Here is a 72,089-nt window from a genome sequence, read left to right as displayed (position 1 = left end):
TAGATTTGAGGTTCTTCCTGTTGCACAGCAACCGCACTGATGTCTGACCTCTACAGGTATCCCCATAAATTCTCTGATCCAATCGAAGGTTCGACAATCCATCTTTCCGGAGTGCTAGCTCCTTGCAGAGACCCTCTTGATGGAGGATTGATCTCCTTCTTCAGATCACTTGAACTCTTCTAGGATGAGAAGGACTTGGGAGAATGTGAAGTGAAGGAAGAAAGTGATAGAGGAAACTCTTTTCTCTCCTCTTTTCTCTCTTCCTAAAACCCTAGACCTTACCCTAGGGTACCCATGGCTTAGAGTATCACGCCCACCCTCTTCTCTTTTTCTTTCTCACAGTGAAACCCTGATTTCTTTCATAGTGAAGCACTCACTTTTGTCGCACAAAATGAGACCGCATCTTATAGTGGGTGACAAAGAATTAGATAAGGGTTAGTTTTGAGTTTAAATTCAAATCCGATTTGAATTCAAACCAATCCTATCCCAATCTTATTTCAAATCTAAATTCAAACCAGTTTTGAATTTAAACTCCATCCTAATCCATAAGAGTGGGCGACAAAACATTCAAATTCTCATGGAGAAACATCATGCAAGTTCGATTTAGCGTGAAATAAAATGCCATGGAGAAGGGAGTTGGTGCAAGGGTAGGAAGTCCAATTCAATTGGACTTTTAGTTCTTGTCATTTGGTCCCAATCCAAATCATATTTAGTTAGACCCAATTAAATGAGAGAACCTAATCCACTTAGGCATTTAACTATCTCAATTAAATTTTAATCCAATCAAAAATTAATTGAGCTCAAGTCCTGATCCAATTAGGAATTAATCTTCCTTATCGATTTGGTCATCTCATAATCTAATCAGGTTAAATCCAATCAAATCCAATTTAATTAGACTTAATCTAAATCTCATTGCTCAATCAAATTGAGCTAATCAGCAATCTAATTACTAATTCATCCTCCTATAATTTATTAACTGTTAGTAAATTATTCTATCATAACTTTTATATAAGGTTAATTATCAATTATATTGATGATTATATCCTTGAGGGATTTATAATCATTGATCAACCATCTGATCAGACAGAAATCTCTTTTATGTGTGATCTCATAGGTTCGAACACTAAGTCAGTAGCATAAAAATAAATTTTTATACCAATCAAAGTGACCATCTAGTAATGATATCCGATATCCAGATAGGTCAAATTGTTGCAACGTAATATTCAAGAACCTTTGGTATATGATTATTGTATAATTCATCCCTTTGACCCTCAATGCTTAGGATGACTTTAGAGTTAAACTATCAACTCTTAATCAGTACATCTGGATTGTGTCTCAACCTTATAAATCCTGTGACTCCCCACAAGGATTATCCTAGATAAGGTTTTACTAAATTGAAACATATTATAGCATTAACTCTTAAAATCAAGAGCAGTCAATCCTATTTTGACTCACACAGACTTCACAAGTATTTGACTATGCCTAGAAATCTTCCATCACTATATTAAAAATATAGATAGTCCGACATCAAAATATAGTGAGTTGCTTATAAATTACCATGGTGATCTCAGATTGGAGAGACACTTATATCTATATCCTTCGCAAGCTACTCTTGATAGCAAAGTGTTCCATAATTGGATCAAATTTAGTACAAAATATACTTTTATATTTCATTCATACCATACCAGTATCTTCACACTTCTTAATTATGAGGATAACTAATTCATATGGTATACAATGACCTATACTTGATAAACATTATCGTCTTAATAATAATATATCATTTGATCACGAACAATATTTAAGAACTATAGGATAAATTTTTTTTTATCAATTAAAAGTAGTTCTAAGGACTTCATCATAACACAAGAGTTCAATAAAAAAGATACAAAATTTATGATGAAATTATCAAAATAATTTTTATTAATTTATAATTCATATATAATTTACAACATATATAATCATCTATAGATAGATAATTGACTTTAAGATACAATTCTCGATAATTCTCACTTAGACTAAAGCAATCAGAACAGTATCTAATACCCATCTTTCATTTATGTTCATTGAACTCTTTGATTTTAAGGGCTTTACTAAATGGGTCAGTCAAGTTTTTTTTTTTTATCAATCTTCTAAAGCTCGACGTCATCTTGATCCACAATCTCATGGACAAGGTGATAGCAATGCAGAGTATGTTTGATTCTTTGGTGAGACTTTGATTCTTTCGCTTAAGCTATGACTCCAGTACTGTTACAATACAGTAGAATTAGGCCATTAACAATTAGTGCCACTCCAAGCTTGCTGATGAACTTTCTTAACCAAACAGCTTCTTTAGCAGCATCGGATGTCGCAATATACTTTGCCTCGCATATAGAATCGGCTATAATATGCTGTTTAAAATTTTTTCAGTATATTGCTCCATCATTTGGGGTAAATATATAATCTGATATATTTTTACTATCATCATGATCTGACTGAAAATTGAAATCGATATATCCCATAAGTCTTAATAAAGATTCTCCATAAATGAATCATTGATCCTTAATATTTTTCAAATACTTAAAGATCATCTTGACAACTTTTCAATGGTCTCATCCAGATCAGACTGGTGCCTACTCGCTACCCCTAGTAAATATGCCACATCCAATCTTGTATATGTCATGGTGTCCATGATAGATCCCACCATCGAGGCATATGGGATCCTACTCATATACTCTCTCTCTTATGGAGTTATCAGACAATCCTTCTTAGAGAAGAATTTTTTGATCTATCGGTAGATAGCCTTTCTTGAAATTTATCATGCTGAATCATTTTAGCATAGTATCAATATACATGGATTGGGATAATCCAAGCAGCTTTTTAGATCTATCTCTATAGATCTTCATCCCTAGGATGTAGAATGCTTCTCTCAAATCTTTCATGAAAAACTGTGATGACAGTTATAGCTTTACACTTTATAAAGCAAGAATGTCATTTCCTATTAAGGTATGTCATGTACATACAATACAAGAAAAATGACTATAGAGCCATTAGCCCATTTATAGATGCAAGATTCTTCTCCATTCTCAACGAAGCCATACGTTTTGATCATTTTATCAAAACATAAATTTCAACTTCATGATGCTTACTTTAATTCATAAATAAATCTTTGAAGCTTGCATACCTTTAATTCATCTGTGAATATGAATTCTTCAAGCTGTATTATCTGCACCTCTTCATTCAGCTCTCCATTTAGGAAGGCCAACTTAACATCCATTTGTCAGATTTTGTAATCAAGGTATGCTGCTATCATAAGCATTATCCGAATGGATTTGAGTATTGTCATAGGAGAAAATATCTCGTCATAGTTAATACTATAACATTGATGATATACCTTAGCAACCAAATAGGCCTTATAGATCTCCACCTTCTGTCTGTGCTCCTTTTTCTTTTGAATATTTATTTACACTCTATGAATTTTATCCCTTCGAATGGATCAACAAGTTTCCATACATCATTGACCTTCATGAATTCTATTTCGAACTTCATAGTTTCGAGTCACTTATCAGAGTCAGATCTTTGCATGGCATCCATGTAGGTGGTCGAATCTTCATTATTTTCAGCAAGTTCGATAAGATCTCTATCTCAAACTCAAAAACTATAGTATCTATCTGACTGATGCGGTACTCTATTGGATCTCTCAAAGGTGCCTCTACAATGGGCTCTGGCTTTGATAATCAAATCTAGTTCTAAATTTTTACTTATCTGTATTGGTTCTTCTACGTGTCGAACTTCATCAAGTTCAATCTTAGTGGCATTAGTTCTTTCTCTAAAGGTGTTCAACAAAGTAGAAGTAATATCCTCTAGTTTCTTTTCGATACCTAATAAATAGACATCTATCAGACCTACGTTCAAGCTTATCTATCTTTAAATATTTGACATAAGTCGGATATCTCCAGATCTTGATATGTGAGAGTACCGACTTACGCCCTATCCATATCTCTTATGATATTTTATTTGCAGACTTGCTCAAAATCTTATTAAGTATATAACAAGCCGACTCAAGAGCATACCCTTAAAAAAAATCGATATACTTGCAAAGCCTATCATAGACCGAACCATATCTAACAGAGTCTGATTCCTCCTTTTAGACACGCCATTGTGTTGTGGTGTCTTAAGAGAGGTCCATTAAGAGAGAATCTTATTCTCTTCTAGATATATGAAAAATTCATTGATGAGATATTCTCCTTCTCAGTCTGACTAAAGAGTTTTAATACTCTTCCTAGTTTATTTTTCAACCTCATTATGGAATCATTTGAATATTTCAAATAATTCAGACTTATGTTTCATAAGATAGATGTACCCATACCTAGATAGATCGTCAATGAACGTAATAAAGTAGTAATATCCATCTCTGGCATATGTATTCATTGGTCCACATACACTACACTAATAAGTTATGATAAAATATAAATATCATTTCTCAATTATTCATGTATTAAAGTAACACTATTTACAATGATATCACAAAAAAATTTCTTTATTGATAAATGATAACCATGTTTGGCCAAAAGACCTATAGAGATTACATTCATTAGGAAAGACGAACAATAATGTCAATCATCTAAGACAATAATATTTTTAGAATTGAAAATAAGTTCGACAACTCCTAAAATTAGGACTGAAATATGACTTCCATCTCCCACGTTCAGGAATCTCTCACCGTCTTCAAGCCTCCTACTGACCTGAAGTCCCTAAAATAAATTATCAATATTAATAGAACTTTCAGTATCCAATACACAAGTAGTAGTATCACAAATAGAGAAGTTACAAGGTGTTATCATATAAGTATCTTGATCAGCAACCGCTTGCTTCTTTCTCTTGTTAGGCCTGTTTGGGTTGAAAGAAGCAATATATTGAGGATAATTCTTCTTTTAGTGACCTAACTTCTTACAGTAGAAGTATTTTACCTGGCTTGTATCAGCTTTGGACTTCTTGGTCTGATTGAGCTTTGATGCCCTAGCATGTTGTACCTTCTTCTTCTTCTTCTTTCTTTTTTTAAAGGGATGATGCTCAATAGAGGACTGACTTACCATATTCACCAACTTCTTAAGGAGCTGATGATCCTTTTCAAAGGTCTGTAGTAACCATAGCAAACCTTGGTAGTTTACTGTAGGCTTAGCCATTCTATAATGACTCAAGAAGAAGAGGTAGTATCTGGACAGTGAGTTCAGTATAGCATCTTTATCTAGCTGTTCATGTAAGAAAAATCTGAGTTTGCTTAGGCATTTAATCTGCTCGATCATATACAATACATGATCTGTAACTGACACCCCCTCACATATGCGGGTGTTGAACACAGTACAAGAGGTTTTGTGCCTCTCAACATCATTAGGTATGTCGAATGATTTATTCAACACTTGAAGTATTTTATCTGATTGAGCATTCTCAAACTTATGACTGAACTCATCATTCATAGCCACTCTCATAATACAATACACTGTGGTGCGGTCATTAAGCCACTTCTGATAAGTGTCTCGACCATACCATGAGCATTAGGAGAGGGATCTTCAGGTGCAGGATCCGTAAGTACATACAGGATCATTTTGTGCTCCAAAATAATTTTGAATTTTTGATACCAGCTATCAAAATTAGATCCTATGAGCTTATCACTATCCAACAATGATCAGAGTGATAATGTACTAGCCATTATTGAAAAAAAAATAAAAGACTATTAGTATATGAATTATTTAATCTTAAAAGCTTAGACTTTAGTCTAAAGGTTTTTTTACTATTTTATACAAATTAGTAGCCTCTACCTCTAATTTGAGAAATTACTTTAATCCATTAGCAGGTATTAGAATCCACACCGACTGCATATAGGTCCGAGTATGGCTCGGTTAACCTATGTGCGTCAATGGATATGTTCTTGATCAATTATTTTTTCAAATAATTTTTAGTAATATATTTTACCTCAGGCTTCTCTTCAATAGGCATGTGGCACCTCTACTAAAAATCTTAGTTAGGTCCAACCATTAACATGATCATACTCTTTGCATCTAACTAACGAATGATTAGGTCCGAGTATAGCTCGACCAATTTGACCATCCATCAGAAAGTCACAATTGAGTCATCATATTATGAATGCACAATTCTAATAGCCAGATAAACACCAGATGTATGGCACCTTCAATGCTTATTCAAACTATTAGATCGATTATCATCCACCTTAATGAGAGGGTGTGAACTTGTTATCCCCATAACATTATCATTTTAAGGATCTAATAATTTAGAGAATTTAATTATTTATGTTAGAATCAAGAGAAGAGATTAACCAGCAATCAACAATCTTTTCACTGACTTCACCAAGTCTTTAAAGAGGACTAAAGACTGAGTTGGTTTAAGGGCACCTAAATCAATCAATGGCATGGATGAACTCAAATTATTAAGCGACTTAATCAAAATTAGATTAACCACATTGATCAGATAAGTGGGGATCGATGGGAGGATCTTTGTTTCTTTCCTTAGATACCAACATAATTGATCAAGAAAGAGAACGATCACAATTAAAAATCCCTTTCATCTACTTGTTTTAGACATCAATTAGTTTATCAGTTTAGATTTGGTCAACCAAATGACTCGGGCTCGACCACTGAGCCATAATCAGGTCCAATTGATAAAATATAGACTTGATCAACTACAACTATTGAGTTTGATCTAGAGTGACTTTGACCTAATCTAAATCAATTTTTGGTTAGATTTGATTAACTACTCATTTTAGTCTATTTATTTTCAACCCTAGGTCTAACCCAATTAAAAGGACCTGATTAAAGCTAGCCCATAGCCCCATATTTTATAAAATATCATTAGATTTTAAATTCACAATTCTAGATCCTTTAATTTCATATTTTAATTCTGAATTAAGTGCATAAAATCAGATATTTAAATAATTTTAAATATAAACTCCTTTACATAAAATGTCATGCAAAATATATTCAGTCCAAAAATTTGAGTCGACTCATCCTAGACTGAGTCAACTCAGCATAGTGAGTCGACTCAACTCTGAGACATAGTCGACTTACTGGTAATGAACAGAAACATTCCTCTTCAATCTACACAACTAAGTCGGCTCAATAGAAAACTAAATCGACTCACCAAGGACTTGAGCCGATTCAAACCAAAATTGAGTCGACTGAATAGACGTGCCAGCAATAATTGAAAAGTTTTAGATCTGATATTTTTACATAAACAGTAATAAAATCAATCATAAATTTATTTTAGATCTAATCTAAATTTATTTATGATTCTAGATTTTATTTACAATGATTAAAATAATTTTAAATTTTTTTTTTACTATTCTTCTTCATGAGATGTGATCACAGTGGCATCCCTACATGCCATAAGAGAACCTATCGATTGGATAAAAAAAAAACTATCTCTACTTTCTCTCATGACCGGACGGTCTTAGTGATTAACTCAATCCAAGTACTTGGCTACCCAAAAAAATAAACTACACTACATATCATATATGTATGAAATCAGATCTTGATAACATATATATTCATATCATGCAACCTGACTCTAATACCAATTGAAAAAAAAGCTAGACAGTTTCATGCATGTTTTTAAAAATTTTATAATGGAAAGAAGCTAGATTAAATCTTTTAATCTATCATGCATTAGATCTGATCTATAAACTATCTAGGTAAGATCGATGACATGACACAAATGCATACAAAATCTAAAATCAAATCATAGATCATATCTAACTATTAGATCATATCTACTGAGATTAGATCTCATACCAGAGTGTGGGTCGAAATTCACTATAGCTGATTACCATAGATTTGAGGTTCTTCCTATCGCATAGTAGCCGCATTGACGTCCAACCTTCGTAGGTATCCACATGAAGTTTCTTGTCCAATCAGATGTTCAATAGTCGATCTCCTCAGAGTGCTAGCTCCTTACCGAGACCCTCTTGATGGATGATTGATCTCCTTCAGATCACTTAGACTCTTCTAGGATTAGAAGAAGGGCTTGGAAGGATGTGGAGGAAGAAAGTGAACAGGGGAAACTCTTTGCTCTCCTCTTTTCTCCTTTTCCAAAACCCTAGACCAAACCCTAAGGTACCCATGACTTAGAGTCTCACACCCACCCTCTTCTCTTTTTCTTTCTCATAGTGAAAACCTAATTTCTTTCATGGTGAAGCACTCACTTTTGTCGCATAAAATGAGACCCCATCTTATGGTGGGCAACAAAGGATTAGATAAGGGTTAGTTTTGAATTCAAATTCAAATCCAATTTGAATTCAAACCAATCCTATCCCAATCTTTTTTCAAATCTGAATTCAGACCAATTTTGAATTCAAACTCCATTCTAATCCATGAGAGTGGGTGACAAAATATTCAAGTTCTCATGGAGAAACATCATGCAAATCTAATTTAATGTGAAATAAAATGCCATGGAGAAGGGATTTGGCGCAAGGGTACGAAGTCCAATTCATTTGGACTCTTAGTTCTTTGTTATTTGGTCCCAGTCCAAATCATATTTGGTTAGATCTAATTAAATGAGAGAATCTAATCCAATTAGGTACTTAACCACCTCAATTAAATCTTAATCTAATCAAAAATTAATTAAGCTCAAATCCTGATCCAATCAGGAATTAATCTCCCTTAGCAATTAGGTCATCTCATAACCTAATCAAGTCAAACCCAATCAAATCTAATTCAATTAGACTTAATCTAAATCTTATTGTTCAATCAAATTGAGCTAATCAACAATCTAATTGTAAATTCATCCTTCTATAATTTACTAACTATTAGTAAATTATTCTATTATAACTTTTGCATAAGGTTAATTATCAATCATATTGACGATTATACTCTTGAATAATTCATAATCGTTGATCAGCTATCTGTTCAGATAGAAACTTCTTTTATGTATGACCCCATAGGTTCGAATACTAAGCCGGTAGTATAAGAATAAATTTTTATACTAATCGAAGTGACCATCTAGCAATAATATCCGACATCTGGATAGGTCAAATTGTTACAACGTAATATTCAAGAATCTTTAGCATATGGTTATCATATAATTCATTTCTTTGATCTTTAATGCTCAGGATGACTTCAAAATTAAACTATCAACTCTTAATCAGTACATCTGGATTGTGTCTCAACCTTATAAATCCTATAACTCCTCATAAAGAATATGCTGGATAAGGTTTTATGAAATTGAAGCATATTGTAGCAATAACTCCTAAAACTAAGAGCAGTCAATCCCATCTTGACTCACACATAGACTTCATAAGTATTTGATTGTACTCAGAAATCTTTTATCACTGTATTAGAAATATAGATAGTCAGCACCAAAGTACAATGAGTTGCTTGCAAGTCATCATGGTGATCTCATGTCGGAGGGACACTTATATCCATATCCTTCACGAGTTATTCTTGACAGCAGAGTGCTCTATAGTCAGATCAAGTTCAGTATAAATGTACTCCTACATTTCACCTATCTGTCATACCAGTATCTCCACACTCTTTGATTACGAGGATAACCAACCCATGTAACACACAACGACCTATACTTGATAAATATTATCATCCTAATAATAGTATATCATTTTATCATGAATAATATTTAAGAACCATACAATAAATTTTCTTTTATCGATTGAAAGTAGTTCTAAGAACTTTATCATAACATAAGAGTTCAATAAAGAAGATACAAAATTTATGATGAAATTACCAAAATAATTTTTATTAATTTATAATTTATATATAATTTATAACATGCACAATCATCTACATATAGACAATTGATTTTGAGATATATTTCCCAACATTTAGCTCACTATGACTGATAAAATTCATGGTAAATCCCTCGTCGAAGCTAAGATAAGTCTTGATCTTTTTCTTTGCTTTTCGCTCGTTGCTTAAGCTTTGAATTACCATCAATGGCTTCAATTTTACTGGAATATCAAAAAATAAACCTATTTTTAGATCTGATTTGCAGCCTTGTTTCTCTTTTTTCTAGCCTTTCCCACCATTAGCATGTATCGCCAAAGTTCTTGACTGATCCTCCATGCCAAATTATGCCTTTTGTTGAAGCTCGATTGTCTATTAAAGGAATCACATGTTAAAGGGCAAATCCCTATTTTATTTTCTTTTTCCTTCATTTGATCTCCTCACCATCGGCCCACTATCCCCATCAGTTGTTGCTCACGATGATTGACCATTGGTCCTCCGATCAACAGCCACTACCACACCTTTTTTCCTCCCTTTTTCCTTTTCTAAGAAGGGAGGGCATATGCTCCCTTATTTTGCTTAAGGAGAAGAAAAGAAAATGAAGAGAAGAAGGAGAAAAAAAGAAAAAATAAAAGAAAAAAATAAAGGAAAAAAAGAAAAGAAAGATAGAAAAAAATAACTTTTCTCTCTTTCTCTCTCCACTTTTTCTCTACTTTCTCTTTCTAATTTCTCTCTCAATAATTTTTTTCTTTAGTTTAATCATGATTTGATTAAATCATCTTGATCGGATCCATCGGGATATTGGGTAGTGTTGCCTGATCAACCCTGTTTCACCTTGTTAATTTTTGTTTCCTCTAGCATTCTCTCTCTATTTGATTGACGAATCCAGTGAAGGATCTCTAGTTTTATTACTTTGAATCTGAGTTGATCTGATAAATAGACTCTGAATCATCCTATTGGTCGGATAGCATATCCACACCACCCTACTATCTCCTTATTAAGTATTACAAGATCTAGTCTTAATTGGTCTTTATTGAATTATTTTATTTTAAGTGATCCTAATTAATGAAGTTATTTAATTGAACTAACTCCTGTTCGTTGGGTAGTATATTGACCTCCACCTTGACTCTTGTCAGACATTACTAATTTGATCATCCTCAACTCTATTGAACCACCTATATTTTATCCTAATTTTGATCAATGAAATTATGATAATTGGACCGATCCAAACCATTGGATGTGACTATCTCTAATTCTATCTTTCCATAATTATTTGTATCCTTCCTAATTGTTGAACTTGATTATGTATAGTGGTGTAATCTTCTAGATAAGAAAATGTCTAGTAGTGGATTCTGCAATAGGATTTGATGATTTGAAAAGAATTTATGAAATTACTTGGATTTGTTAGAGTATTTATAAGATAACTAATGCTTCACTTTCTCTAGATTTATTATAAAAATATAAAATATTTTTTGACATGATTTATGAAATTGATGCATAAATATGATTGTAAGGATATGATTTTTTGCATGAATCTTAAAAAGAAAAAAAGAACTAGAGTCTCAGTTTGTCTCTGTTTCTTTCTCTGAGCTCATGATGATAAGGACTCATAGGGCTCATCGGAATCCAATGAAAGTCTTAAGAATTGGTCTATAAAGGGCCCCCAAATCATTCCTCGACACATTGCCTCCCATCTTCGATTTTTCATTTGCAAAACAATTGGTCTTCTTCTTGACTTTCCATTGAGAAGGATTGGAGAGATCCCATTGCATTGCCATTGATCCACCATCAAAGTCAAGGTAAGAAGGGCCTGATTTCATCTCTACCCTCTCTTAGTTCCTTAGCCATCATCGATGATTAGATTGTTGCCGGCATGTCATCGGATTCAATTGATATGGGATGCTCTACTTTTAATCTCCCTATTTTAGTTTTCTCCACTTGATTCCTTGAGATCTAGGTTGATGTTCTCAATTGAAGGGCTTCTAGCAACTTTATAATTGTAGCCAAATCCCAGCCATCAGTCGATGAGCTGTAATGCCCTAACATTGCTTGTTTGAGCCAATCTAACCTTGGCTATCACTGTTCGCCACTACCGTTATTATGGAGATCTTCATTGAAGATTGTGCCTAGACGGACACCCAATATTGTCGTAGGTTGCCACCATAGGTCACCAACCTCGACCTTTCTGTTGCTGAGTTTGAAGAAAAAAAGGGGTGGGGGTTCCCCTATTTTGAAGAAGAATGAGAGAGAAAGATAGTTGTCTCTCTTCTCTCTCTCCCCTTCTTCTCAATCTTTCTCTCTCCTCTACCATTCTCTCTCTTATGTTCTCTCACTCTATGTTTCTCTCTTTTTGTATCTTAGAGGGTCAATGGAGGATCTCTAATTCTTTCCATCTAGACTATGGGTTGATTTTATTAGATCCTGAACTGGCATTGATGCCAGCAGCACTATGCGAACCTTCATCCTAATCATTATTAAATATTTTAAATCCTACATTTGACAATCTCTGATCCACTATTCTTATTTAGATGGATTATTAGTTTCCTAATCTGATGAGTTAGATTATATCATTCTAATTCGGATCCTGAGAGTTGTCATCTGATCAGTCTTATTCTTTTTCAAATACACATCTCTTCTATATCTAGCTTTGATTTTGTGGACAAGTGCAATCAACTATCAAAAAGATATGCTAAATAAGGAGATTAACGTTCTAATCCCTAAATCAAGGTAAATCATTAAATCTTGGTTTATTAATTAGTCATGTATTAGATAGGGTCGAGAAATTTGAAAATTTAGAGCAATTCAGTATTAAAGCTTTGAAACTAGAAATCTAATAATAATTTATACTGATGGTTGCTTGAAAATGAGTTTAAATTATATCATTGAGTCGATATGCTAGTCATGGATTGGTAAATCCTATTCTAGAGTTTGACATCAATAAAGGTAAGAGTTCCTAGATATTGAACATCTATTTATATAGAAATTATTTTGTGCATCACTAATTTGATTTATGTAATTTTAATAGTTATATGCTATATACATATTTGTTAAGTATATGTATGATTGTATATGAAGTTATATGTGATATATCACTAATCTTAATTTGGATGGATTTTGGTAATCATGTGCATCTAATTTTGAAAAACAGTATAATCTTAAATTATATACTTAACAAGCATGTAACGTAGTTGTATGACTGTATGTGGGGTTGTAGTGCTCTAGGCTAGCTATGTTGTTGATGCTCGGCCATAGGTTGGAAATGTGATTGTCGTAGTCGGAGGGACTAGCCACTGTATTGGTACCCCCCACGGGCTAGAAATATGATTGTAGTAGTTCAAAATTGAGCACTTATATTCCATAGACTAGCCACTATATTGGTGCCCCATCACAAGCTGAAAATGTAGTTGTAGTAGTCAGAGTGAAGTACTTGTAATCCTTTGGACTAGCCATTATTAGTGCCCCACCATGAGTTGAAAATGTGGTTGTGGTAGTTCGCAAAACTAGCTACTGTATTAGTGCCTCACCACAGACTGAAAATATGATTGTGATAGTCTATAAGATTAGCTACTATATTAGTGCCCTACCATTGGCTAAAAATATGATAGTGATAGTCTAAAGCCGAGCATCTTAATATGATCGAATCTGATGTATATTGATTTTGAGATAATTGTATAATGTGACTCATTGCATAAAAAATATATTGTTATATATATTTTATAAATTATGATATCTTTTGGCATATGATTTGTATGAGTAACAATCATTGTTAGTTTCTTATTTATTATTATTATATTAATATTGGTGTATGAAAATTCTTACTAAACTATAAAGCTTACAACTCTTTCCTTCTCTTTTTTTTTTTTAGAGTGATAGGATGCTTGTACTTGACTATGGTTGGGATTATAGATGAAAGAATTGATTAAATAGAGCATCAGTAATATCAATTAGATGATTGCATTTTGAAAATTGAACAAATTTTATTATATGTCAATATGGAGTATTTTATTACGAATTAAGATCATTGTGTTCATAGATGTTTGAGATTGTAATAAATTTTATAGGCTTTGTATATTCTTTAGGACTTTCTCTAGAGAATGTGCAGCCATCATGTGCTGACGCAGATACTAAATTCAGGATGTGATAGAGTGGTATTAGAGCTTAAGGTTATGATCACTTGAGACTGTGATATAAGTGGAATCAAAACTTAAATTTATGATCACTGCAACATGATAAAAGTAGTAAAAAAGATTCAAAGTTTGGATTTCAAATCACTATGTATTATGATAAAATTTAAGTGGCATATGATGTGTATAACAGAACTGGATAAGTTATATCTTGGTTTTCAGTAAGTAGGGCTTGACCTAAGCATAAGAGGTGTTGACCTTTGAACATAGGATATTATATTAATAAGAGGTGTTGTAGTGTGCACTTATTCAATCATTATTCAGATGATTTTGAAATTTTAAATTTGATGTGGATGCAAACCATAATAGCCCTCCCTAGTCTTGTTGTTGATTGTTTGGTTGCAAATTTTGTGTTTAGCAATAAGTCAGAGTGTGGAATGCTCTTTGGAGATTGCACCTATTGGTAGATTATGTACTATATAGATATTGGGTTCTATTGATTACTTTAGATTTTTATTCAGAGGACATGGGATATACATCATGATAGAATCTTTTTTTTTATGGAGCATGATAGAATCTTTATGATAATTTAAATTATCAACTTTGGATCATCTTACTTGATTTTCCTTACATTTGTGGAGATTATTGGGTATGTTAGGTTTCAAGTTAGAGTTTAGGTTTCTGAGCTGATCTAAGGTATCTTACTATTGTTATCAAATTGAGTTGAGAAATATTTTTTTGAAAGACTTATATGAGTTATAACATATAAGGAATAAGATTTTATATGTCAATTTATTTATGCTAAGGGTTGTGATGAAAGAAGTTCTATATGGAATAATTGAATTGATTCTACTTATAAAGATGTTGATTTGAAGTCTTCTAATTTATTGAGGTTTGGAGTTAATCTTGTTTTTAAAAAGAAAGATCCATTTGGAATTATCTAATTGATTATCAGGTAATTTTAGGGTTAACTTACTCCAAAATAGTTCTAGGTTTATCAGATTTTAGATGAGTAGTGGAGCTTATATAAGGGCTTCAAATATGAAAGTAAATTAAGATTTAATCTCGATTTGATATGCTCGAGGGATAAAAAAATTTTAAAAAGTTTGTTTTAAATCTAGCAAAAATTTGAAAGATAGGATCTTTCTTAGATGTTGATTTGAAGTCTTCTAATTTATTGAGGTTTGGAGTTAATCTTGTTTTTAAAAAGAAAGATCCATTTGGAATTATCTAATTGATTATCAGGTAATTTTAGGGTTAACTTACTCCAAAATAGTTCTAGGTTTATCAGATTTTAGATGAGTAGTGGAGCTTATATAAGGGCTTCAAATATGAAAGTAAATTAAGATTTAATCTTGATTTGATATGCTCGAGGGATAAAAAAAATTTAAAAAGTTTGTTTTAAATCTAGCAAAAATTTGAAAGATAGGATCTTTCTTAGATTCTAATGTAAAACAATATTTTTGTTAGAAATTCATTTGATAAACCTAGAAGATTTGATAGATTCAGATCAGAGTATACAACAAAAGTATGGTGGTTGATTTTTATTGAAACTAGTTAAGAATACTAATTCTAACTCAATGAGTATCATGAATGGAGACTTAATTTTCAGTAAAAGAGACCGCCATTGATAAATGAGAGGATAAGGTTGTTGATCCTTGGCCTCATCTAGATGTTTTAGTACTATCTTCAAGGATTGGATCTTTTATTATTGGTAATAGTTAGAAAAATTTTAAGCATCTTAAGTTTAGGATTAATAGATTAATAATCCTTGGTTAAGATCGGATATGGAATGTTTTGAATATAGATATCTTTTTCTTAGCTTTGACATTATTACTCCATTTGTTTGAATGGATTTGAGGTTTTTCGATGATAAGAGTTTAATTGTTACATCATGTAAGAAGATAAAATGATAAAGAAGGCTATAGATCATGGTGAGCATATTATGCTCCATCACTCTTCTATTTTTATTAAGATTAGGTTGGGTCAATTATGATTTTTATATAAAATTAATCAAGAGCAAACAATTTCATGGGCAAGAAATTAGGATATTTTAAATTAAGATTTAGAGATCAAGAAAATTTGTTATCTTATGGATAGAAAAGATCTAATTTTGAAATGCTATATAATTATTTATGTTGAAGACTTGTGGAGCACTTTGAGATCTAGACTAATTGGAAGCTCAAGGACAATATGAGAGCTATGTCCTTTTAATGTTTGAAATCTCTAGTATGTCAATTTCAAGGATGAAATTATTTTTAAGGGGAAAGAATATAAGGATATGATTTTTCACATGAATCTAAAAAATAAAAAAAGAGAACTACAGTCCTGATTGGACTTTATTTCTTTCCCCAAGCTTGTGATGATAAGGACTCCTAGGAATCATTGGATTCTGATGAAAGTCCTAGGAATTAGTCTATAAAGGGCCCCAAATCTTTTCCTAACACATTGCCTCCCATCTTTGATTTTCCACTGGCAAAACCATTGGTCATCTTCCTGATTTTCCATTGAGAAGGATTGGAGAGACACCATTGAATTGCTGTTGATTCACCATCAAAGTCAAGGCAAGAAGGACCTAATTTTATCTCTACACTCTCCTATTTCCTTAGCCAATGCTGACAACCAGATTGTTGCTGGAAAGTCACTGGATTGTTTCTGGCAAGTCATCAGATTCAGTTGATATGGGATGCTTTATTTTATATCTTCCTATTTTGGTTTTCTCCACTTGATTCTTTGAGATCTAGGTCGAGGTTGTTGACCGAAGGTCTTCTAGCAATACTCTATCATCATAGCCAAACCCTGGCCATCAGTTGGTGAGCTACAATGCCCCAACTTTTCTTGTTCGAGCCGATCTATCCTTGGTTGCCGCCAACCACCACTGTCGCTGTCGCTAGGATTTTCATCGGAGACTGTGCCTGGATGGACACCCAGCACCACTGCTAGCTACCATCGCAAGTTATTGGCCTTGTTGGCCTTTCTACTATCGAGTTTGAAGAAAAAAAAGGAGGGGTTCCCTTATTTAGAAGAAGAATGAGAGAGAGAGAGAGAGAGAGAGAGAGAGTTGTCTCTCTTCTCTCTCTCCTCATTCTCTCTTCTCTCTCTTTCTCTTCTCAATCTTTCTCTCTCCTCTACCTTTCTCTCTCTTATTTTCTCTCACTCTAGGTTTCTCTCTCATGTATCTTAGAGGGTCAATGGAGGATCTCTAATTCTTTCTATCTGGACCGTGGGTTTATTTTAGTAGATCTCAAATTGCCATTGATGCAAGCACCATTATGCCAACCTTCGTCCCAATCATTATTGAATATTTTAAATCCCATATTTGACAACCTCTAATCCACTATCCTTATCTAGATAGATTACTAGTTTCTTAATCTGATGAGTTGGGTTATATCATTCTAATCAATTCGGATCCTGAGAGTTGCATCTGATCAGTTTTGTTCTTTTCAACATACACATTAATTTCTTGCATATCTAGCTTTGATTTTGTGGACAAGTGTGGTCACATATCAAGGATATATGCTGAGTAAGGAGATTGACATTCTAATCCCTAATCAAGGTAAATTCCTAAATCTTTGTTTATTAATTAGTCATGTATTAGATGGGATTGAGCAATTTGAAGATCTAGAGTAATTTGGTATTAAAGCTTTGAAACTAGAAATCTAATAATAATTTGTGCTGATGGTTGATCGAAGTTAAGTTCAAATTATATCATTGAGTAGATATGCTAGTCGTGGAATAGTAAACCCTATTCCACAGTTTGTTGGAATAGGGTTTACTATTCCAACATTTTTGTTGGGAGCTATGGAATGGTAAAACTTGGCCCACATTGGTGAATGGGAACACGCGAACCCAGCTATTATAATACTTGGGCCCAAGATTCAGTTTAGCTTGTGGGTCCCATTAATTTGAAATGCAACATAATAGTGATACAAATTATAATGCATAAAAGTCTTAAGGGCTAAATTTCTATTGCCCATTAAGTAATAAACTTTATCGATGGCGAGTAGAAACTCCTAGCAAATTCCTAATTGATATAGTAATATCATTTTAGATAAGCATAGTACATATCTATTTTTAGTTAGATAATATTTTCAAGTATCAATTTATTAATATCCATTATAAATTTAACTCCCAACTCATTTGGACTAAAAGAGAATTAGGTCTGGTCCACTAGATCGGCTTGAATCAGCCAACAAAAAAAATTGCCTAGCATGTGCATTGCACATGCGGTAGAGGGAAACCACGAAGAAGCGGAATCCCGATAAAAGTTGCCACCTTCCTACTAGGGGTGAGCAAAAAAATCCAAAAAATCGATTAATCGATCTGAAACTGAAAAACCAGTCCAAAAAATATGGTTAACCAAACCATTGGTTTCGATTTTGCTTTGGATTATTTAAAGAAATTTTGATTTCAGTTCGAGTTTGGTTTTTCCATTAAAAAATAATGGTTAACCGAACCTACCATTATATATATATAACATATGAAAAATATAATTTATATATAATATGTAGTTGAGATAACTGTTTTTGTTAAGGATAACTGACAGACACAGAGTTCGAATTATAGCTTCACACCTTTATTTCTTTATATTTTTTTTTTGTTTAAAACCCTAAAAAATCCTTAGCTTCATTTCTTACTAACTTTTCAATACCTACCAATTGTAGTCTTTTATTTTATCATGGATGTATTTTATGATGAAGATTATGATATTGTTATAGTGGATATCGTCATGAAGATTTTATTATGTTGTAAAATTATTTAATATTTTTATATATAGATGAAAAAATTGATTAATCAATCCATTTAATATGGTTAATTGATGATCGGTTAATCGTATCAAACAGATCGGTTACAGTTTATGATTTAGAAAAATCAATGAATTCGGTTCGGATTGAAAATTTAAGCAATGGTTCGGTTTAACCGAACCATGCTCACCCCTGCTTCCTACTTTCTCTTATGAAGTGAGATGTTGAGAGAGACTTTGGCAAATCCATCATGCCGGTTGGGCCACCTCGAGATATTGTCCAAACTAAGATACAGGCCTCTAATCTTTATATATATATATGAGAAATTCTTTATGCATTGTCCCTGATGTAAAAAATCTGACGTAGAGCGCATCGCTTCGTCCTATTGGACCACGTAGCCATTGCTTTTTAATGTGTATTTAATGTCCATAGTTTTACTTTTTTATTTAAAATTTTAAATGATGAAAATATCTTTTTTTTTTGAAAAAATTATGATATCTTGTGCTGATATTATGACATTATGTAAAAAATATCCTTCTCTCTTTATGCCATCAATTTTTTAATGACAAAAATGCCCTTCTCTCTTTATAACATCACATGAAAAAATTATGATATCCTGTGCAGGGAGTTATAATTTCAACGTAAGATGCCATAATATTAGCACAGAATATCATAATTTTTTCAAAAAAAAAGAGCATTTTCGTCATTCAAAATTTCAAACGAAAAAATAAAACTGTAGATATTAAATGGATATTAAATGGACATTAAAAAGTGATGACCACATGATTTAATAGGATGAAGCAGTGCATTCCACATCAGATTTTCTATACTGCAGGTGGTGCACAAAAAATTTTGCTTATATATATTGAGCATGTCTCCCACCCTCCTTATTTCCTAGATTTTGATTTTTGGCTCGCTCATTGTCGGATTTTGCTCCAGAAGGGAGGCTCTCTTTCTATTCCTTTATTTTCTCTGGCTTCTTTCTTCTTTTCTAGTCATCTACACTGCCAATGCTTGTTGATGAAGCTTTCAATTGGTCCCCTTGTTCTGATCAAGCTCCCTGCTTGAGCCCCAGCTACCAGCGAGCAATTGGAGCTAGGAAACCCACCACATCTCTTGTTCAACTGACCCTTTTTCCAATTCATTTCTGTGCCACTGGCCACTTATTGTCATTGGCCATTACTCACAGTGGTGTACTATTGATCCTCTGACTCATAGTCACCATCAATGGTCCTCTTCTTTCCCTATTGGAGAGAGAAAGGCCTTCTTTCTCTCTATTCGATCTCTTCCTCACTCTCTATCTTATTTCTATCTTTACATGTCTACATGTATTTTTTCTTTTTACTATCTCTCTTTGATTTGTTGGATTCAGTAGAAGGCTCTTCTTGATGATCTAGATCAATCCTGATAGAAGAGGATCCTGACCCATAGTCGTCAAGTAACATACAGGCCTTCACCTTAGCCCTTATCAGACACCAATATATTCGATCACTCTTAATCTCTATTTAGCTCTCTGCACCCTATTCTAATGTTGATTAGATGAATTATCTTATTCGGACCAATCAAGATATTGAGCAGTTCTACTTGACCAGCCTGTTAAGGGTGTTGGAACTTGGGATTCCAATTCTTAAAATAATCATGGCTCAATTTCTTGTAAGAATATATGTTTGAATATTAGACTTTGAGAGAGATTTTTGGAGTTAATTGGATTTATCAATAGATTCCACTCACAAGATAAATAATATAATCCTTTTTTTTCTAAATCTATCAATAAATTGTAAGATATTTTCTAAGTCTAATTATTCATGATTTATAAACTTGATGCATAGTATTTAGTTATTAAATATGCCTTTTTATGGAATATTATATGATTGTTGATCAAATGTGTTGATTCCTATATGGATTATAGTCACTTGATGTTGATATCATATGGTTTAGAATGTGGAATATATTTTTAAATAAAAAAATTGATTTGAGATGGATTTGTACTCACAGCCTCATTGTGTATGAATACACCACCACTGGAGGTTTGCCTATACCAAGCATGCACAACTCAATCCTGGAAGTGTAGGGCAAGTGATATGGCTCGAATTTGCAATACCTAAAATCTTGCCTGAAAGCTTAGCCCACCAAATCAAATGAAGGCATGTGTCCAATGAAATCAAGGACCAATCAAATTTCTGACTAATCATTGTGATCGGTTATGTTTCGATGCAATCTCAATCCATTGCAAAAAGAAATATCTTAACCAATCTGCAAATAAGAAAAGCACTCAATCATAGCACACCTAAAAGAGAATATCCTGATCACCCCAATTAGTAGATATGGAAACAGCTCAACTGCTCATTCGCAACTATCACAATCCTAATCATGCATATTTGCATCTCTCCTCTATAAATACCAAGCATAAGGACCCCTTTGATATAATGAAGAAAACTCCCAACACTATATACTCTCTAACTTTTATCTCTTTTGTTTTTTCTCGATACTCCACCTAACTTAAGCAATGGAGGACCCCTAGTCGAACATGTTCTAATGAGTCCTTGATTGTTTTCAATGATTGTAGATCAGCTTCGGCATGGTGCTACACTCCTCTAAGTCTATTGAGCATAGCAACTCGCCTATCCCCCTGTCAAGTTAGGTTTTGAGCAATAACATCAACATCATATTTTTAATAAAACTCTAATCTAAAATAACAAGACTAGAACTCTGCTTCTATTCATTCTCTCAAAATATATCCTCATGCCGTCTTAGTTCTTAGGATCTGTTAAAAAAGTAAAATATCGAATAATCAGCTGCACAACCTAGCAAACAATGAATACTTTAACTATATAAATTAGCAAATAAAAAATAATAAATTATAGAAAATAAGCATATGAAATATATCAATTCAAAAGCAAATATAGATATGTGGCATTATCAAAATATTCTACACATGAATCTAATCTTTCTTACACTCAATTTCGTTCATAAATTCAATTTCTTTTAAAACATCAAATTCATCTCGTCAGTTGTGAACTATGACTATATTTATATCCTATGACTAGACCAAATAATAGCCTTAGAAATAGTCAAAGTGTAAATGTATAGCCTCAATAGGTAGGGTATCGAGCTATTAGCATATACCCACTAGCAAGTATCAATATACTCATCTATAATCTCCATTGATAAGATATTGATGCACTAGCATATAACACCCACTAGTAATGTATTGATATACCAGCATACAACCATTACTAATAAAGTATCACTATACCAACATACAACTCCCACTAGTAGAGTATCAAAGCATCAAGATACAACTCCTACTGATAGGGTACCAATATTCTAATATATAACCCCTACTAATAGGCTATCGATGTACTAGTACATAATCTACATTAGCATATCATTCATCAAATGGGCTAGCCAAGTTGAGTTCGAGTTGTTAGATTAGCATTAGGTGCTTTTGAAAACTACATTCAATGATTGGCACATTTTTGCGGAGTCGAGTCCATTTTTTAAGCATCATCTGTATGGATGGAATTTTTGCTATTGCAATCATTTCTCATGGTTTAAAAAAGATCCATGTGAGCCGACAACCTCCAAATGTTGAGCTTACATGGGACAACTAATTGTTGGATGATTGGATGGGCAATAAGATAAGCATTGCTTGAGGCTCTATATAAGTTGCGGAAGCTTAGGACAGATCCTCCTACTTTGCAATCGCCTTTCTATCTCCTGGAGCTTTCTATTTGGTAGAAGTTTTGATCCTTTTTTTCTGTTCTTTCCCCATTCTACTTCCAATATGGCCTTTGTATGCATCGATACCCTTTGTCCATTTTGCTTTGACCCTTTTACACAATAGAAGGATTGATCACTTTCCATGGCATAGCCACTGCTACAAGACCTATACAAGTAGATGGATGAAGATTTCTAACTACTTTGAGAGTTTTGTGGGGCATGATAGAATGGTCGACAATGTGAAAGGAGATCAATTATTCTTTTGCATGAAAGATACAACCTAAACCCCATGTGAAGTGGACTAGTCACATGGATTTGTGCAAAGGAAGGGTTCTTTTTCTTTCAAGATGGCCATCAAGATGGGGGCGGCATGTGGGGCATCCCATTCCATCAAAACTAGGGTGCCCCAATCCCATGAGATTGAAAACCTTAGTCATAGGAGATCTTAAAGCATAGTACACCTAACCCAAAGTAGGACTTAAAAACTGAATAATAGAAACACCTAATCTTTAGCAAAAGCTCTAAAGCTAAGACTATGGCATCCCACCACAATAGGCCAAACTAAGACTAGGCTCAATCCATTTGACTAGCCCACAAGCAATAGTCAACTTAAATGGTCCAAAAAGGGCCACACGAATTTTAAAGCTCAAGAAAAAAGATAGAGAGATGACAGGAAGAGTCCTGATAGGAGTCTTCTTCCTCCCAATCCTGTCGGAGGAGAATGACCTCAAGAAGGATTGGAACTCGATTCTGCTACCATTTAGAGGCACCCAAACCCTTTGTTTCTCCTCATCTGAAAATCATCACAGCCACCACTATTTCCCTCCTTTTCTTCTTTCCAGTGAAGGAAAAGTTAAGCAGTTTCATGTATATTTTTAAAAAAATTTGCTGCGAAAAGAAGCTAGATTAAATATTTTAATCTATCATGCACTAGATCTGATCTATAAACTATCTAGGCAAGATCGATGACATGACATAAATGCATACAAGATCTAAAATCAAATCATAGATCATTTCTAACTATTAGATCATATCTACTGAGATCAGATCTCATACTAGGGTGCGGGTCGAAATTTATCGCAACTGATTATCATGGATTTGAGGTTCTTCCTGTCGCACAGAGCCGCACTGACGTCCTGCCTCCATAGGTACCTACATGAAGTTTCTTGTCCAATCAAAGGTTCGACAATCCATCTCCCTGGAGTGCTAGCTTCTTGTAGAGACCCTCTTGATGGATGATTGATCTCCTTCTTCAGATCACTCGAACTCTTCTAGGATGAGAACAAGGGCTTGGGAGGATGTGTAGTGGAGGAAGAAAGTGAACAGGGGAAACTCTTTTCTCTCTTCCCAAAACCCTAGACTGAACCCTAGGGTACCCACGGCTTAGAGTCTCACGCCCACCCTCTTCTCCTTTTCTTTCTCACAGTGAATCCCTGATTTCTTTCATACTGAAGCACTCACTTTTGTCACATAAAATGAGATCGCATATTATGGTGGGCAACAAAGGATTAGATAAGGGTTAGTTTTGAGTTCAAATTCAAATTCGATTTTCCAATTCATCTTGTTTCAAATCTGAATTCAAACCAGTTTTGAATTCAAACTCCATCCTAATCCATGAGAATGGGTGACAAAACATTCAAATTCTCATGGAGAAACATCACACAAATCCGATTTAGTGTAAAATAAAATGCCGTGGAGAAGGGAGTTGGCACAAGGGTAGGAAGTCTAGTTCAGATGGACTTTTAGTTCTTTATTATTTGGCCCCAATCAAAATCATATTTAGTTAGACCCAATTAAATGAGAGAACCCAATCTAATTAGGTACTTAACCACCTCAATTAAATTTTTAATCCAATGAAAAATTAATTAAGCTTAAGTCCTGATTCAATCAAAAATTAATCTCTTTTAGCGATTAGGTCATCTCATAACCAAATCAGATCAAACCTAATCAAATTCAATTCAATTAGACTTAATCTAAATATTATTGCTCAATCAAATTAAGCTAATCAATAATCTAGTTACTAATTTATCTTTCAATAATTCATTAATTATTAGTAAATTATTCTATCATAACTTTTTTATAAGATTAATTAACAATCATATTGATGATTATACCCTTGAATGATTTATAATCGTTGATCAATCATCTGATTAGATAGAAACTTCTTTTGTATGTGATTTCATAGATTCGAATACTAAGTCAGTAGCATAGAAATAAATTTTTATACCAATTGAAGTGACTATTTAGTAATAAAATCCGATGTCTGAATAGGTCGAATTGTTGTAACGTAACATTCAAGAACCTTTGGTATATGATTATCGTATAATTTATCCCTTTGACCCTTAATGCTCAAGATGACTTCAGAGTTAAACTATCAACTCTTAATCAGTACATTCGAATTGTGTCTTAACTTTATAAATCCTATGACTCCTCACAAGGATTATCTTGGATAAAGTTTTACTAAATTAAAACATCATATTATAGCATTAACACCTGAAACCAGGAGTGGTCAATCCTATCTTAACTCACACACAGACTTCACAAGTTTTTGACTGTGTCCAAAAATCTTTTATCACTATATTAGAAATATAGATAGTCTGACATTAAAATACAATGAGTTACTTGTAAGTCACCATGGTGATCTCAGATCGGAGAGATACTTATACCGATATCCTTCATGAGCTACTCTTGACAGTAGAGTGCTCTGTAATTGGATTAAATTTTATGCAAATATATTTTTATATTTTATTTGCATGTCATATCAGTATCTTCACACTCTTTGGTTATGAGGACAACCAATCCATTGAAGGAAATATATGGTAGTGCAGTACATGCGATTTTAAAAATTTTGTACAGTAAAAATGAAAGATTAAACAATTTAATCCTAATCATATGCATAAGATTTAATCTTAGACTATCATATCATGATCTATGATATGAAAACATGCACTTTAGATCTGAAAAATAAAACCATGCATCAATCTCATCGATGCTGAAAATCTAGATCTAACTATTAGATCTACTATAGAAATTAAAACAAGTTAGAGATCATTACCAAATAAATTTTAATTTTGATCTCCTCTAGTCTAATGATTGGAGAGGGTGTTCCTTAGGTTGCTCACAATCACACAGAGTTATCTGGCCTCTACAAAAAAATCCACATGAATACTGATGCAGATCAGGGATTTGGAGATGCTAGTCTGCAAGTAACTTCGACAACTGATCTCTTCCTTCTTCTTCAAGCACCTTGGATACTCCAAAGCAGTAGAGGATCTGGAGGAGGAAGAGAGGAGGAGGGAAAAAGATTTAAAAAATCAAAAAATAACAAGAAAACTGATCATTAGACGTCCAAGAGAAAGGACCCCTTTTTATAGACTAGGAATTAGGGTTTCATCCAAGAGAGGGCGCCATATACACCACACCACAAATCTTTTTGGGCATCCAAAAATTTTTAGATTAGAGAGTTGGTGTGGAGAAGAAGATCTAGTATCTCACACATCCAAAAACTCTCCAAAAAAAATAGAAAAAAATTAATATGGTGCCAACAAATTTCTTTGTATGAAAATTCTTTTTCTTAGTTTACATCTTATCTCTAATTTGAATTGCATTCGAATTAGGCAATAGATAAGATTATGACTCATCAAATATTGCCACCCACTCTTATTGGACCCTCTATCATGATGCCAAAAATTACAATCCAAATCTAATTAGGCTGGAGAAATTGGCATGGGTTCAGGAGTGGCGCAAGAGATAAGGATAGAGTCCAAGTTGAAAGGACTCTTCATTTGCAATTCTGATTCTAATCCAAATCAAATTTGGATTGAATCCACTGATAGAAATAAATCTAATCTAATTAGCAACTCAGATATCTTATCAAATTTCTAACCCAATTAGGAATTAGTCGAGTCAAAACCCTGATCAAATCAGGATCAAATTTTTTTTGTAATCGGGCCCGATCATATCAAACCCAATCAGAGTCGAATTGAATCTAATTCAATTAGACTTGATCCAAAGCTCTTTGCTTAATCAAATTGAGTTAATTAATAATTTAATTACTAATTAATTTTTTATTAATAGTAGAGTCTCAGTCCTAGTGGGACTCTCCTACAGAGTCTTTGTCCAAGTAGGACTCTTCACCAGACTCATAATCCAATTGGACTCTTTAGCCATCTGATTTGATCAAATCTTCTAATGCGTGTGACCCCATAGATTCGAATCTAAATTGATAGTATAGAAATAACTTTCTATATCAATCGATGTAACCATCTAGCAATGGTGATCCGACGACCGGATAGGTCGAAGTATTGCAAAGCAACCTTCTAGAACCTACTGACGTATGGTTACCATATAATTCATCCCTTTGACCCAAATGCTCAAGGCAACCTAGGGTTTAACTATTAACTTTAATTTAATCGACCACATTATATTTTAACCTTTCAAATCCATCTCATAAATTATCCTGATCAAGATTTTACTGAATTGAAATACACTGATGCATTCTCCTACTAATTCAGGGGGGTTAATTTCATCTCGACTCACACACTGACTTGATAAGTACTTGACTGCATCCAGTATCCTTCCGTCACTGAGTTAAAAACTCAAATGATCCGATACTAAAGTACAGTGAGTTGCTTACAAGTTATCTTGGTGGTCTCAGATCTGAGGAACACTTATATCCATATCCTTCACGAGCTACTCTTGACAGTAAAGTGCCGGTACATGGTCATATTCGATGTGAATGTACTTCTATATTCCATCTGTATGTCATTACAGTATCCCATACTTCTTGGTTAATAGGACAACCAACTCATATGGCACACAACGACCTATACTTGATATCGCTATCGTCCTAGTAATAGCATATCATTTGGTCGCGAATATTTTTAAGGACTTAACAACAAATCCTCTTTTGTCAATGAATTATAGTCTTAAGGACTTCATTATAACACAGAAGTTCAAAAATGATCAATTTATAATGAAAATATCGAATAATTTTTATTAATAAAAATTTATATATAATTTATAAGATGAGCACAATCATCTAATGATTGATTTTGGAATATTTTTCAACATCTATATGGCACACAACAATCTATACTTGATAAACATTATCATCCTAATAATAATATATCATTTGATCATGAACAATATTTAAGAACTATACGATAAATCTTTCTTTGTCAATTGAAAGTAGTTCTAAGGACTTTATCATAATATAAGAGTTCAATAAAAGAGATACAAAATTTATGATGAAATTATTAAAATAACTTTTATTAATTTATAATTCATATATAATTTACAACATATACAATCATCTACATATAGGTAATTAACTTTTAGATATATTTTTCAACAACTCCCATTTGGACTAAAGCAATCAGAACTGTATCTAATATACATCTTCCATTTGTGTTCATCGAACTCTTTGATTTTGAGGGCTTTGGTAAATGGGTCAGTCAAATTTTTTTTTTTATCGATCTTCTAAAGCTCGATGTTATCTTGATCCATGATCTTATGGATAAGGTGATAGCGATGCAAAATATGTTTGATTCTTTGATAAGACTTTGATTCTTTCGCTTGAGCTATGGCTCCAGTGCTGTCGCAATATAGTAAAATTAGACCATCAATAATAGGTGCCACTCTAAACTTGCTGATGAATTTTTTTAACCAAATAACTTCTTTAGCAGCATCGGATGCCGCAATATACTCTGCCTCGCATATAGAATCAGCTATAGTGTGCTGCTTGAAATTTTTTCAGTATATTGCTCCATCATTCAGGGTAAATACATAATCCGACATACTTTTACTATCACCATGATTTGATTGAAAACTGAAATCGATATATCTCATAAGTTTTAATAAAGATTCTCCATAAATGAGTCATTAATCCTTAGTATTTTTTAAATACTTAAAGATTATCTTTACAATTTAGTGGTCTCATCCGATCAAATAGGTACCTACTCGCTACCCCTAATAAGTAGACTACATCCGATCTTGTATATGTCATAGCGTATATGATAGATCTCACTATTGAGGCATATAGGATCCTACTCATATACTCTCTCTCTTGTGGAGTTGTCAGATAATTTTTCTTAGAGAAAAAAATTTCTTGATCTATTGGTAGATAATTCTTCTTGAAATTCATCATACTGAACCATTTTAGCACAATATCAATGTACATGTATTGGGACAATCTAAGTAGCCTTTTAGATCTATCTCTGTAGATCTTCATCCCTAGGATGTAGGATATCTCTCTCAAATCTTTCATATAAAACTATGATGACTACCATAGTTTTACACTTTGTAAAGCAAGTATGTCATTCCCTATTAAGAGCATGTCATCTACATACAATACAAAAAAAATGACTACAAAGCCATTAGCCCATTTATAGATGCAAAGTTCTTCTCCATTCTTAATGAAGCCATATGTTCTGATCGTTTTATCAAAACATAAGTTCTAACTCTATGATGCTTGCTTCAATCCATAAATAGATCTCTAAAGCTTGCACACCTTTGATTTATCTGTGGATGTGAACCCTTCAGACTATATAATATACACCTATTCATCTGCTCTCCATTTAGGAAAGTCATCTTGACATCCATTTGTCAGATTTCATAATCAAGGTATGCTGCTATCACAAGCATTATCTGAATAAATTTGAGCATTACTACAGGAGGAAATATCTCATCATAGTCAATACCATAACATTGCCGATATACCTTGGCAACCAAATGGGCTTTGTAGATCTCTACCTTTCTGTTTGTACTCTTTTTTCTTTTGAATATCCATTTGCACCCTATAGGTTTTTATCCCTTCGGATGGATTAACGAGTATCTATACATCATTAACCTTCATGGATTCTATTTCAGACTTTATGGCTTTGAGCCACTTATCAGAGTCAGACCTTTGCATGACATCCATATAGATAATCAGATTCTCATTATTTTCATCAAGTTCAATAGGATCTCCATCTCGGACCAAGAAACTATAGTATCTATCTGACCGATACGGTACTTTACTGGATCTCCTCAAAAGTGACTCTACAATGGGCTCTGGCTTTGATCTAATCAAATCTAGTTTTAAATTTTTACTTATCTGTGTCGGTTCTTCTATCTGTCGAACTTCATCAAGTTCAATCTTAGTGGTATTAGTTTCTTCTTTAAGAAACTTTTTTTTCAAAAAGACTACTTTATTGCTGATGAATACGTTTTGTTGTTCAGCAAAGTAGAAGTAATATCTCCTAATTTCTTTTAGATATCCAATAAATAGATATCTATCAAATCTAGATCTAAGCTTATCTGTCTTTAAACATTTGACATAAGTCGGACATCTTCAAATCTTGATATGTGAGAGTACCGACTTATGCCCTATCCATATCTCATATAGTTTTTATTTACAGACTTGCTCAAAATCTTATTAAGTATATAATAAGTCGACTCAAGAGCATACTACCAAAAAAAGATCAACAGACTTGCAAAGCCTATCATGGATCAAACCATGTCTAACACAGTCCGATTCCTCCTTTTAGACACTTCATTATGTTGTGGTGTCCTAGGAGGAGTCTATTAAGAGAGAATCTCATTCTCTTCTAGATATATCAGAAACTCACTGATGAGATATTTTTCTCCTCAAACTGATCGAAGAATTTTAATACTCTTTCTAATTTATTTTTCAACCTCATTATGAAATTATTTAAATATTTCAAATAATTCAGACTTATGTTTCATAAGATAGATGTATCCATACCTAGATAGATCATCAGTAAATGTAATGAAATAGTAATATCCACCTCTGACATATGTGTTCATGGGTCCACATACATCACTATATATTAGATTTAGAGCTTCACTGGCTCGTTCATCTTTTCTAGTAAAAGATGACTTTGTCATTTATCCAAGAAGATAGAATTTATAAGTCTACAATAATTAATAATCATTGAGTTTGAGGATTTTTTCTTTAGTTAATATGTTTATCTTGTTCTTGTTAATATGACCTAGCCTACAATGCCAAAATAGGCATCCATGATATTATCTAATCTAGGGCATTTATTCGATGTGTATATTACACTAATAAGCTATGATAAAATATAAATACTATTTCTCAATTGTCCATGCATTAAAGTAACACTATTTACAATGATATCACAAAAAAATTTCTTTATTGATAAATGATAACTATGTTTGGCCAAAAAGCCTATAGAGATTACATTCATTAGAAAAGACGAACAATAATGTCAATCATCTGAGACAATGATATTTTTAAAATTAAAAATAAGCTCGACAACTCCTAAAACTAGGACAGAAATATGACTTCTATCTCCCACTTTCAAGAATCTTTCGTCATCTTCAAACCTCCTACTGACCTGAAGTCCCAGCAATGAATTGATAATATTAATAGGACTTCCAATATCCAATACCTAATAGTAATATCACAAATAGAGAAGTTACAAGATGTTATCATATAAGTACCTTGATCAGTAACCACTTACTTCCTTCTCTTGTTAGGCCTGTTTGGGTTAAGAGAAGTAATATATTAAGGATAATTCCTCTTTCAGTGACCCAGCTTCTTATGGTAGAAGCATTTTGCCTGATTCTTATCAGCTTTGGACTTCTTGATCTGATTGGGCTTTGATGCCCTAGCATGTTGTACCTTCTTCTTCTTCTTCTTTTCTTTCTTAAAGAGATGACGCCTAGCAGAGGACTGACTTACCATATTCACCGGCTCCTTGAGAAGATGGTGATCCTTCTCAAAGGTCTGTAGTAACCATAGCAAATCATGATAGTTTACTGCAGGCTTAGCCATTCTATAATGACTCAAGAAGAGGAGGTAAGGTTTGGACAGCGAGTTCAATATAGCATCTTTTTCTAGCTGCTCATACAAAAAAAATCCAAGTTTGCTCAGATGTTCGATCTGCTTGATCATGTACAATACATGATCTATGACCGACACCCCCTCATGCATGCCGGCGTTGAAGATAGTACAAGAAGTTTTGTGCCTCTCAACATCATCAAGTGTGTCGAAAGATTCATTCAATACTTGAAGTATTTTCTCCGACTGAGCATCCTCAAACATATGACTGAACTCATCATTCATAGCTTCTCTCATAATGTAACACACTATGGTGCAGTCATTAAGCCACTTCTGATAAGTATCTCTGATCATACCACGAGCATTAGGAGCGAACTCTTCAAGTGCAGGATCCGTAAGTACATACAGGATCCTTTCGTACTTCAGAATAATTTTGAGTTTTCGATACCAGCTATTGAAATTGGATCTCGTGAGGTTGTCACTATCCAACAATGATCAGAGTGACAATGTACTAGCTATTACTGAAAAGAAAAGAAAATAAAAGATCTAGTAGTATATAAATTATTTAATCTTAAAAACTTAGACTTTAGTCTAAAGATTCTATCACTATTTTATTTAAATTGATAGCCTCTACCTCCAATCTGAGGAGTTACTTTAATCCTTAGCAAGTACTAGAATCCACACCGACTGCATATGGATTCGAGTGTAGCTCGATCAACCCATGTGCATCAATAGATAGGTTCTTAACTAATTATTTCTTCAAACAATTTCTAATAATATATTTTGCTTCAAGCTTCTCTTCAGTGGGTATGTGGCACCTTCACTGAAAATATTGATTAGGTCCAACCATTAACATGACCATACTCAGTGCATCTAACTAACGAATGATTAGCTCCAAGTATAGCTTGACCAATCTGACCATCTATCAGAAAGTCACAATTGAGTCATCAGATTATGAATGATAATTCCAATAGTCAGATAAACACCAGGTGTGTAAAACCTCCAATGCTTATTCAAACTATTGGATCAATTATCATCCACCTTAATGGGAGGCTGTAAACTTGTTATCCCCATAACGTTATTATTTTAAGGATCTAATAATTTAAAGAATTTAATTATTTATTTTAGAATCAAGAGAAGAGATTAACCAGTAATCAACATCCTTCCACTGACTTCATCAAGTTTTTGAAGAGGACTAGAGACTAAGCTGGTCCAAGGGCACCTAAATCAATCAATGGCATGGGTGAACTCGACCTAATCAAAATCAGATTAAGCACATTGGTCAGATAAGTGGAGATGGGTAGGAGGGTCCTCATTTCTTTCCTTAGATACCAACATAATTGATCAGGAAAGAGAATGGTCCCAATTAAAAATCTCTTTCATCCATTTGCCTTAGACACCAATTGGTTTATCTGTTTAGATTTGATCAGCCAAATGACTCGGGCTCGACCACTAAGCCATAATCAGATTCATTTGATAAAATATGGACTTGATCAACTACAACTATTGAGTTTGATCTAGAGTGACTTTGACCTAATCTAAATCAACTTTTGGTTAGATTTGATCAACTACTTTATTTAGTCCATTTATTTTCAATCCTAGGTCTAATCCAGTTAAAAGGACCTAATTAGAGCTAACCCATAGCCCCTTATTTTATGAAATATCATTAGATCTTAAATTCATAATTCTAGATCCTTTAATTTCATATCTTAATTCTAAATTAAGTATATAAAATTAGATATTTAAATAATTTTAAATGTAAACTTCTTTACATAAAATGTCATGCAAAAAATATTCCATCTAGAAAATTTGAGTCAACTCACCCTAGACTAAGTCGGCTCAGCATAGTGAGTCAACTCAACTCTGAGATATAGTCGACTCACTGGTGATGAATAGAAATATTTCTCTTCAACCTGTACAACTGAGTCGGCTCAATAAAAAACTGAACCGACTCACCAAAGACTTGAGCCGACTCAAACCAAAATTGAGCTGACTCAATAGGCATTCTAGCAACAATTGAAAAGTTTTAGATATGATATTTTTGCATAAATAGTAATAAAATCAATCATAAATCTATTTTAGATCTAATTTAAACTTATTTATGATTCTAAATTTTATTTACAATGATTAAAATAATTTTAAAATTTTTTTTCTTATTCTTCTTCATGAGATATGATCATAGTGGCACTCCTACACACCATAAGAGAACCTATCGATTGGATAAGAGAGAAACTTTAATCTCTACTTTCTCTTATGACCGGATAGCCTTGGTGATTAACTCAATCTGAGTACTTGGCTATCAAGAAAATAAACTACACTGCATATCATATATGTATGAAATCAGATCTTGATAGCATATATATTCATGTCATGCAACCCGGCTCTGATACCAATTGAAGAAAAAGCTAGACTGTTTCATGCATGTTTTTAAAAATTTTATAGTGAAAAGAAGCTAGATTAAACCTTTTAATCTATCATGCATTAGATCTGATCTATAAATTATCTAAGCAAGATTGATGATATGACACAAATGCATACAAAATCTAAAATCAAATCACAGATCATATCTAACTATTAGATCATATCTACGAAGATTAGATCTCATACCAGAGTGTGGATTGAAATTTACCACAGCTGATTACCATAGATTTGAGGTTCTCCCTATTGCACAGCAGCTGCACTAATGTACGATCTCCGCAGGTATCTACATGAAGTTTTTTATCGAATCAAAGGTTCGATAAATGATCTCCTCGAAGTGTTAGCTCCTTGCAGAGACTCTTTTGATGGATGATTGATCTCCTTCAGTTCACTTGGACTCTTCTAGGATAAGAAGAAGGGCTTGGGAGGATGTGGAATGGAGGAAGTAAGTGAACAGGGGAAACTCTTTTCTCTCCTCTTTTCTCTCATCCTAAAACCCTAGACCAAACCTTAGGGTACCCATGACTTAGAGTCTCACGCCGACCCTCTTCTCTTTTTCTTTCTCACAGTGAAACCCTAATTTCTTTCATAGTGAAACACTTACTTTTGTCACACAAAATGAGACCCCATCTTATGGTGGGCGACAAAGGATTAGATAAGGGTTAGTTTTGAGTTCAAATTCAAATTCAATTTGAATTCGAACCAATCCTATCCCAATCTTTTTTCAAATTTGAATTCAGACCAATTTTGAATTCAAACTCCATCCTAATCCATGAGAGTGGGTGATAAAACATTCAAATTCTCATGGAGAAACATCATGCAAATCTGATTTAGTGTGAAATAAAATGCTGTGGAGAAGGGGTTTGGCGCAAGGGTAGGAAGTCCAATTCAATTGGACTCTTAGTTCTTTGTTATTTGGTCCCAATCCAAATCATATTTGGTTAGACCCAATTAAATGAGAGAACCTAATCCAATTAGGCACCTAATCACCTTAATTAAATCCTAATCTAATCAAAAATTAATCTCCTTTAGTAATTAGGTCATCTCATAACCTAATCAAGTCAAACTCAATCGAATCTAATTCAATTAGACTTAATCTAAACCTCATTGCTCACTCAAATTGAGCTAATCAACAATCTAATTGCTAATTCATCTATAATTCACTAATTGTTAATAAATTATTCTATCGTAACTTTTGCATAAGGTTAATTATCAATCATATTGATGATTATATCCTTGAATGATTCATAATCATTGATTAGCCATCTGATCAAATAGAAATTTCTTTTATATGTGACCCCATAAGTTCGAACACTAAGCTGGTAGCATAGGAATAAATTTTTATACTAATCGAAGTGACCATCTAGCAATGATATCAGACATCCGGATAGGTCAAATTGTTGCAATGCAATATTCAAGAATCTTTGGCATATGGTTATCGTATAATTCATCCCTTTGACTCTCAATGCTTAAGATGACTTTAGAGTTAAACTGTCAACTCTTAATCAGTACATCTGGATTGTGTCTCAATCTTATAAATCTAGTAACTCCTCACAATGATTATCCTGGATAAGATTTTACTAAATTGAAACATATTATAGCAATAACTCCTGAAACTAAGAGCAATCAATCTGATTTTGACTCATACAGACTTCATAAATATTTGACTGTGTTCATAAATCTTTCTTCACTGTATTAGAAATACAGATAGTTCAACAGCAAAGTACAGTAAGTTACTTGCAAGTCATCATGGTGATCTTATATCGGAGGGACATTTATATCCATATTCTTCGTGAGCTACTCTTAACAGCAAAGTGCTCCACAGTTGGATCAAGTTTAATATAAATATACTCCTACATTTCACTTGCATGCCATACCAGTGTCTCCCTACTCTTTGATTACGAGGACAACCAACTTATATGGCATACATTGATCTATACTTGATAAATATTATTATTCTAATAATAGCATATCATTTGGTTGTGAACAATATTTAAGAACTACATGATAAATTTTTCTTTGTCGATTGAAAGTAGTTCTAAGGACTTCATCATAATACAAGAGTTCAATAAAGAAGATGCAAAATTTATGATACAATTATCAAAATAACTTTTATTAATTTATAATTCATATACAATTTACAATATGCACAATTGTCTACATATAAATAATTGACTTTAGGACATATTTTCCAACATCTAACTCACTATGATCGATAGAATTCATGGTAAATCCCTCATCGAAGTCAAGATAAGTCTTGATCTTTTTTCTTTGCTTTTCTCTCTTTGCTTAAGCTTTGAATTACCATCAATGGCTTTGATTTTATTGGAATATCAAAAAAAAAAAAACCTATTTTTAGATCTGATTTGCACCCTTGTTTCTCTCTTTTCTAGCCTTTCTCACCATTAGCATGTGTCGCCTAAGTTCTTGACTGATCCTCTATGCCAAATTATGCCTATTGTTGAAGCTCAATTATCTATGAAAGGAATCACATGTTAAAGGGAAAAGCCCTATTTTATTTTCTTTTTTCTTCATTTGATCTCCTCACCATCAGTCCGTTGTCACCATCAGCTGTTGCTTACGATGATCGACCGTTGGTCCTCCGGTCAACAGCCACCACCACACCTTTTTTCTTCCCTTTTTCTTATTCTAAGAAGGGAGGGCATATGCTCCCTTATTTTGCTTAAGAAGGAGAAGAAAAGAAAATGAAGAGAAGAAGGGGAAAAAAGGAAAAATAAAAGAAGAAAAAGAAAGATAGAAAAAAAAACTTTTCTCCCTTTCTCTCTCCACTTTTTCTCTACTTTCTCTCTCTAGTTTCTCTCTCAAATTTTTTTTTTTTAGTTTAATCATGATTTGATTAAATCATCTTGATCGAATCCATCAGGATATTAAGTAGAGTTGCCTGATCAACCCTATTCCACCTTGTTAATTTTTGTTTCCTCTAGCATTCTCTCTCTATTTGATTTATGAATCCAGTGAAGGATCCCCAGTCCTATCACTTTAAATCCGAATTGATCCGATAAATAGACTCTGAACCATCCTATTGGTTGGACAACGTACCCACACCACCCAACTAGCTCCTAATTAAGCATTATAAGATCTAGTCTTAATTGGTCTTTATCGAATTATTTTATTTTAAGTGATCCTAGTTAATGAAGTTATTTAATTGAACTAACTTCTGATTGTTGGGTAGCATACTGACCTCCACCCTGACTCTCGTCAGACATTACTAATTTGATCATCCTCAACTCTATCGAACCACCTATTTTTTATCCTAATTTTGATCAATGAAATTATGTTAATTGGATCGATCCAAACCATTGGATGTGACTATCCTTAATTTCTATCTTTCCATAATTATTTGTATCCTTCCTAATTATTGAACTTGATTATGTATAGTGGTGTGATTTTCTCGATAAGAAAATGTCCAGTAGTGGATTTTGCAATAGGATTTGATGATTTGAAAAGAATTTATGAAATTACTTGGATTTGTTAGAGTATTTATAAGATAAGTAATGCTTCACTTTCTATAGATTTATTATAAAAATATAAAATATTTTTTGACATGATTTATAAAATTGATACATAAATATGATTGTAAGGACATGATTTTTTGCATGAATCTTAAGAAGAAAAAAGAATTAGAATCTCAATTGGTCTTTATTTCTTTCTCCAAGCTCATGACGATAAGGACTCCTAGGGCTCATCAGAATCCAATGAAAGCCTTAAGAATTGGTCTATAAAGGGTCCCCAAATCATTCCCTGAAACATTGCCTCCCATTTCTGATTTTTCATTTGCAAAACAATTGGTCTTCTTCTTGACTTTCCATTGAGAAGGATTGGAGAGATCCCATTGCATTGCCATTGATCCACCATCAAAGTCGAGGTAAGAAGGGCCTGATTTCATCTCTACCCTTTCTTAGTTCCTTAGCCATCATCGATGATCAAATTATTGCCGACATGTCGTTGGATTCAATTGATATGGGATGCTCTACTTTCTGTCTCCCTATTTTGGTTTTCTCCACTTGATTCTCTGAGATCTAGGTTGAGGTTCTTAATTGAAAGGCTTCTAGCAACTCTATAATTGTAGCCAAACCCCAGCCATCGATCGATGAGCTATAATGCCCCAATATTCCTTGTTTGAGCTGATCTAACCTTGGCTCGCCATTCGCCACTGCCATTATTATGGAGATCTTCATCGAAGATTGTGCCTAGATGGACACCCAACATCGTCGTAGGTTGCCACTATAGGTCACAGACCTCAGCCTTTCTGTTGCTAAGTTTGAAGAAAAAAATGGGTGGGGGAGGGGGTTCCCCTATTTTGAAGAAGAACAAGAGAGAAAGAGAGTTGTCTCTCTTCTCTCTCTCCTCATTCTCTATCTTTTCTCTCTCTCCCCCTCTTCTCAATCTTTCTCTCTCCTCTACCATTCTTTCTTTTATGTTCTCTCACTCTATGTTTCTCTCTCTTTGTATCTTAGAGGGTCAATGGAGGATCTCTAATTCTTTCTATCTAGACTATAGGTTGATTTTATTAGATCCTGAACTGGCATTGATGCAAGCACCATTATGCGAACCTTCATCCTAATCATTATTGAATATTTTAAATCCTACATTTGACAACCTTTGATCCACTATCCTTATATAGATGGATTATCAGTTTCCTAAACTGTCGAGTTAGATTATATCATTCTAATTCGGATCCTAAGAGTTGTCACCTGATCAGTCTTATTCTTTTTCAAATACACATCTCCTCTATATCTAGCTTTGATTTTGTGGACAAGTATAGTCACCTATCAAGAAGATATGCTAAGTAAGGAGATTGACATTCTAATCCCTAAATCAAGGTAAATCATTAAATTTGAAGATTTAGAGCAATTCAGTATTAAATCTTTGAAACTAGAAATCTAATAATAATTTGTACCGATGGTTGCTTGAAGGTGAGTTTAAATTATATCATTGAGTTGATATGCTAGTCATGGATTGGTAAATCTTATTCTAGAGTTTGGCATCAATAGAGGTAAGAGTTCCTAGATATTGAACATCTATTTATATAAAAATTATTTTGTGCATCAGTGATTTGATTTATGTAGTTTTAATAGTTATATGCTATATACATATTTGTTAAGTATATGTATGATTCTATATGAAGTTATGTGTGATATATCACTAATCCTAATTTGGATAGATTTTGGTAATCATGTGCATCAAATTTTGTAAAAGAGTATAATCTTAAATTATATACTTAACAAGCATGATGGAGTTGTATGACTGTATGTGGGGTTGTGGTGCTCTGGACTAGCTATATTGTTGATGCTCAGCCATAGGTTGAAAATATGATTCTCGTAGTCCATGGGACTAGCCACTATATTGGTGCCCCCTATGGGTAAGCAATATGATTGTAGTAGTTCAAAGTTGAGCACGTATGATCCCTCAGACTAGCAGCTATATTGGTGCCCCATCACAAGCTAAAAATATAGTTGTGGTAGTCATAGTTGAGCACTTGTGATCCTTTGGACTAGCCATTATTAGTGCCTCACCACGAGTTGAAAATATGGTTATGGTAGTCCGCAGAACTAGCTACTATATTAGTGCCTAACCACGGATTGAAAATGTGGTTGTGGTAGTCCATAAAATTAGCTACTATATTAGTGCCCTACCATTGGCTAAAAATATGATTGTGGTAGTCTAGAGCCGAGCATCTTAAAATGATTGAATCTGATATATATTGATTTTGAGATAATTGTATAATGTGACTCATTGCATAAAAAATATATTGTTATATATATTTTCTGAATCATGATATCTTTTAGCATATGATTTGTATGAGTAACAATCATTATTAGTTTCTTATTTATTATTATTATATTGATGTTGGTGTATGAAAATTCTTACTAAACTATAAAGCTCACAACTCTTTCTTCTCTTTCTTTTTTATAGTGATAGGATGCTTGTACTTGGCTATGGTTGGGATCATGGATAAAAAAATTGATTAGATAGAGCATCACCAATATCAATCAGATGATTGCATTTTGAAAATTGAACAAGTGTTATTATATGTCAATATGGAGTATTTTATTATGAATTGAGATCATTGTGTTTACAGATGTTTGAGATTGTAACAAATTTTATAGGCTTTGTATATTCTTTAGAATTTTCTCTAGAGAATGTGCAGCCATCATATGTCGATGTAGATATTGAATTCAGGATGTGATAGAGTGGTATCAGAGCTTAAGATTATGATCACTTGGGACTGTGATATAAATAGAATCAAAACTTAAATTTATGATCACTAGAACATGATAAAAGTAGTAAAAAAGATTCAAAGTTTGGATTTCGGATCATTTTATATTATGATAAAATTTATATATAAGTGGCATACGATGTGTATAACAGAACTAGATGAGTTATATCCTGATTTTCAGTAAGTAGGGCTTGACTAAAGCATAAGAGGTGTTGACCTTTGAACATAGGATATTATATTAATTAGAGGTGTTATAGTGTGCACTTATTCAATTATTATTCAGATGATTTTGAAATTTCAAATTTGATGCGGGTGCAAACCATAATAGCCCTCCCTTAGTCTTGTTGTTGATTATTTGGTTGCAAATTTTGTGTTTAGCAATGAGTCAGAGTGTGGAATGTTCTTCGGGGATTGCACCTATTGGTAGATTATGTACTATATTGATATTGGGTTCCATTGATTGCTTTAGATTTTTATTAAGAGGACATGGGATATACATCATGATAGAATCTTTTTTTTTATGGAGTATGATAGAATCTTTATGATAATTTAAATTATCAATTTTGGATCATCTTACTTGATTTTCCTTACATTTGTGGAGATTATTGGGTATGTTAGGTTTCAAGTTAGAGTTTAAGTTTCTGAGCCGATTTAAGGTATCTTACTATTGTTATCAAATTGAGTTGAGAAATATTTTTCTGAAAGACTTATATGAGTTTTAACATATAAGGGATAAGATTTTATGTGTCGATTTATTTATGCTAAGGGTTGTGATGAAAGAAGTTCTATATGGAATAATTGAATTGATTCTACTTATAAAGATGTTGATTTGAAGTCTTCTAATTTATTGAGGTTTGGAGTTAATCTTATTTTTTTTAAAAAAAATTATTTGAAATTATCTAATTGATTATCAGGTAATTTTAGGGTTAACTTACTCCAAATTAGTTCTAGGTTTATAGGATTTTAGATGAGTAGAGGAGCTTATATAAGGGCTTCGAATATGAAAGTAAATTAAGATTTAATCTTGATTTGATATGCTCGAGGGACAAAGAAATTTTAAAAAATTTATTTTAAATCTAGCAAAAATATGAAAGATTGGATCTTTTTTAGATTTTGATGTAAAATAATATTCTTGTCAGAAATTCATCTGATAAACCTAGAAGATTCGGTAGATTCGGATCAGAGTACATAGCAGAAGTATGGTAGTTGACTTTTATTGAAACTAGTTAAGAATATTAATTCTAACTCAATGAGTGTCATGAATGGAGACTTAATTTTTAGTGAAAGAGATCGCCATTGATAAATGAAACGATAAGGTTGTTGATCCTTGACCTCATCTAGATGTTTTAGTACTATCTTCAATGATTGGATCTTTTATTATTGGTAATAGTTAAAAGAATTTTGAGCATCTTAAGTTTAGGATTAATAGATTAATAATCCTTGGTTAAGCTTAGATATGGAATGTTTTGAATATAGATATCTTTTTCTTAGCTTGGACATTATTACTCCATTTGTTTGAATGGATTTAAAGTTTTTTGGTGATAAGAGTTTAATTGTTACATCATGCAAGAAGATAAAATGATAAAGAAGGCTATAGATCATGGTGAGCATATCATGCTCCATCACTCTTCTAATTTTATTAAGATTAGGTTGGGTCAATTATGATTTTCACATAAAATTAATCAAGAGCAAACAATTTCATGGGTAAAGAATTAGGGTATTTTAAGTTAAGATTAAGAGATCAAGAAAATTTGTTATCTTATGGATAGAAAAGATCTAATTTTGAAATGCTATATAATTATTTATGTTGAAGACTTGTGGAGCAAGGACTTTGAGATCTAGACTAATTGGAAGCTCAAGGACAATATAAGGGCTATGTACTTTTAATGTTTGAAATCTCAAATATGCTAATTTCGAAGATGAAATTATTTTAAAGGGAAGAGAAGATAAGGATCAGATTTTTCACATGAATCTAAAAAATAAAAAAAGAGAACTACAGTCTTGATTGGACTTTATTTCTTTCCCCAAGCTTGTGATGATAAAGACACCTAGGAATCATTGGATTCTGACGAAAGCCCTAGGAATTAGTCTATAAAGGGCCCCCCAAATCTTTCCCTAACACATTGCCTCCCATCTTCGATTTTCCACCGGCAAAACCATTGGTAATCTTTCTGATTTTTCATTGAGAAGGATTGGAGAGACACCATTGAATTGCTGTTGATTAACCATCAAAGTTGAGGTAAGAAGGACCTAATTTCAGCTCTACGCTCTCCTATTTCCTTAGCCAATGCCGACAACCAGATTGTTGCTAGCAAGTCACCGGATTGTTACTGGCAAGTCACCGGATTGTTTCTGGCAAGTCATTGGATTCAATTGATATGAGATGCTCTATTTTCTATCTTCCTATTTTGGTTTTCTCCACTTGATTCCTTGAGATTTAGGCTAAGGTTGTTAACCGAAGGTCTTCTAGCAATACTCTATCATCGTAGCCAAACCCCAGCCATCAGTTGGTGAGCTATAATGCCCTAACTTTCCTTATTCGAGCTGATCTATCCTTGGTTGCCGCCGACCACCACTGCCGCTGTCGCTAGGATTTTCATCAAAGACTGTGTCTGGATAGACACCCAGCACCACTGCCGACTACTGCTGCAAGTTATTGGCCTTGTTGGCCTTTCTGCTATCGAGTTTGAAGAAAAAAAGTGGGGGGTTCCCTTATTTTGAAGAAGAATGAGAGAGAGAGGAAAAGTTGACTCTTCTCTCTCTCTCCTCATTCTCTCTTCTCTCTCTCTCTTCTCAATCTTTCTCTCTCCTCTATCTTTCTCTCTCTTATTTTCTCTCACTCTAAGTTTCTCTCTCATGTATCTTAAAGGGTCAACGGAGGACCTCTAGTTTTTTCTATCTGGACTATGGATTTATTTTAGTAGATCCGAAATTGCCAATCAGGATAGTTTTTTTTCCCAACCTTTCCAACAATGTGAAAGGCAGCATTGACTGCATCAATGCCATCCCCCTTCAGGGCTCCACGGAAGAAAATATCAAGATACTGCCAGCAGCGGAAGTCCAGCAGATGAGTTTGGATGGTGATCTTTCTAATATCCCTGTACAAAAACCAAGCATGCGGTGAGTCCAATGATAATGGTGATCTGCGGACGGGGTCAATTTGATGATACATCCGCTGCTTCCTTTCATCGTTTAGAATAGCATGCTTTATAAAATTAATGATATATAATATAGATTTGATTAAAATCAAATGCTATGGCAAGGTTGGAGTTGGAGAAGACGTTAATCGTTTGTTAGAATATCCTCCAAGGGAGGATTGAACAGGAGTCTCCAGGTTGGTTCCTTCTTTTGGCCGTTAAATGACAGAACAGAATTACCCACTCACACTCGCCACCGGGGAAAATAACCGTTATATGCGTGTATCATTAATTTGCGGATTATGCCTGGGGAAAATCGTATAACACCTGTACAGCAAACCGTATAACAGCTGTACACGGGGCAAATTAGCCGTTGCTCCCGGCACTCGAAGCTCTGTTTTGGATTTAAACAAAACCCAAATACTCATGGTTTCAGGGTTTTAGAAACTGGAAACGCGCTGAGATTGGGAGAATATAACTCGTATCATCGCGCAGACCTTCCACTTGTTAGCTTCCGCGTTCACCGGCACAGGCAGCCCTCCGTGATTCTTGTTCTTCTTTTCTTCTTCAGCGCTTCCTCCCCTTCTTCTTCTTCTCCTCCTCTTCAGCGGCCTCGATTCCGTTGGAGAAGAACTCGTTTGCAGCCTCTAAGAGACAGAGACACTTCTCTGTTCGGGATCGGCACAATCTTGGAGGATCGGAACGATCTTGGAGCCCGGTTGAGAGAAAGAAAGACTGATATGGGAGAGGAAAAGAATTTTCCCGCAGGGTACAGGTTTAATCCCACCAAGGTGGAACTCATCGAGCAGTACCTCAAAAGAAAGGTCTCCGGCAAACCCCTTCCCTCCGACATCATCAAGGAAGTCGAGCTCTATGACCTCCGGCCGGAAGTCCTCTATGGTAACTCCTATTCTCTCTTCTTTAATTGGCTAAGATTAACATCTTGCTTGCTTTTGATTGAATCTTGAATCTTTCACGATAAAAGTGGGATCTTGATTGAATCTTGAATCTCTATTGTTTGCAGAGCGTTTTCCAAATAGGAGGATTCGGAGCCGATACTTCTTCACCAAGTTCGATGAAAGGTTCAGGAACAAAAAGCATAGAGACCGCAAGGTCAAGAATGGTGGCCGCTGGATTTGCAGCACCGGAGACAAGCCCGTTATCAAGAATGGTGGACGAAACACCGGTGGGGTATACAAAACCTTGACCTATTTTGAGGGCAACGACAAGTCTAAGAAGACTGGTTGGATCATGACAGAATATCGTCTTTCCGGGGAATCCAACCGGCATCAGCCACCTGCAAACCTGGTAAGATTGATCTCAAGATTTTCTCTTGAATGTATCTTATCCTAATAATCTTAAATTAACTAAGGGGATAACAACAAATATGTGATTTCAGTAATAGTTTATATGTCATTCTTTTGTGTGTTGGTTCTTTTGTAGGAAAGTGATTGGTTGTTGTGCGAGATCCATTATAAAGGGAATAAAGCTAAGGACGATGAGGGTGATGATTACAAAGAAGAAGACAAAGTAGAAGATCAGGAGGAGCCGGACTGCCAAGACCAATGGGAGGAGGGCATTGGCAAGAGAAAACCTGAACCATGGCTAGCTGATGGTGCATCTACTTCCTATAGCTTCACTTGCCATGGTGGTGATGATCAAATTCCACTCAGCAGAGGAGGAGAAGTGAAAGAAGCTGATGCATCTACCTCCTATAGATTCGATACTTGCAATGGTGGGGGTCAAATTCCATGCAGTGGAGAAGAAGAAATGCAGTCACCTTGTGCATCTACTTCTTATAGTTTCAGCAATTGCTATGGTGATCATCAAACTCTGTTTGACAGAGAAGTACAGGCAGCCAATGAATCTACTTTATATTGCTCCAATGCTAGCCATGGTGGTCAGCATATTCCATTAGACATAGAAGAAGAGGTGCAGGCAGTTGACATGTCATCTACCTACAGCTTCAGCACGAGTCATGGTTTTTTGCAAGTTCCACCTAATATGGCTTGCAGCATGATCACCAGCAATACTGCAGGTTTGCTACCAGACTTCACACACCTCCCAGATGACATGGCCACGGATATCCCTGGTTCTTCCGAAGTTGCAGCCCTTTTGTCCGGCGATGGCACTGGAGTTGATCGGTTTCTCCCATCATTTGGTGATTCACATATTGTCACCGGCACTGGCATTGAAGACTGTCCTCTAGAGCAAGCACCTGGTCCTTTTGCTTGTGACTGGATCATAGACAACCCTGAAGAGCTTGAACCTTTTATCCATTTGATTCAACAAGATTTCCCCAACTTGGAGGAGGATATGGCTGGGCTTCCCCCGCTAACTGAAGCTGCTTCACCCAATAATGCTCAACTTGGTGAAAAAGATGTCAGCTGCTTCTACTGCTAGAGGAGAGATGAAATTGGTGGGAAGTAAACAGTTAGGGGGTTATCAAAGTTCTGGTCCATTGACTAGATTTTTGGCATTATGTAAAGATTATTTTGTACACAGCAAAGGAAGATGTAAGAATGATATTCAGCTAGGGATACACCAATTTTGTTATATACTCAGTATGATAAATTAAACTGAATGTCTTGCAATATCAATTTATCAGCAAGTCGGCTGTTTTTATATCCTGTTCCTTACCACTCAAGTTGTATTGTGATTTGTATAACTGTAATTCTAATGCTATTTTCATACGTAGTTGGGTTTGTGTTTTTTTAAAATCTGTTCCACATGCATTTTTGCATCGGTACATAATTTTGCAAACAAGAGCAATGTGCCATAATTTGTACACATAGTGAGAAATTTACCTTATCCCTGCACCATATATCATACCTTTGCCTTATGGATATTTGACCTCAATGTTAGAGAAAGGGTCCAATATTTTGACTATAGCCTCTACCTTCTAGTACATGCATACGTCGACGATTGATAGGTGTCCATGATCAGAAGATAATCTATTACAAAAAACAAATCTTCTGAGATTTTTTAATGCACAGTTCCAATCCCGTGCATCAAACAAGAGTCACTTGCATTTGGTATATCTGTGCTTCTGACTTTCAATGCTGAGGAAAAGTAATTAGAAAATAATTATTTTGAAAAAAAAATCTTGTGAAAAATTTTTCCTGTCGGTCCCGGTTCCTTCGGATTTTGTATATGCTGAGAGCAATAGATTTGGAGTCTTGTGCAGAGAAGAAATGATATTATAAACAAAGAGAGAGCCCAGCATATAAGTGAAGGTAAAAATGGAAATGGAAGTGGTTGGATAGGGCAATGGAGCTCAGTCTTTCTCACTGGCGATTCTCGCTTTAATGATTAAAGCAATAAACACATGACAGATAGATTGGATCATCCTTATGATACGCTAATTTCCCCAATGCTGGAGAAATGCAGCAGTTAGAGGAAGTGACACCTGTTTGATATTGGTCCTTTCCCTTATCAGAAAGGAAAAAAATTGAACAAAAAAAAAAGAAGTATAAGATATTGCTTTCATTTTATCATTTTCAGAGCTGATGAACTCAAACAATTTTATGCTGATTTTAAACTTGAACTGCTCTTGCTCCACCAACTGATGTTCTCCATCATGATGTGCTATGTATGTTTACAGAGATGATTCTGCTTGTTGCCAGCATCCATAGCATTAGAACACACCAGAGGGCCAATCAGCTGAAGCCATGTTACTCTTGCATGTACAGGTAAGAAATTAAAAATCATAACCCACATGATGTCCATGGAAGAATTGATGTATATCACAGAATTGACCATCGCATCCCCAAGGCACAATTAACACATTTCATTTGACAACATATAATTTACATTCCAAATGACATGGGATTAACAGAACTGTGCCAGCCAGAATCTTTCATAGCCTGAATTACTCAGTCCAATTGAATTAGTGCAATCCGTCAGTAGGGTGTTTCCTCTTGATATTAGCTGCAAGTATCTTTCCCAAGCAACCTCTTGAACTCCTGCATTACAACACCATGTTATGAATTACTGAAATCTTGAAACTTTATATTTTGATAGGCACAAGAAAATGCTTAATGCTAGCAGGACAATAGATTTAAACCTCAAAAACTCAGTCAGTGATTGGGCTATGGTTGGAAGGTACAGGTAAATGCAACGTAAACTATTTTTCAGCCAACTTGCTCTATACATATTTGACTAATTAGCCAATAAAATGGAAGCATATTTACTTTAATGTGAAACTGAAGACGGGCCAAATTGTTGATAGATTTATGTATGACAAAATAGGTTTCTATCAAAAGATAGGGAAAGCAACAACCAAACATCCAGAATTTCAAAAGTCCTTATGGTGAAACATTTGAGATTTACATTAGAAGTGCAAATGCAGGGTGTAAATATAGAAATCTAAAGTTTCAGTTGCCAACATGTCATTTTTGAACCATATCTCAATAGGAAGTAGGCAAACTGATTTTGAAGCACTCTGAATGTTGACTGGAATATATTGCTTGGATATCTTCTCTCCAAGCTTCAGATGTTTCTTTAGATAAAGTGCCTAATGTGGGAAGAAATAGAGATTTCATTAACTATCTTAGGATAATTTAATGTACATGCTACGCAGGTACAAAGAACAAGCAATAAATTACTTATAAAACAAAATAAAAAATCAGGCACCAGGCATCATCACCATACATAATTTTTAAATGTATTTTCAGCTTTGGGAGGAGCGGCAAAACTATTGTATTATGACAATCAGCCTGAAAAGTAGTGTTTGCCATACCAACCCAAACTTTCTGATTCAGGGCGTATTGTGCCTTGCCGAGTTGGAAAGGTACAAAAATATTATTCAGATCTATGAAGACGCACACCAACCCGTATATACTGAGACATACCAAGGTGAATTGGGGTACATACCGACCCATATCCCATCTAGTTTTAGCTAGTATCGTGATAAAAAATGAGAATAATGGTTCGAGACCTATCTTGGTATGGGGTGTGTACCGAACCATACTGACTCTTACCATACCAAACAATTAACATGCCGATACAATACCCAATATAGAGATTATAGACCCTGCTGAAAAGCAAACATAGTGTCAATAACCAGGAAAAAAGAATTTCTAAACCAGACTAAGGTAACATTACAATAGCACCACTACTATAAACAGATTGAAAATCCACAACTTCTAATGAACCAAGCTATTTGATGGGTTTGTTTTATCATTTAAAAATTGATCTTGGTGTTCTGTTAGCATGGTAATGCCAAACCTGTTGCTATTTTTGTTCTTTAAACTGAGATTGAAGAAAAACTTGTTATTTTGTAATGCCAAACCTATTACTCTATTTGATTGTTAATCCTCTTTACATTGCTTGCTGACTGGTTATTTTCTCTGTCATATGAGATTTTTAGAGGATGCTAAATAAATAACCTGAATAATAAATGGCAAACCATGATTTAAGAGATGATGACAACAATGGTGATTTACAAATCATTGTTATTATTATGTCCTGAAAAAGAAAGGCATAACAAAATTAGGAAAATACATAAATAGGAAAGTATGTTCTCCTCCGTTTATTTGCTCTTTAGCACCTAAGAGGTACTGTTATTATTGAATGAACCAGCTTACAGTTCAATAACTTCAAGGGTTAAATTTTCTGTCGCTTGACTGGTTGGTGCAAAGCCATAACTTAGTTGTCAGGTGATGCCATAATAGCCTGAAACCTACCTATTTCTCACCAGATGATGTCCCTTCATGAGAATTATACCGGTGGTGTTCGGTATGTTAATTCTAAAGTTTCCCAGAGTCACGAAGAAAGACCTGGCCATCAATCTAATTTGAGATATTGATGCAAATTATAGACTGTTTCTTCCTAACCACAAATTTCACTACCCATCTGACTTCATCTTTCTAGGTATGCTTCCAAAACACTTCTACTTCCAGAGTAGCTCTCTTACTGTTTCTGCAATTTTGATAAAATGGTCTGGCAAAAAACATTTTACTCGCTCTGATTTTAACTATTCTGTCCAGCTGACTTGCATGCTGACATAATCCAACAAAATTCACCTGGAGATGTTTACTTCCTAGCTTGTTTCTTTTGTCTCCTCTGGTGAGAACTGACATAGGTGGTGCCGAGAGAATCACCCTCTTTTTGCTGTTATTTTTGTCTTTTGATCCTGCACCCTTCTTGTTTAAAGCAACAAGAACCTTATTTTCTCCAGGTTTCTCCTCAATTCACTATTGGAATGAATAAATCATTGCCTCAAGTTATCCCTCCCTACATGGTCACTTCAGAAGCTGATCCAGAAACTCTATCCTTAATAGTCCCTCCAAAACTACACCTTCCTGAAATCCTGAGTCATAACTCTGCAGACTGTACCCATCCATGTGGTTCCATAGGTCTGTCTCCAAACCATTTTTCTTTTGCAATTTAAGCCCACATTCTCACTACTCCTTATGGTTTCAATACTATGATAAACCCTCATATAGCCTGCTTCCATGATGTTTATAATGCAATGGGCTTAGCTATTCTACAATGTGTAGCATCAACTAGCCAATGGTAAATGTGCCCCACCATGTTTGCCTTGCATGTATATGTTGGTTCTGCTAATGTGGAAAGGCACTTACACCATTTTAGATTTCAGATCTGTAATGTCATCAATTTGAGTAAGATACATTTTGATAGCACATGGAAAGAAATGCCAAGTGCCAAAACATCTAGATGAAACCAGCAAGACACTCCAGTTTTGTAGTGCCAAAAAGTGTCATGCCATGTCACATCCAAGTGTCCAAAAGTGCAAGCACTCAGAACTCCCAAAAATTATGGTGTCCAAGTAACACAATTCCAATACTTACAATTCGTGCTTGTTGCATTGTTGGAGTTTTATAGTTTCATACATGTAAAATTTTTCAAAACAAGTACGCAGTGAAAATTTAAAAATTCAGATTAAATCTAATTTAATCTAAGTATGCATAAAATCAAATCTTAAAACCATAAATAGGATCGACATATGTGAGATAGGATTCATTTGACCTTCTTTCGCACGTAGTTTCTTCGTCTGAACTCCATTTGAATCGATCTTAGGCTTGTTGGACTCCGTTCGTCATCGTAGACCTTACTGTGGGCTCAATATGGATTGAATCTCAAGACATCAAATCATATCAATCTCTATCTTGACTCAATATTTGGCCTCCTCCTAACTCTGAGAGCTTTTGGATCTTCTCGCCCCATGTCCTGGGACAATCGCTTACTGATTATGGATGGACAAACATGAGAGTCGAGCCTGACCGCTCGATCCAATCTCCGTCATATGCTATGCTCCTCCTGATCTGAGAACTGCTCGGGATATCATCCTGCGGCAATAAGAATCTCATCCTACAATATCATCTCTCATCCTTCTGAGTCTCACATCTCGTGCCCGATCCACCTCCACTTGGAGCTCCACCTCGCTCTAGGCTCCTCCTGACTCCTGAAGCTTCACATCGCATTGGGCTCTCCATCAGGTAGTAATGACCACTCATCCTCTTCTTCCTCTCCAGAATAACCCTATCATGGTGCAACACCTTCAGGATTCCTCCATTAGTTATCGTCCTATAGCCTCTCAAATCCAGTTTGCTCAGTAAGATAAGATTCCATCTGAAATCGGATATGTATCAGACCTCTTTTAATCTCCTCACTACACCATCATGTATCCTCCAACTGACTGTTCCGATATCTCTGATCGCACAGCTCGATCCATCCGACAGATAAACAATACCCTCACTGATCTTCAGGGAGTCAAATTGCTCCTCTCTGCAACATACGTGATAGGAGCATATAGAATCTAAAATCTACTGCTGAAAAGAAGTAGATACTTCGTCAGATATCTCTAGGATATTATCCTCTGACTCGCTACTGACCGTCACTGCAGTAGTCCTCGTCCGATCCCTAAGTTGAGAGCAATCTCTGGCTAGATGCCCCAACTCATCACACCAATAACATCTGATCTTGCTCAAGTCCCTCATCTTGGACTTGGACTGTCCTTGTCACAATCTCCTATCGCTCCATCTACCACCTCTTGCTCATCCAGAAACCATCAAAGCTGAGCTGCCATCTGAGCTCGAAGCTAGATTCTCCCTCCTGAGAATCTCATTCTGAAGAATCACTGTGGTGATCTTGTCCATCTTGATGGTGCTCTTCCTTACTAGAAGAGCAGTCACTAAGGACTCATACGAAGAAAAAAGCGATGCTAGTAAGACCAGCATCTTGGTCTCCTCAACTTTCTCGCCAACACTGAGGATGAAGATCTTCTAGAAGTGACTGAGATGCTCCTGTATGCTTTGTCTCTCAGTCATTCGCAGTTGGTAGAACTGCCTCCAGAGGAAGAAAGTGTTGGTAAAAGACTTTACTATGTACAACTCCTCGAGCTTCGACTACAGCATCGTTGGAGAAGTCTTGCTAAGTACATGGATCACTACCTCATCCGTTAAGTATAAACGGATCGTACTCACCACTTGTATCTGGAGTCGCCTCCAATCTTGCACCTCCATGATAGTCAGCTTCTCCTCGTACAAGAGAGCATCGATCAACCCTTGCTGGATGAGCACATCCTTCACCCCTGCCTGCCACAAGGAGAAATTATTCTTTCTTTCAAACCTATTGATCTCTATCTTGATTGAGCCTATTTTTTTCATCTTTAATCTTGCTCACCACCGGTGTAACCTATGCCCTGGTACCGCCTCGCTTTGATACCACTTATTGGGAATGTCTGGCCAATACACCATCTCTATAGGATCTTTTCGATACCATGTGTTGTAGCAGAAAGAAAGAAGAAATAAAACAGAAATACAATCAAATACATAGATCAATCAAAAAGCTCATCTCCACAGGGCATGCAAGTTTCACTATGAAAAAGAAAAAATTACAAGAGAAGATCACACTCTCAACCCTTATATACCTAATTTCTCTCTCTCATAAGAAGCTCTTTCTCATAAAAGCTCTCTCTAAAAAAATTCTCTGAACCCCTGAAGTGACCACTATCTGCTGCCTGAGAGTCTGCCTGTAGCCTCTGCTCCTGCTTTCTGTCAGCGCCTCTCTAGGGCTTGCTGCTACTACCTACCGAACTGCTTCTTTCGACTGTGTCTCAGCTACTTTCAATAGGTCTCATGCATCTCAATTTATAGCCCAAATTATGCGTGAAATTGTGTTAAAAATGGAATTCGAATCGGGCTTGAAACGGGTCTCTGAATCCTATTCAAACAACAACTCCTAGCGCCTTAAGAGTTACTGGATCCGCATGCATCCATGCCCAAACCCACATCCACCGAACTCAGATTTCACTGTAGCTATGCTACAGTTTTCCAGCACCGTGATTTTTAGCCGTGGACCTCTTAGAGGTCTACGGGCTACCATGGTCCGCTATAACAAGAGCCAGTCCATCGTGGACCAAAAGAAGAAATGCAGCCTGGGCCGCCTGCCGCTTGCGGGCCGCACGCCCGTTGGGTTAGCCCATGCATGCCCGCAAGCATCCGCACTGGGCCGTGTACCTGCGGCCGGCCTGCGTGCTACTGCTTGCGCTAGCTCCGCCGCGGCCTCCACCGGCCTCCGTCGCTCCGTGGGTTGTGCCACCTCGCTCTACCTTCTTTCGCATGTACTTTCTCCATCTAGATTCTATTTGAGTTGATCTTAGGCTCGTTGGACTCCGTTCATCATCGCGAACTTTACTGTGGACTTAATGTGAACCGAATCTCGAGGTATCAAATCCTAACATCTAGATGGTATCAAGTTTCATGGATGTGTTTTCTGTCATCTGGCTTGCATGGTCACACATTAAACTATTGCCAATCAAAGTCATCACATCTCCATTCAGTGAAACAGCATAAAAGGCCTGCAAAGGTGCAGCAGATGAATTATGATTGCAAGTTTGCAACAAGATAATTCAAGAGGCAGCATCATTTTGTTGGCTTATAGCGCAATTGCCAACTGCTTGCCTATTAGGAAAATTGGCATTGGACTGTCTGGTATCAAGTCATGACCACCAACCACGCAACTTGAAAGCTTCTTCGTCATGCCCATGCAAGGGCTTCACACTGACTAGCCATTAGTCCCATATGGGAGGGAAGAGGTCGAGACAGATGTTCCTGCCACCTGACCAGCTGCATGGAATGCCTGGTAATATGTTAAAAAAAAAAAAGGAATAAGTGGGTGATAAAAGAAAATTAAAGCAAAAAAGATGATGAGAATGATGTTCGTTATGTAAGCTGTCTATATGGATTGCTTATTTGCTATTTATTTTTGTTCGCTGTCTAAGTGGATGTGCCACTAGCTTTTGTAATTTGCCATTGAAATGAAAAATTTTAGCATTTTTAATTGGAAAGTGTATCTTCCAAGCAATCACTAAAAAAACACTAGTTTGCAGTAGTGCCTATAAAACAATTTAATTACAAACCTAAGTAATGTTGATTTATGATTTATCTGACTATATTTCTCATGTCAAAATATACAATCGACTATATCAGCATGATACACTCAATGCTGAGAAACATGGTTTATAACTGGTGCAATTACAGATGATACACTGTCCTTTGCCCATGTCAAACCATGCCAAAATTAATATATCAAGGATTGCAGAATTGTGCAATGAGAAGCATATACACATATTTGTTCAGAGGAGAACATACCAATTCTAGCAATTGGCCAGCACAAATAATATTGGGCAAGGTTGGTGATGTAGGCATCTTGGGGAAAAATTTGTGAATAACCATGGCTGGCAATCACTGACTACTTCACCATCTATAGATGAACTTCTTGAACACTTGTGCAATATTACAGAATAGACACATCAACAATTTTCAAGTTCAAGATCTATATATATCACAGCCAAAGGAGGGCTAGCTGGAACTGCAGAGCAGTCCTTTGCCCCATCATGAGACTTAGCTGGGATATTCAAAATGGAAAGCAATTCATGCTGCGACAAATATACACCAGGTCAATAATTATTCCCTCTTGACATCTTCTTTCATTTTTCTAATTAATTTCCAGAAATCAATCATCAGGCCATGGTACTTCAAATCATATTGATGCTTGACTTCAAAAATTTAGGTTTAAATAATAATATTACAAGATTCGCCATCTTGATACCAGATCCCATATCAATACCATGTAGTACAGTGTCAATACACCTGGTATGTGGTAGGTTCAATGTACCAAGACTAGGTGCACTCCCCGTTCTGAGACTCAATTCAATCCTAGTAGGCATTATATACCCGATTGTGGCTACATATCGATACGGCATATCTTGGTTGCAGGTACACTATATAAATATTCATAACACACTTGGAGAGACTCTAATTTTTTTAAGGAAGTAAACACATCCACCAATCATGACCCAATGACACTGTATATCCTAGGGCATGGTCTACTGTACTACTCTGTGACACCTGCTATGGGGCATATTGTATCATACCGGTCTCGTATAGAATACCTTGCTCGCACTTCAGTACTCTAAGGTTTAAAAGCAAGTGGAAGAAACAGGATAATTGGAGACTATTGTCGATCTCCCCATACTATCCTATCCTGCAATTTTGACAATAACACAAGTGCTACTTGTACACAGTTGCCTCCTCTCCTACAAAAAGTGTAGGAGAGCTGCATCCGCTACTTGAAAGGGAGGATGGAGGTAGAGGTTTGAGCTTGAGCCTTTGGGTATGGAGGATAATTGGTTGTTCTGATCATAAATGTCATCATTGCCAATGAAAAGTCAGAAAAACCTTATTTCTCTTGAACAGATGGAGATTAAAAACTATAATGTTCTGGTATCCTGGTTACTGGAGGAGCTCAAGAGCTTAAGTTCCTTTAATGATACTTGTTTTAGCATCTGCAAATATCTGACTGGTATATCATGATCGTTACAATTACCATCATCAAAATTATAGCGAAATAAATAGGACAGTGCGAAAAACTGCTTATCACCTTTCATAGAAATTTGGAGGAATTGCCCATGTTAGCTGTATCCCTCCAAGAATTATGCATCACCAACAGCCCTAAGTTACGATACTTGCCAGGCCAGCTAGAGATCTCCTTGTTCTAGAAGTTCTAAATATCATAAAATATTTAAGTTTGACATCCTTGCCTCTAGGATCAGGGCAACTGACAACACTTCAGTTTTTGATAATCTGCAAGTATACTAGCCTTACACCCTTTCAGGAATACATGTAAGGCTTCACTGCTACTCTAAAATTGAGTATCAGGTACTGTGCCTAGTTGCCATCATTACCACGAGCACTCCAATGGTGACTCCAGACCCTCTGTGGTATGGACATTCAGAAATACACCAACATACCCAACCTAAAGAGATGATACAAGAGAAGAGAGTACTGGAATCATTTTTTAGAATATAGGTTGATGATTCTCCTCAAGACAAAAGAACTATATAAGTTGATGATCAATTCTCTATCAACATGCTTCCAGTTTTTAGAGTCTGCATCTCTGGAATCCTTTGAGGCTTTGACTATTCCAATATCATGAATTCACATTCATTCAACATATAGAGATAAACTCCAGTGGAGTTGTAGGTGGTTTATTGATAAATTACTTTCAGATTATGATTGCGTTCTCACTGTGGATCATATATGGTACCATTGGATGATGTCAAAGGGCTAAAAGTGGTACTTCAATAGGTATCGATGATTTATAAATTATAACTCTATCTTTGGATCATACGAGAGCTACTTGCTAACTTCCATATTATCAATCCTTTACTGATTATCTTTAATATGACATAAAAGAAATTGTTATGCAAGGCCAAGTGACTCCACTAAGTGAAAAATGGGTGAACTTTCTTGTGTGTCCAACTGCATTTCCAGCCAATTGACTCTGGTAATATTTCTTTCGTATGTGTTAGATACATATGTTTCGCATGCATGTACAAATACTTTAGATCCCAAAAACACTCGATTTATCTTTAACATATTTTTTAAAAATGAGACTGTAGGACCATGCCATTGAATAGGAACATCAAAGAGCTGAAGACAACAACAAATAAGCTGTAGCCACTATTTTATAGATATTCCACTTAAGTCTGATACTTCTATGTAGTATAGAGCATAACTGCCTATATCTCAACATATATAAATCTTGTTGTATGTATCTTTGACCATCTATTTTTTTAAGATTTTAAAGTAGGGAAAATTAATGACCAGTCCATCTGTTGGCCACGCTTTAACTTTTAATCCTAGTGAACCAATTTTATAACAACCAGTCCACGAGTAAATACCCTTGTAACTTTCAATCCCTGAAGGACAAAAATACCTTTTGTATTTCTTCTCCCCCTCCCACATGGGCTGTCCCTCTCAACGTAGGCCGAAAGCTCGACGTAAGCCGAAAGCTAGGAGCTTTGCTCCACCATCCTCATCCCAACTGCCCCCCACCACCGCCGCATCACCTCCTACTCCTTGCCGCCCTTCCCCAACACGGACGGTCTAAGAAGCCCCAAGAGAAAGCATGCAATTCTATTACAGATACTGCTGTAAACTTCAAAGATCTCGATCAAGACGTAGTGCACAGCTTTAAGGATGAGGCCCACCTCCATGCCGCCGGCATAGGGGCGGATTTGCATCAAGAGGTGGAGGAGGGCTTGGAGCCTCTCGAGCTGCTAGAGGTCACAGTTAGAGTCTTCGGAGCTCCTGTCATGGTCCCCTCTTGGGAGGTGGGAGTGGAGGTTGAGAAAATGGAAGTAGGTGCGGATGAAAGCGGAGAAGCCAAAGGCTTGGGAGGGGAGGGAGGAGAGGTCCCAGAAGTTGGAGAGCTCAAAAGGGAGGTGACCAAGGCAAAAGGCAGGGGGACTTCATTGGAGTAGAGGAGGAGGCCATGGGTAAGTATAAAAGCCTTGAGGGTGGTGGGCTAAGAGCGGGTGCAGCTAGCACGGTGAGCGAGGGCCCACATCAGGGGGTCTAGGAGGGATGGTGAGGTGTGGGCCCAGGCAAGGATGAGGCCTGCATTCTTATAGTTGCTGGACTGTTTGTCATGGCTTGTTGAGCGGATCACCACCACCTCGAGGGTGGCATTCTAAAGGCCTCCGGGACTAGCAAGGGAATGGTGGTGGCAGCCATCGATGATGCAGAAGAGGTAGAGGTTGCGCCTATCCTTGGCGACTGAGGCTACATGGTGCTGCCACTATTGCAGTGACATCATGTGGAAATGCGCAATCTTTCGGAGGAGTCAAAAGATGCTTTTCAAGGATTATTGTCCCAATTGTTGGATGACATTCTTGATGCAACCCAATCTGTTGGGAATTGTATCCTAAAGCCAATCGTCAGCCTATTGATAGTTGAGCTAATTATTATAATTATATATAAATTATTAAAATAATAAATATTATTTGATTTTCTCATCACTCTGTGTACATCTTATTTGAACTCCTATTTTGTGATGAAGTCCTAGGACTATTTGAATATAAATAAGAGGATATATCATTTTGTCCTTAAACCTACTTCAAGGCCAAATGATATGCTATTATTAAGATGATAGCTATATCAAGTGTAGGTCGTTGTGTGCCATGTGGATTGGTTGTCCTCTTAAGTAAGGAGTGTGGAGACACTGATATGGCATACAAGTGAGATGTAAGGGTACATCTTACTGAATATGACCAACTGCTGAGCACTCTACTGTCAAGAGTAGCTCGCAAAGGATATGGGTATAAGTATCCCTCTGACCTGATATGACTATGGTGACTTGCAAGCAACTCACTGTATTTAAGTGTTAGACTAACTAAATTTTTAATTCAGTGATGAAAAATTTTTGGGCACAGTCAAGTACTTGTGAAGTCAGTGTGTGAGTCAAAATAGAATTGATCCCTCCAAATAAGTAGGAGTTAATGCATCAGTGTATTTCAATTCAGTAAAACCTCGATCGGGGTAATCCATATGATAGATTTAAAAATTGAAATATAATATGAATGATCTTTTTAGGGTTGATAGTTAAATCTTTGGTCACTTTGAACATTAAGGTCAAAGGGATGAATTATATGGTAACCATATGCCAACAGGTTCTTGAATGTTGCTTTACAATCTTTCGACCTATCCGGACGTCGGGTATCATTACTAGATGATCACTTTGATTGGTATAGAAAGATTATTTCTGTGCTACTGGCTTAGGTTCGAACCTATGGGGTCACACTCAAAAAAAATTTTTGACTGATCATGTGGCTGATCGACGATTAAGAATCATTCTAGGATATAATCATCAATTCAATTGATGAATAACCTTGTGCAAAAGTTGTAATAAATTAATTCACTAATTATTGATGAATTGTAGGAGGATTGATTAGTGATTAGATGATTGATTAGCGATTAGATGATCAGTTAGCTCAATTTAATTGAGCATTGAGGTATGAATCAAATCTAATTGAATTAGATTCAATTTGATTTGACCCGATTAGGTTATGAGATGACCTAATCACTAAGGATGTTTGATTTCTGACTTGATTAAAACTTGAACTTGATTAATTTTTAATTTGATAAGAATTTAATCGAGACTATTTGTTACTTAATTGGATTAGGTTTAATGATCTAATTAAATCTAACCTAATTTGATTGGGTTAAAAACCTAATTGAATAAGAATTCGAATTTGAATTGAACCAACCCATGCTCAACCTCTTCTCTGCACCCACCTTTTCTTTAGGCAAGAAAGGTTCTTACATGAATATTTTCTATGCCCAAAAGTGCATTGTCGCCCCCTCTCTGGTTCTTTTTGGATGAGGATAAGTTGGTTCTTCATTCGAATTCAAATCGTTTGAAATTTGACTAGAAACAACCTTGCACTTATCCTTATCCATACCTTAGCGCCATCACCTTTGGAAGGCTGAAGTTTGTATGACAAATTGTGAAGTGAATGGTGTGAGAAATGTCTCACACCTCAGCTCTTGTGGCACCCCACTTGGATAAGGATAAGTGGTTGAGTTTCGAATTCAAATTGATTTTAATTTGAACTACATCTAACCACTTTATCCTTATCCCTTCACCTCTCCACGCCACCTTAACATCTTCTCTCATTTTGTGTGACAAAATGATTGAATTTTATCATGGAAAATCTCTTCTGAGAGAGGGGGTGTGAAACACAGAGGGGGTGGGCTTCTGTGCATGAGAAACAAAGGTAGAGACCTTCCTCTTTGGGCGTGAGTTCTAGGGTGGGTTATAGGGTTTTGGCTCTAGGTTTTTATGTAAAAAAAATACAAGAGAGTCTTGCTCCAATCTCCCACACTACCATCTCCTCGTGTAGCTCCATCCTCTAATCTGGAAGAGTCCAGGTGATCCAAAAGAAGAAGCTTATTCCAGCCATTCAGTGTCTTCAGTGCGAGATAGCACTCTCGAAAAAGATGATTCGATCAGAGCTTCGAGTGGACAATCTGTAGAGGCCGAATGAGCTGTGCGGCTGCTTGATATTAGGAAGAACCTCATACCATACCTATCAATAGCGGCGATCATCAATCCGTGCAAAGGTAATAAGTTTGGAACTCATTTGATTAGATCTAACGGTTAGATCTGATCTAGGGCATCGATGTGATCGATGCAGTTTTTTCTTTATATCAGATTTTTTTTTATATGAAAATTTTATATCATAGATTCTTAGTAAGTAGTTTAGATTTAATCTAAAGCATATGTAGGAGATTAAAATGTTTAATCTACTATCTTTCACTGTGCAAATTTTTTTAAAATGCATGCTTTGAACTGTCGATTTTTCTTCAAATGGTATCAGAGCTTCATTGCTTTTGATATGAATATTTTGCATATAATCTAATTTTAATTATTTAGATTAGATCTAAATAATTAATCTTGAATTTGAGTAGTATAGTAATCAATTTGGATAGATCTCCATAGCCATGCGGTCATAGGAGAAAGTAAAATTTTATAGCCCTCTCTCCCATTCGATAGGGTTTTTCTATGGCATGTAGGGGTGCTGCACGATCTTTTCTATGAAGATGAACAACAAAAAGAGTTAAAATTTTTTTATTTTAGATCTAATATTATTGTATGTTAGATCTAAAATTAAAGTTTATTTGATTATATGACAGTTTTTAAAAATATTTTACAAAACTTGAAACTATTTTTAAATATCGTATCCTAATCCATGTCAGTCTAAAACTTAATTAAGAATTAAGTGATCTAGATTTGATAATCAAAGATCTATGGCATAAATTTCATAAATCATAGATTTAGCTCGAGTCAGGTCCATTTAACTAGGTTAGAAGGATTAGAAATCATTGATAATAGACTATGTTAGTAATTGATCAAATCTAATTAATGATTAATTCTGATTGGATCAATTCTTCTCTTGATCAATTCTCAATAGTTATAATTGGTCAGAGTCCATATCTTTGATTAGACTAAGATGGACCTTGATCGTAGCTCCATGGTAGAACTCAAATCTATAAGTTGATCGAATTGAAACTGACTAACCAGTTGGTATCTAAGATAAGTATGGCAGTTTTGATTGATGATCATTAATTGAGAGCTACTCACATAGATTGAGTCTATGGTGAGTTAATGACATATCCCTCCCATCAATCTCACTTATCTGGCCAACGTGGTGAATCATATTTTGATCAGATCACTTAATGATTAGGATTGACCCATGGTAACTAGAAAATCAGTATGACAGATTTAGGTGCCCCCAGTTCGACTTGTCTAAATTTTTTTTCATGACTTGGTGAAGTCAGTGGGAGGATTTATGACTGATTGGCTGGACCAGCTTATGCCTAGTCTTCTTTGATCTGACTTGGTGAAGTCAGTAGGAGGATTAAGATTAACTGGTCAAGTCTTTTCTTATCTTTCATTTCATTTAATTAATTTTTCTAAAATTATTAGATCCTTAAAAATGAAATAGTTATGGTGATAACTAGATCATAGCCTCCTGTTGGTGCAGAATTCTGCCAATGCCGGAGAAGCTAGAGTCGAGGAGATCACGGCCGCCGTCGGAACCTGCAAGGAAAGTCTAAACTGGAGTTGGGGGTGCTCCAGCAAGACCCTCCGATGCTCAAGTCAGTACTCTGCTTCAACAGAAATGGAGCACTCGAATGGGATTTTAGCAGAATTTAGCAATAGTGCTTAGAGCTTAGAGAAGAACGTATCTGGAAGATCTCTTTTATAGATGGAAGAGCATAACTGATTGACAGCGACATCCGTAACTGCCTGATAGTGGGCCGTTCGAAGCCACGTGGAGTTTGTTATGAAGAGTGGAGTGGTGTCCGTTGTCACGACTTGTCGGAGAATTCGGGCCAGACGGCTGAAGCTCGGTTGGGACGTCTGGTGGAGCGGAATAGCTCTCTATCTCAGCAATCTAAGAGAAGCTCGGATGTTTTCAAGGTTGCTGACGGGTTAACTGTTGTTGGGTGCCTTAGACGTTGATGCTGCAGATGGAAGTCATTTGCTGTAGAAGCCGGGATGGAACTTGTCTAAAGACTGTCCGCTGGAGAGGTCCGATTGTATGAGGAATGGCAGAAGATCGACCGATAGCGAAATTCAGAAGGCGCTATAGAAGATTGACCGATAGAAGAGTCCGGAAGGCATTGTGGAAGTTCGTCTGTTGGAGAAATCTAGAGGACACTGTAGAAGGTCGACCGCTGGAGGGGTCTGGAGGGAATTTATCCGTTGGAGGGGTCTGGTTGGTACTGTTGAAGTCCGGTTGGTGCTGTTGAAGGTTGATAGCTAGAGAGGTATGGAAGATACCAGAGACAGTCGATCACTATAGAAATCCGACTGCCGGAGTACGTCCGTTGTAGAAGTTCGTTTGGAATCCATTCACTGTAGAAGTTCAGACAGAGTCTGGTTCTTGTAGGAGTCCGAAAGGAGGTCGTTTACTATAGAAGCTCGGATGGAGACCGGTTGCCATGGAAGCCCGGATGGAGATCGCTTATTGTAGAAGCTCGGACGAAGTCCACTTACCGTAGAAACTTGGATGAAGTCTGCTTGCAATAGAAGTTCGGATGGAATTCGCTTACTGTAGAAGCTCGAATGAAATTTGGACGGCGGTCGACCACTGTAAAAACTTGGATGGAGTCTGGTTACTGTAGAAGTCCTGCTGCTGGAGAAGCCCGGACATTGATGAAGCCCGAAAGAAGCTCAGAGTAAAGTCGATCATGACAAGAGGAAGTCTGGAAGAGATTCAGAGAGTAGTCGATCACTGTAGAAAATCGGCTGATAGTGAAGCCCAGAGAGCATTTGGAGCAGTCCGATAGATGACTGAAGGAGCTCATTATTGAAGAAGTTCAGAGGGTATGGTAGGAGTTCGTCCATTGGAGGAATCTGGAGGACACTGTGGAAGGTCGACTGCTGGAGGAGTCCGGATGGTACTGTGGAAGCTCGGACGGCCGGAGAAGTTCAGAAAGATGCCACACAAGATCAGAAGTGTTGGATCATGATCCCGGCTCCACCCACGGACCTTGGGTGCAGCAAAACCAGCAACGAACAAATCTGGAGACTTCTGAACTCGATCAAAGGCCCTTGACGAAAACAACTTGGTTGCTGTCTTCTTCGTCAGCCTTTCGTTCCAGATGAAGAACACCTCTGAAATCACCTCTAAAAAATTCAAGATCTGGTACCCAACCAGATCAGGCCTGGATCGAGGTCTTCCAATTCATAGATCTTGAATCAGAGCATTCTAGATAGAGAAGAAGGTAGATGGAAACAGACCTTACAGATCTGTCCTGCTGCAGTCTTTCCTGTAGATCTGTTGATGGAGATCTCACCCGTGCCTCAAACGACCTCAGATCAACTCCAGATCTGACAAAAATTTATACCAACCTCTTCTCAAGAGATTCCAGGTCCTGGACCTGATGTTTGGATGGCTGCAAGAGAGGGAGAGAGAAGAAGGGATGGCGGCGCAAAGGGGGAGGGGCTAGCGCCTCCCCTTATTTCCTGCCTTTTTGGGACCTGGCGGCAAGAAACCCTAGGGTTTCTTACTCCTGGGGCATGGAGAATGGCTGGAGAGAGAGGGAGAAGAGAGAGAGAGACTTGGGAGAAAGAGTTCTGTATTCCTTTTGACTTAATCAACATATACAATGCATGTATATATAAACACAGGGTCAAGTGACCCAAACCCAAAACTCCCTTGACCAACTCTATGGGAGATTAGGTTAACCCAAGCCCATGTACACCTATGACTCGACCTAATCTCACCTATCCTGGATCCAGACCTGACCCATAAAGAGTTGGTCCCTTGAGGCCCACATAACCTAGACCTCAAGAACCCGAAAGGCCCACAGCCCTTCAACCTAGGGCCCAACTAGCCCTAGAGCCTCCTTGAAGCCCTCATGAATGATAAACCTTGGCCTTAGCCTTGATCTCCTGGGCCTTGGGCACACCACCTGGATCACAACAATCTCCACCTTGGTGTCCCAAGGCCTCAACCAGCTCCACTCTGTCCATCAGCCGCATCAGCTCAACATATCTCTGAAAGCTGTCCCGTGGAAGTACCTTCGTAAGTGCATCAGCTGGGTTCTCCTTGGTGTGTACCTTTACCAGCTCCACCTCACCATCCTCCACAAGCTCCCTGATCTGATGATACCGAATGTCGATGTGCTTTGTCCTTGCATGATAGACTGAGTTCTGTGCTAATAGAAGTGCACTCTGGCTGTCACAGTGCACTCTAATGGCCTCCTGAGTAAGGCCCATCTCCGTCAACAAACCCTTCAGCCAAATTGCCTTCTTAGCTGCTTTTGTCAGCCTGATGTTCTCCACCTCTGTAGTGGATAGGGCCGTGATAGGCTGCAGAATCGATCTCCAAGAAATAGGACCTCCATACAGGCTAAAGATGAAGCCTGTCGTAGACCTCCAGGTATCCACATCTCCACCGAAGTCTGCATCTACATAACCGCCAATCAGCCTCTGAGCCTCCCTGGACATGTCAGAGTATCCCACTGCACCTCCTCACTATCCGTAGTAGATGCCAACTCCAACTGAACCCGTCAGGTATCTGAATATCCACTTCAGAGCTCTCTAGTGCTCCCTGCCAAGCTGCGCCATGAACCTGCTAACTTGACTCACTGCATGAGCGATGTCTAGCCTACAATAGACCATCGCATACATCAAGCTCCCAACTCCTGAAGCATAAGGAACCATCTCCATCTCCTGAGCCTCCACCTCAGTCTGTGGCGCCATGGTCTTCGAGAGTCTGAAGTGACCGACAAGTGGCAGCTCCGCCGGCTTTGCTCCCTTCATCCCGAACCTCCTTAAGACCTTTTGTATGTAGCCCCCATGAGATAGATGCAGCACTCTCCAAGCTCGGTCTCTGAAAATCTCCATGCCTAGGATCTTCCTTGCAGGGCCCAAATCTTTCATCTCAAACTTCCGAGATAAGGATGCCTTCAGATCCTGCACAACCTTCCTACTCTTGCATGCTATAAGCATGTCATCCACATACAAGAGTAGGAACACTCTAGAACCATCCTCAAGAGACTGAACATAAACACAGGGATCAAACTCGCACCTGGAAAGTCCAATGCTGCGCACATAGGAGTCGAACCGCTTGTACCATTACCTCGGCGACTGCTTCAGCCCGTACAGCGACTTCTGCAACAAACAAACCTTTTTCTCTGATCCTGGATCCCTGAAACCGGGTGGCTGCTCCATGTAAATCCTCTCCTCCAAATGCCCATGGAGGAACGTCGTCTTGACATCCATCTGCTCCAGCTCTAAATCCTGAGCTGCTACAATGCTCAGCAGCACTCTGATGGAAGTATGTCTGACGATGGGAGAGAAGACCTCGCTGAAGTCGATGCCTTCCTTATGGGAGTATCCCTTGGCCACTAACCTCGCCTTGAATCTGATACCTCCCTGCTTTGAAGGCCCTTCCTTGCAACTGTAGACCCATTTGCAGCTAATGGGCCTCTTCCCCTGTGGCAACTGCACCAATCACCACGTCTGGTTCTGGTGGAGAGACTGCATCTCCTCGGACATCGCCTGGACCCACCGCTCTCTGTCCTGGCTCTCAATAGCCTTCTGATACGTATATGGGTCTCCATTCACTGTCACCAGGACATATGACAGCATCTCCTCGAAGCCATATCGGTCTGGTTGCCTGATGGTCCTCTTGGGCTTGTGTAGGACAACACCGATATCAGTCTTTGGTCCAGCTCGCTCCTGCTGGACCTCTTCGCCTCGATCATCCATCCGAGTCCTCTTCACCTGTGGAGACACCTTAGGTAGGTTCTCCACCTGAATGTCATGTCTTCTCGTAGTACCTGCAAGAGGAAAAATCAAAGAGGTAAGCTGTCCAGCAGTGCCTTGCTGGACCTCCTCTTGCTCCTGCTGCTCCTCCATGCCTTCTCGCCTCCATAGGACTGACTCCTTATCAAAAGTCACATCCCGACTAATGATGACCTTCTTTTCCAAGGGATCCCACAGCCTGTATCCCTTAACTCCTCATGGATAGCCTAGAAACACCATCTTGCGTGATCTGGCGTCTAGCTTGCTCCGCTCACCAGCTCCAATGTGCACATAGGCCGTGCACCCAAATACCTGTAGATGGCCCAGTCCAACTGTCCTCCCAGACCACACCTCCTCTGAAAGCTTGCCATCCAACCTTATGTGAGGTGACCGATTGACCAAGTAACCTGCTGCGTCAACTGTGTCAACCCAGAACGCCTTTGGAAGTCCTGCCTGCAGCCTCATGCATCGTGCCTTTTCCAGAAGTGTTCTGTTCATCCTCTCGACCACCCCATTCTACTGTGGAGTCTCCTTAACTAAGAAGTGTCTCCTGATCCCACACTCCTCACAGTAATCCTGAAACTCTCTGCTGGTGTACTCCCTGCCATTGTCTGACCTCAGACACTTCACGCTCCTCTTCTGCTCCTTCTCCACCTCAACTCTTCAGATCTTGAGCTTGGTGAAGATCTCTGACTTCTCTCTCATGAAGTAAATTCAGAGTTTTCTTGAGAAATCATCAATCAGGGTCATGAAGTATCTGGCCCCATTTTTAGCTGAAACTGGGGCTGGTCCCCACACATCCGTGTGTACTAACTCCAGAGGGGCTGCACTGCGGGCTGTACTGATGTTGAACTGAACTCTCCTCTTCTTTTCTATCTGGCAAGGCTCACAGATCTCCCCTGTAGCACCATCCTCCAGATCAGAGATGAGTCCTCTCCTGCTCAACTCCCTCAGCCCCTTGTCACCCATGTGGCCTAGGTGGTAGTGCCACATCCTATAAGCCCCCTGCTGGTCCTGTGCTGCAACTGCTGCATCAAACTCTCCGGTCACCACAGATCCCTCCATATGATAGAGGTTATTGTCCAACCTCTTGCCTCTCATCACCACCATAGCTTTATTGGAGATGTTCAGTACTCCGCTTCTAGCCTTACTGCTGAAGCTGTATCCACTGCGCTCCAAGTAGCCTAGTGACACCAGATTCTTTTCCAGCTCCGGGACGTGCTTTACATTTGTCAATGTCCTCACAATTCCATTAAACATCCTCACCCTAACTGTCTCTATCCCAGCCACCTTGCAAGGATGATTGTTGCCTAGAGTCACTGATCCCTCATCTGTCTTGGTGTATGTCGCAAACCAAGACCTGTGTGGTGTGTAGTGATGTGAGCACGCAGAGTCTAGTGTCCACTCCTCTGTGTAATGCCTGTGACCATCTGATACCACAAGTAGATCATCCTCCACCTGCTGCCCAGCAATTGCACTCACTGATTCTGAGCCACTTCTTTCTCCCTTCTTGCTCTTCCATAGTGGACATTCTCGCTTGAAGTGCCCGAACTCGTTGCACTTGAAGCATTTCATCTCTTTCTTTCCCTTCCTGGACTTGGACCGCCCCCTGGACTTGCTTCTGCCTCTGCCTCTACCTATCCTCTCCCCTACTGCCAAACCCTCCTAGGGAGCCCGATCTCTGGTCAACTTTTTTCTTTGCTCATTAGACCTCAGCATCGAGACCATGTCCTCATTTTTCAGAGTCTCCTTGCCGTAGAGCAGTGTAGTCACCAAAGAGTCATATGATCCTGGCAGCGAACACAAAAGCAACAGGGACTTGTCCTCCTCATCTAGCTTCACCCCGATATTCATCAACTCCATGCACAACTGGTCGAACCTCTGAATGTGGCCAATCACATCAGATCCCTCCTGCATCCGAAGACTATACAACCTCTTCTTCAGCATTAGCTTGTTGCACATATTCTTCCCCATATATATGGTGTGCAACTTCGACCAAAGGCCCTTCGGGGTCTTTTTTTCCAGCACTGAATACAACACCACATCCGCCAAACATCCTCTGATCACCGAGCAAGCTTTCTTCTCCAATGATGCCCACTGTCTATCTGTCATTCCCTCAGGCTTCTCATCCAAAGCCTGATCCAGATCTGCTTGCACCAGAAGATCCTCCACCCAGATTTTTCACATGAAAAAATTTTTCTTGCCATCAAACTTCTTGAAATCGACCTTCATATTGCTGCCCATGACTGGATCTAAGCTAAACAAGTAATATAAAATCAAGAAGTGTAGAATATACCTTGATGGTACCTTACTGAAAATTTTCAGCACTTGGGATCTTCAACTTCTCACGCTTGGAACCACTTCCTCACCATCGTGGCTCTGATACCAACTATTGGAGCATGATCCCGGCTCCACCTACGGACCTTGGGTGCAGCAGAACCAGCAACGAACAAATCTAGAGACTTCTGGACTCGATCAAAGGCCCTTGACGAAAACAGCCTGGTTGCTGTCTTCTTCATCAGCCTTTCATTCCAGATAAAGAATACCTCTGAAATCACCTCTAAAAAATCCAAGATCTGGTACCCAACCAGATCAGGCCTGGATCGAGGTCTTTCAATTCATAGATCTTGAATTGGGTTATTCTAGATAGGGAAGAAGGTAGATGGAAACAGACCTTGCAGATCTGTCCTGCTGCAGCCTTTCCTGTAGATCTGTTGATGGAGATCTCACCCGTGCCTCAAACGACCTCAGATCAACTCCAGATCTGAGAGAAACTTGTACCAACCTCTTCTCAAGAGATTTCAGGTCCTGGACCTAATATTTGGATAGCTACAAGAGAGAGAGAGAGAGAGAAGAAGGGATGGCGGCACAAAGGGGGAGGGGCTAGCGCCTCCCCTTGTTTCCTGCCTTTTTGGGTCCTGGCGGCAAGAAACCCTAGGGTTTCTTGCTCCTGGGATGTGGAGAATGGCTGGAGAGAGAGAGACTTGAGAGAAAGAGTTCTGTATTCCTTTTGGCTTAATCAACCTATACAATGCATGTATATATAAACACAGTGTCAAGTGATCCAAACCCAAAACTCCCTTGACCAACTCTATGGGAGATTAGGTTAACCCAAGCCCATGTACACCCATGACTCAACCTAAATCTCACCTATCTTAGGCCCAGACCTGGCCCATAAAGAGTTGGTCCCTTGAGGCCCACATAACCTAGACCTCAAGAACCCGAAAGGCCCACAGCCTTTCAACCTAGGGCCCAACTAGCCCTAGAGCCTCCATGAAGCCCTCATGAATGATGGATCTTGGCCTTAGCCTTAGTCCCCTGGGCCTTAGGCACACCACCTGGATCACAATAAGAAGCCGGAAGAGTCCTGAGAGGGTTGGCCTCTTACGAACTTCGGCTGGGGTTATTTTATACCCAACACTAGTCCTCCTACTTCTGAGTTCGGGTTTCGAATGAAGGAAGTACAAAAAAAATTTTACAGCCAAAGTTGGTCCCTTGATTTTCGTACTCGATTGTTTTCAGATATTGGCGTTTGGCACGCCGGTGCTGGAGTCTTTTCAAATTGAGATAATTCGAAAAGATTTTTTCGAAATTCTCGCTGGAGCATTGTCCCAGGTATGGCACAATAATGATTCTGTCAGTCGTCAGCCGTCTGCCACGATGAGTGGGACATGCGGCGGTTGTGGGTCGGTGAAGAAGGCGAGGGTAGAGGAGACAAGCTCGGTCGTGCTTGCCCAGGCGGCCATTGTTGTTGATGCCCCCTCCGACGTCGAGCCCGCAGTCCTCCGAGCTTCTTCAAGAAGCCCTCCGGCCGAGGTTCTCGCTCTAGAGTCTCATCCCGAGGAGGCACCGGGGGTCGAAAGGAAGAGAAGGAAAAAGACAGTGGCCCGCAAGATGAGCAGTAGCAGGGCTGCCATCGAAGGGTCCAAAGGCTCCGAAGAGGATCCAGGGGAGAATCCCTTCAACAATAGGGATTTAATAAAAAGGTTGGTCGATGGGTGCGTTTTGTCCGAGATCGTCCACAGGATCGTCCATGCCGATCCTGAACAGCGGGTTTGGAACTCTCTGGGGTCCTTTCTTGAGGTATGCCGATTTACTTTTTTCTTCCTTTCGCTTCTTCACTTAGTTCATTCCTTAGCTTTCATATTGACTTCCTGGCCGCTCTTGCAGATTGGACACCAGCTCATCGTCAATATTGAGGCGATGAAAAATGCAAAGAAGGAAGCAGCCCAGGCGGAGGAAGGTTGCCAGGCTGAGGCTACCTGTCTTAAGGAGAAGGTCGCCGAAGTCACGAGTCTCCAAGAGGTGCTCCAGAAGGAGGAACAAACTTTGACGGATCTGAAGGCTGCTTAGGAGGAGGAAAGAAGGAAGGCAGAGGTCGAGGTCTCCAAGCTGAAGGAGCAGATCCCGACCCTAGTCTCGGAGGCAAGGGCCCAAGCAGTGGAGGAGTTCAAGACCTCCTCTGAAATGAGGGATCTGAATATCAAGTTCGGCCAGGCCGCCTTTATCAAAGGCTTCGAGCTTTGCTAGGAGAAGGTGGTCGGAAAGTTTTTCGAACTCGACCTCAGCTTCCTGGATGAAGCATCCGACGATGAAGTCGGACCTTCCGAAGTTGCTGTCGGTCTCCTTCTAGCCGAGACCTCTTCAACTGCCAAAGCTGCCGTGACCGACCTTCCGGGGGTGCCGAACTCCTCCACTTCTGCTCCAGAGGTTCTAGACCTCTAATTTTGTATTTTTTCTTTGTTACAACTTTTTTTCTCTTTCTCTTATATTTAAGAATTATTCAATCAATGAAATTGGATTCCTCTTTACAGAGAGCTCTTTTTCTTTCTTCTACTTCCTTTTTCTTTTTTTTTTTCTTGCAATGATTTGCATTGTGATGCTCTTGTTTTCCGACAACAGTGCCCTGCCGAAGTTCTTCCCCTACCACAGGGGATTCCTTTGAAGCCTATGATCCAGGATTTGAGAAGAAAAGTTCGTCACCTAACGAAAATATCAAAAAAGATAGATGACGAACTTCACAGGCTGAGGAAGAGCCATTCGGAAGCCACCATGGAGGTTACTCGCCTTCGGAACCTCCATAAAAAGGACTTCATGGACTACAGCCAAAAGAAGGCCAACTTCGAGAAGAAGCTTGAGAAACTCCAGAAACGCACCAGCGACCGATCTTGGACTCAGGCCTCCAAGATCAGCTCCCTCGAGGTCGAGTTGGTGGCCGCATGGGAGAAGATCGATCAATGGGAAGGGAGCTCGTCTTGACTTCCAACTCAGGCTGACTACGGCTGGGACTGGTCGAAGAAATTCTCCGACCTCCAGAAGTAGCTACAGGATGTCGAGATGAATTACAACACTTACCGAGTCGACTGATGCGGGCAAATAGACAACTACAGAAAGAGGCTCAAGATGGTGACCGACGAGGTTGCTCGCCTTCAGAAGCAGTTATCCGAAAGAGCCCAGGCAGTTTTGGTTCAAGGCTTCGACGAGCTCCGATCCTTGAGGGGGACCATGGAAGAACTATCCGTAGCTCTTGGGAAGGAGAAGGTCAAACTGCAGTGGCTGAAAATTCAGCTGACCTATGAGCAGCAGGCGGTCAAGGATGCAGAAGCGGAGTCCGAAGTTCTGAGGAAGAGGCTTCGAGAATCGGAGGGCGAAAGCCGACGGTTTCACCAAATGTATCGGGAGATGCTACTAAGAAGGAAGGAACTGGAAGAAGAATTTGAGAACTTAAAGCAATCCCTGATAATGGCTGAAACCGAGAGTCCGAAGTCAGAAGAAGTCGAGCTTCCTTAGAGCTTCTTTTACCTTTTGTTCCATATATTCTTTTCTTTTTTTGTTGTTTTTTTTGGCCTTCAAAGGCTTTTGTAATGCACTCTTTACTAATGAAATGAAAAAGAAATTTTCTCATTACCTTATCTATTCTTGCTCTGAGTTATCGTATACCGAGCTTCTCTTATCTTTTATCTTATTCGATGTCGACGTTGTTTGAAGGTTCCTGATCATCGCCGCATTGATTCGTCCTTTTTGTTCATGACCGAAGGTCTTTTCGAGGCCATTCGAATTTGACATTTTCTCCCAGTGTTTGAGCTTGTGGCCCGAACTTCTCATTACTTTGAGAAAGTCTATTTTCTCCTACTAGTGTTGGGTTCTCCCTTAGAGACTGAGAATTTTTTACAAGAATTTTCTTCTTCGTTGAGACGAGATCCCTTGTGTCTTAGATGTAGTTCGTTTTTTCCTTATCTCTGGCGTAGCTCGTCACTTTCCCTTTTTCTCTCCTGTTGCTCCTTGGATTGATTTTAATGATTACAAAGTATTTGAAGGGGTACTAATGATTTTCGTTTGAAAAAGACTTATTGCTCTTCAGGGGCAAAATCATAATTTTATCAAACCCTGATTTGAAAGCATCAAGTGATAGAATAAAAGATTTGTGATCCATTGGTAAAAATTTTATTATTTTTGAACTTATAGTTTGAAAGATATTCATATTTGAAAAACATGAATCGACCCATGAGTCGACTCATGGCATATGAGATGATTGACACGCTAAATTTTTGGATGGCACAAACTTGGCACACCCTGTGAGTCGACCCATGAGTCGACCCCCAGGCATGAGTCGACCCATGAGTCGACCTCTGCGGGTTTTGGGCCAATTTTACAGAACCTTGCTTTCCGTTTGATTTTCTGGTGTTCTTCCACAGAGGTCGACCCATGAGTCGACCCCCAGGCATGAGTCGACCCATGAGTCGACCCCTGTGACGGGATTGTTCTTCAACGGTTAGTTTTTAACCCATTTTAAGTACTTTTAATGCTTATTTAATGTGGTCTAACGGTTCTATTTCAGTCCAGAATATTTTTCACTATTTCTTGAAGCTATAAAAGGGACAAATAGGTGGGAATCATCAAGAAGAGAGATTTTGAAAAGAGGATTTCAAGCCAACTTTTTAGCCCTAAGCAAAAGCTCACTCAAAGCATTCAAGAAGCCTTTAATCCAAGCTCACCAACTCCTCAAGTGCACATTCAAGTCTCC

The 72,089-nt window shown here is 37.2% G+C and overlaps 1 protein-coding gene and 1 pseudogene across 1 annotated transcript; one reads left to right on the top strand and one right to left on the bottom strand.

Annotated features, from left to right (window-relative positions):
- The first annotated feature begins 43,454 nt into the window (after window positions 1–43,454).
- On the top strand, window positions 43,455–45,948 carry LOC140853582 (uncharacterized). The gene is made up of 3 exons (XM_073248222.1): window positions 43,455–43,825; window positions 43,950–44,233; window positions 44,369–45,948. Exons 1-3 carry the CDS (start codon window positions 43,666–43,668, stop codon window positions 45,326–45,328), a joined length of 1,404 nt encoding a protein of 467 aa, XP_073104323.1. The 5' UTR covers window positions 43,455–43,665; the 3' UTR covers window positions 45,329–45,948.
- Window positions 45,949–56,096: 10,148 nt separating this feature from the next.
- Window positions 56,097–57,055, bottom strand: LOC105057882 (putative clathrin assembly protein At1g25240; annotated as a pseudogene).
- Window positions 57,056–72,089: the final 15,034 nt, after the last annotated feature.

The sequence above is a fragment of the Elaeis guineensis genome, chromosome 14, assembly GCF_000442705.2.
Source record: "Elaeis guineensis isolate ETL-2024a chromosome 14, EG11, whole genome shotgun sequence".
Classification (NCBI taxonomy): domain Eukaryota; kingdom Viridiplantae; phylum Streptophyta; class Magnoliopsida; order Arecales; family Arecaceae; genus Elaeis; species Elaeis guineensis.
Note: the sequence above shows the minus strand (reverse complement) of the source record. Positions and strands in the feature narration are given on the sequence as shown.

Bases quoted from the DNA above. Each gene is read 5' to 3' on its own strand.
- LOC140853582 (XM_073248222.1), top strand. From the start codon at position 43,666: ATGGGAGAGGAAAAGAATTTTCCCGCAGGGTACAGGTTTAATCCCACC. The intron at 43,826-43,949 runs GTAACTCCTATT...TATTGTTTGCAG, and splicing joins CCGGCCGGAAGTCCTCTATG to AGCGTTTTCCAAATAGGAGG. The intron at 44,234-44,368 runs GTAAGATTGATC...GTTCTTTTGTAG, and splicing joins ATCAGCCACCTGCAAACCTG to GAAAGTGATTGGTTGTTGTG.